We start from the raw sequence: 72089 nt of genomic DNA, 5'->3' as shown, positions 1-72089 counted from the left end.
AATTTCAAAATCATCTTCTTTAGAACGGCAGATCCATGATAGTTAATACTGATACTGTCCCCGATGCTGTTTACCAGATATGGTCAACATTTTAAGTACGGAAGAACGCAGCCATGTAAATGTATACATGTTTTTGGTGTTAAAAAGTGTATAGCAATTTTGATTATAAAACAGAACTTGAGAGGTCTGTAGTTAAATACTCGAGATATATGATGAATGCAACTTAAGACTCTGCCAATTTTACCGACTTAACTGTACGTAATTGGATTCCTTCAGTGAGGAGATAGATCCGGATTTTCCTACCTGGGTTTTATCCTTTATAATACCATTGTATCGTCAAAGTCAGAAAATGGATTCTGAGTTATTTCATGTGATATTTGCATTATGTTATAAAACATACTTAAATGTAAAAGCATCCAAAGAGAATATTTAATATTTCATAGAACACAATTAAAGGCATTGGTACGCATGGGAAAATTTATGCAAAAACTTTTTATCTTGTTATTTTGCGTAAATTTCCACGTTGACAGTATTCTACAAAAGCCATTGCTCCAAACATAAGTAAAATATCAAATCCCTCAAATACCTCGTACGTTTACAGTTCTTATGATAGAAGGTGTGACAGACGGCGAAATGGACAGACACATAGAGCAGACGGACATACTGACAGACGTCAGGTATAGCGATCCCAAAGTGTTGCTCTGCTCTGCAGGCGACACAAAAAGAGGGAAAATAACTACAATGAGCAGTGATGATCAGTCTCGTAAATCCTTTAAACAAAGCAATCATTTACAGGGCTGTAAATCCTGTACACAACACTTATCATTAACAAGACTGTGAATCCCTTATTAAATAACTAATCATTAACAAGGCTGTAAATCCTGTACACAACACTTATCATTAACAAGACTGTGAATCCCTTAAACAATAACTAATCATTAAATCCTGTACACAACACTTATCATTAACAAGGCAGTGAATCCCTTAATAAATAACTGATCATTAACACGACTGTAAATCCTGTACACAACACTTATCATTAAAAAGACTGTGAATCCCTTAAACAATAACTAATCATTAACACGACTGTAAATCCTGTACACAACACTTATCATTAACAAGGCAGTGAATCCCTTAAACAATAACTAATCATTAACACGACTGTAAATCCTGTACACAACACTTATCATTAACAAGACTGTGAATCCCTCTAATAAATAACTAATCATTAACACGACTGTAAATCCTGTACACAACACTTATCATTAACAAGACTGTGAATCCCTTAATAAAAAACTGATCATTAACACGACTGTAAATCCTGTACACAACACTTATCATTAACAAGACTGTGAATCCTTTAATAAATAACTAATCATTAACACGACTGTAAATCCTGTACACAACACTTATCATTAACAAGACTGTGAATCCCTCTAATAAATAACTGATCATTAATACGACTGTAAATCCTGTATACAACACTTATCATTAACAAGACTGTGAATCCCTTATTAAATAACTGATCATTAATACGACTGTAAATCCTGTACACAACACTTATCATTAACAAGACTGTGAATCCCTTAATAAATAACTGATCATTAATACGACTGTAAATCCTGTACACAACACTTATCATTAACAAGACTGTGAATCCCTTATTAAATAACTGATCATTAATACGACTGTAAATCCTGTACACAACACTTATCATTAACAAGACTGTGAATCCCTTAATAAATAACTGATCATTAATATGACTGTAAATCCTGTATACAACACTTATCATTAACAAGACTGTGAATCCCTTATTAAATAACTGATCATTAATACGACTGTAAATCCTGTACACAACACTTATCATTAACAAGACTGTGAATCCCTCTAATAAATAACTGATCATTAATACGACTGTAAATCCTGTACACAACACTTATCATTAACAAGACTGTGAATCCCTTAAAGAATAATTAATCATTAACAAGGCTGTAAATCCTGTAAAAATCGAACAGGTGAAATTTATCATTTTTGACGTCGGATATAGTGGGTGGACAGAACGATAAAACCATAGTTTCAATTGTTTAAATTGTTTACAAGTAATTATATTAAGCCTTTGTATAATTTATCGACCAATACATTTTATTATATAGTCTATGAATTGTCTCTATGTAATCTATACAAACAGATCATAATACTACATATCCTACTGAGCAGGAAAATTGTTAGACAAGTCTATTGCAGGATTATTTTCCAAACATTTCGATGTCTGACACACAGCAAAATGAAAACACGGACGTAATAAGTTGTAATCTGGACATTTTTTTTATTTTTCTATGACAGAAGTTCGTAAATGAAAATGGAATCGTCATGCAGCCTTCAGTGTCTTATTCATTCAAATTATGACTACATAATAAAACAAATATGGACTCCTTCGATGGTGAATATGTAAAGGATATAGGCCTCAAACTGTCCATTCTGTGAGAAGAAAGAACTGTTGAAGGGGCGTTAGGCCCGACAATAGTTCTTTCTTCTCTCAGAACGGAGAGTTTGAGGCCTATAACCTACTTAAAACATTTACTCTATTGTGTTTATAATGTACTCTCTAAGAACGTTTTCTCATTCATTGTATAAAGTAAGCTTTGCCTACTTATTGTATAAAGTAAGCATTGTAGACTTATTGTATAAAGTAAGCATTGTCTACTTATTGTATAAAGTAAGCATTGTCTACTTATTGTATAAAGTAAGTATTGTCTACTTATTGTATAAAGTAAGCATTGTCTACTTATTGTATAAAGTAAGCATTGTAGACTTATTGTATAAAGTAAGCATTGTCTACTTATTGTATAAAGTAAGTATTGTCTACTTATTGTATAAAGTAAGCTTTGTCTTCTTATTGTATAAAGTAAGCATTGTAGACTTATTATATAAAGTAAGCTTTGTCTACTTATTGTATAAAGTAAGCTTTGTCTTCTTATTGTATAAAGTAAGCTTTGTCTACTTATTGTATAAAGTAAGCTTTGTCAACTTATTATATAAAGTAAGCTTTGTCTTCTTATTGTATAAAGTAAGCATTGTCTACTTATTGGTCTGTGAAGGTTGTTTGCAATCAAAAGAAACTTACATTCATTGTAATTGTTAACTTATTGGACAGTTACAGATAAGTGCTATTTTTTAAATAACTGTTTAAAGAATATTTAATCACAAAGCATGAGATTTGAATACCCTTTTGTTGTGATTGTGAATATTGTAAGCATGTCTTCTTCCGAGGCAGAAAGCATATTATTGATGCAAAACAAATTCAGATATTTGAACTCTAAAAGTGGACGTTTTTTTATCAAATATTTCGCAACTTTTGGTCAAGGCTATTCAAAGATCCAGAAAAACAAAAGGAACATAGAAAGATTTTGGTAATTAAATCAACAATATTTAGATGATTTAGAAGAGGCTAATCAGAGGAGAAATGCAAATGGGCAGTGACTGTACATGTTCTTTAACTGACAGATAGAATGCTACACAATACCCAACGTTGATGTTTTCATGTTAAAATCGTCACGATGTTGGGTGATAAAGAAATCATCAAAATTATTAGCTTTTTGTCGCTGAAGTCAGAAACGAATCGGGAGAAGATTAAACAAGACTATTAACAAAACACCCTTGCATTCCTTTAGTAGAAAAAACGATGGATGTACTCCTGCAGAAAAATGAGCAAAATTATTCAAAGTAGTAGTGAGAAAGAAGAAGGCACGATTGATTCTTGCCAGGAGAAGTGATATCCCCTCGTGTGTTGTTGGTGCAAGTAACATTCCAATAGAATTCGGAGATATTTCCTTCAAATTTAAGTTTTGATATTCATTGTGAGTTGGCATATACAATACATCATTTATTGGAACAATTACAAAGTTTCAGTTTTTGTTTCTGTGACTTGGAATATATTATTTCATTACGCTGTGAAACATGTTGGATTCATTGCCTTAAAAATATTCATTTGTTTTTTTTTTTTTTTTTTTTTTTTTTTTTTTTTTTTTTTTTTTTTTTTTTTTTTTTGTCGTGTTTTCTTAGTCCAATAAGTTACCTGTAGCCGTCCAATAACTTATTAAATACTGTCCATTATTTTTAATAATACACAGATTTGTTAACTTATTGGACAGTTCCAGGTAACTTATTGGACTGATTTAGCCCTTGCAAGAGATAGAAAGTATTAAAAGAACAAAAGATGATGTCATATTAACTCAGTTTACGGAATTTTATATATGTAGGACAATTATTATAAAGGAAAACTTTGAGGAATCTAATCTTTTCATGACAGTTATTTAAAAGGTACATTTCAAAAGCTATACATATGAATTAAATAATTTCATTACAATTGATAGGTCATAATCATAAGTATAAAGCCAATATATCGTACATTTACTACTCATATTGAGATGCCACCACTTGCCGGTGGAGGGCTGCAAATTTAGACCAATATTCGGCACATAGGGCCCTAGAGCAGTGAGAGATCATTTTTAGTCCCAGCACCTTACTGGGACCTCGGTTTGTACGGTCTCATCCGAAGGACTGGCCTCCACGTCTCGCAATATATTTGAATCCGCGACGTAAGGATCAACTGCTTTCGCTGCGACTCTAGAACAAACGCTATAGCCACTATCAAAAATTCTAATTATCATTGAATAACATATCATTTTGGTAACTCTTAAAAAGAAAATACCCTTATTTGATTCATGTTTATTTAATAGAAAACTAACAGACCAATCCTTTAAGTGCTAAGAATTGAGATGAATGATAAAAATAATACGCTTTTCTTAACATGCAAAAAGAATCTTGCTTTCATAGATTTTGATTATTTATTTGATTAATTAATCAAGAAGCCAGAGAAATGAGTATGGTAGCAGCATCCTATTATAGAATGAGTACCCGACACAGCGTCAACCTGGACGAAGATTTCGTCACCTCTTGACAGCGTAACGGCCACCACCTCTGTTCTCTTCAGGAAATAGTCATGGTTTGAATCCAGAAATAAATAACCGATTGTGCTTCCATTCCTTCTCAGCAGGAGGTGCAGACTATGACCGCCAGGAGAGGGTGGGACAGTTCCAATCATGGAGAACATATAGTTACCATCCACAGGGGCGCGGAATACACCAGTGACGTTGCTGTACGCATGCCCGACATTGGTAATAGTATCATCAAACACGACTGTGTGACCATTAGCGGGGTTATTTAAAGTCTTACTGAGTTGGCTCATGAAGACAATGGATTGGTGCGCTAAAAAAAAATAAAAATATTTTTTGAACGTTTGTAAGATAGAATTTAAGAGGAGACATCGATTTTTTGGCCTTCTATTTTCAAGATATTATTTACGTAATACAAAAGCAGTATGCAGTGTTCATTATATCAATATAGCGTTTCCTATGGTTTTTTGGTAGTATATGAGTTTATCCAGCAACTTGTTTGTTTTCTATCCCGAACGTTCCATGGCGAGGGGATAGAAGTCACACAACGAAATGGATAAAAATCATATCCGACCTAAAAACATGCAAAATTGTTTTTATGGCATGTTTTACAAATAGTTATCACATGTTTTTCATTGTTTTTATAGATGAACCCACTTTATATGACTCCATGACATTCACGCAAAACCTTTGTGCTTGTTAAAGCATATGCCCGATATCCAATGTATAAAGGAGTAAACATTTAACAAGAAAGAATATTCCATAGACAGCCTTAAACGTTTGGTACCAACTAATTATCATCCTCGTCCATTCTCAAGATCTTTAATAATAAAATAAAGGAATGAATTTAATAGCTACCCATTTTTTACGGTATAAACTGGGTTGGCGCAGTTTACGCTTTTTAAACCGCGAAGCGATCTATAAAAAAACGTAAACTGTTCCAACCCAGTTTATACCGTAATAATTGGGAAGCTATTAAATTCATTCCTTATAATTTAATTTTCATTCATTTGGTGTAAGAAGAAAATATGATTGTCCTTAAAAAATGACTTCAATTTATACCAAATTTGAATGTAACGTCAGGCGGATCGATACGTTTTTGACGCAAGTCATTGTGACGGAGGCAACCCATTTTATACGATATAAAGTAATTTTTTTATCCAATCTAATACAGCGTTACAACCAGAACTAAATTATAGATGTTTCAAGCAAACTAGAGGAGAAATAAGTTTACTCTAACATTCAAATTATGGATGTTAGATTTGGATGTAGGCTTGGAGCAGCAAATATCAAAATTATCTTTTGTCTTTAAAATATCATATTTTGAATATTTTTTAATATCAAAATGAGGTTGCTGTTTATTCTGTGCCTGCCCATAAGTCTCTGCATAATGTGTTTCTATTTTAAGCACAAAATTTACCTGATTTGGACTCTAGTGTTGCCACTTTTTGCTCTAAGGTCATCACCTTTGACTTGAGTTCCTGAATCTCGTTCTGGAGAACGTTGTCACTCAGAAGTAATCTCTCCTCCAGTGACGTCACAATCAACGCATATAACCAGAATTGGATGAGAATTCTAAAGACCTTCATACTAAGAAATATTTCAAGGAGTGAATGAATTGCTTCTCTTGCTATCAGAAAAATATCATCGAAGTCTCTTATCAGCGTTGACCCTTTATATAAGTAATCCCTGCTTTGAAAACTCTCATTATAGAAATGAATAATTCTGATGTTGCTTTTATAAAGTTATATATATATATATATATATATATATATATATATATATATATATATATATATATATATAATTAAACACTAAATATTTTTACAATTATTTAATTTTTGTAAACGGATTGATTTTCTTGTTTTATATCTAGTAATAAAATATTTTTATTCTATTAATTCAGGTTGTGTTTATAATTTTCAAAGTTAATTATTGCAGAAACAGGTGTCTGTGCTATCCATGTCTCCATCAGGGCTAGACTAATTAAAATGCACTTTCTTTAGAATGGTAAATATAATGTTTCAAGTTTATTGTTATATGGGAGAAAAACCGATTAAATTTAAATGAGGATTTTGAATACTTTGTAAATCGAACTTAGACATTAAATTATACGTACTTTGTTTTGACACACACGTATACTGTTATTTCTCTCAATCCGATCAATTTTCTCTAGGTACAACTTATTTTAAAGATTAAAAAAAAACAGCAACATAGGATGACATAGACTAGATTGGCAATTATTGAATTTTATCGTTAACAATTTGAATTGATTTGTGTCGAGGTAACATTTAATTAGTTTTGTTTACCAAAAATAAGAAAGATTTTTCTTATCCATAAAATGATATAAAACCCTAATCAGAATTGCCGCCCTTCATTGTTTTAGTTATTTCTTATTTAATATTCAGAAGAACAGCCGATCAGATTAAAGGTAACATCCGACTAAATTCCTACACAATGGAAAGCGGGGTAAAATAAACAATGTAAAGGAAGAATGCGCTTAACACCGGTTTTTGGGTCATTTTCAGTTGCTTCTGTTGCTTTTATATCTAAACTTATTTCACTTTTGTATGTTTATGAAAGAATCCTGTCAATTTGAAACCAAATTTAAATGTTAAAATTATTTTAGACTGTGTTGCAATAAAATGATTCAATGTTTTTTGTCCTTACTGCTTTCCAAATATAGAGACTTTACACTTATCTGCCCTTGATTAAACATAAGATATTCATGAGAGGTGGAGCTAACATTGTAAGAATTGGTCTAAATTAGACTTGATAAATAACAATGACTTGTTTGAAGAAAAGAACGTGATCACTCTTTCCAATCTCCCTCTCCTTTCTGTATGGCACAAATACACTATTGACAAAGGTTTCAAAACGAAATTAACAATTGGAACACATCAATGTAATTAAAGCAGATTTATATCAATGCCAGATGACTTAAGGTATTCGAACACAATGTCCTAGTTAGCACAAAGCATGCTACCTTACATGTCACAAGTATTCACAAAGTTACCTGAGGTACGAAATCACGTGGTGTATTATAATATTCAACATGTCACAACCCTTGGTTACAACACAGAGTGCGAATGTAAGAAGATACAGTTTTTTTTTCTCTTTTTAACCAAGAGCGCATGTTTTTCTATTAATCTCCTTATGACACATTATTATTTATGTAAATATAAAACTACTGTTAAAGGTAGAACAATAGACAAACATGTGCTGACTATGTATGAAGTCAGTAAAAAAGTGGGCGTCCTCATTATCGAACGGAGATTCAAGAAATTGTGATGACTCCTGCCTTTGAAAGCAGATTCGAACTTCGTAAATACACATTCTTATTAAACGTAATTACATAAAGTTGTGGATTGGATGTTGACCATTCTTGCAATGAAAAGAAAAATGGTTGTTTTGAAAGCTTATTTCGTCGCAAATTTCGCATGTCCTTAAGTGCAGTCATCCTTTAGTGGAGAGAATAGACAATAGACCTTAATTAGGTAACCCCCCCCCCCCCGAGTCCTTGGTCGACGAACAAGAAACTATAAATACAATGTACAGTTTATTATAACAAAATTAAAAATGTTATGAAAATAAACAACAAATTAAAGATTAAAATAGTACGAAAAAAGAGAATTATTTTGAAACCCATAAACAAAGATATAAAGAATTAAAACTAAAGAAGATGTGTTTATAATATTTTTAAAATCTTAAATATTACTTCAACATTTTCAACTTCATTGGCGCCACTTACGGAGCATTTACTTTGACCTTTTTGCACTGTTATTACATCTTATCCATAAATCAATTTTTCGAAATGTTTCCTTGAATACACACATGAAAATTTGTGACGAGGAAAAAAATCAAATTACCTGGAATAGTTAAATATGTCACCTTTTCCGCACTCAAAAAATGTATTTTTTGGAATTAAAAATGTAACAAGCAATAAACTCATTTTAAAGTATTTAGATTTTGCTGAATTTTAGTAGAATAGTTAAAATCATATTGTATATTCAGAAAAGACAATTTAAAGTAGAGACCTATGATGTAAATATTTAAATATTACTAAAATAATGTTAGTTTTAAGCTTAAGAACCCTCTCTACACTGCACAGTAAAGAGTTCTGATTCAATGGTATTTTTCTGCAGTTAGAGTGATCTGCCCTTAGATCTAAATTCCAAAAAATTGAAATTTACAGTATATTACTCAATTTGTAATCAGTTCAAGCATTCATATCATTTTAAATAGCCAAGTTAAATTACTTGAACACTTTATTCGCTTGTATTTTCTCCACGGAAGTAAATGGTAGTGATTTCTGTTCATTGAAACTTTGTCGTCTTTGAACATTTTTCCTGGAGGTAAATGCCACGTACCATATATTGAAAATCAAATTGATAAGCTCAATATTTACAACATTATTCAATATAATTTTCTCAATGTCAAAAAAACATTTTGCACAGGTGTATAGATGGTCCTTAAATTTGGATATTATTTTCTGGGCTTTCACAATATACATATCTGCTATATTTGTCACAATAATTAATGAAGATAAAATTCATGAAAATTATTTTGATAAATAATTTGGGAACAACATTAAGCATTTGAAGGCACACAATAATTCTGTGTGCAATCTTCATGGAAAAATAGAAATCCAAACTTAACGGTGTTGTAAATACTTAAAAGACAAAAACGGATTATTTTCTTCTTAAAAAAAAAACCTTCCACCACAAAATATAGTTTCTCACTTTATGCTTTTGGTATGGAGTTTAATCGTGGGGTTTCAATTGAATATAGTTAAATTAGCATTGTAGAATCCATTTTTTTTGTATTAAGCAGAATTTTAATAGCGGTCTAAACAAAAATCTCCTCAAAAGCTCAGGATCGATCCCCTTTAAGCTACCTTTAAGCACCCATTAAGGAGGTTGAGAAAGCTTCATGGTAGTTTAATAATGGTGTAAAAATATCTTAATCTATTAATTTCCAACAAAGAAAGTTTTGTGTTTTCATCTAATAACATTTGTCCATTATAATTTTACTAGGTCATTATATCCCCAAAACAAAGCACATTTATAAATTTTACTTATCAAAAATAATATCTTAATTCACAGCTGGTTTAGCCAGAAATCAATGTAAAATCCCATGAACGAACACCAATACATATCTATTTTGAGAGAAATAAAACATGTAAAACGGACTATTTAAAACACAAATATTAAAAAAAATATTAACTTTTGTAATGATCATCCGCAAACATAGAAAAAATTGAACAAATATTTACACTGTTATTGATACACATTTTTATCTTTGAAAAACGCTGTTAGTTTGTTTACACTACTGGCCTATATAATTACTGATAGTGCCACTTTTTACTGATAATTTCTGATATTTACTGATATTATACTGTTGGTACTGAGAATTTCTGATATTTGCTGATATTTTTACTGTTGTTACTGATAATTGATGTTGGTTCTGATAATTACTGATATTTACTGTCGTTTTTACTGTGGGTTCTGATAATTACTGATATTTGCTGAGAGTTACTGTTGGTACTGAGAATTGCTGATAATTACTGAGATAATTTTCTAAGTTCATGAGATCCAAAATGAAACGGGGTGGATGGATTAGATAAATTTAACAATTATTTTAATTCAATAATTTATTTTTTATAATTTATTTTAAGCTGTAGGTATTTACAATTTGTAACTTGAGTGACAGCAGGGGAAGTTTACATTTTTCTCATAAAAATTATTTTTTAGTCATCACATATTTGAATTTAATTTCTCCTTCTGTAAGAAGATTGAACCTGCCAACCCCCCACCCCCACCCCCACATTTCATCCTGTTTCTTAGTTCTTAAGGACTTACTTGTATTATTTCAATCGATGAAGTAGGCCTAAAACAGCTGTAAAAAGGACGTAATAAATCAGTTTCAATAAAACCAATTTAAAAAAAAAAACTGGACTCATATTTAATATATAATACATATGGTGCGGTGATGTTGGACATGGAAATCGTCATTCGGATGGGAATGTATAAACCGCAGTTTTCTGTCACAGTAGGTGCTGGCACAAAAAAGATTCTCAGTGATCAAATAGTGCAGTCACGAGAAAGATCTCTCTCTCTCTCTCTCTACTCATTGTTTATAAGTGCAGAGTACAGATCGAATTTGCATAAGAAAGATTTCTCATTATTTCGGTAAAAAATGCCGCCGAGTACATGTCAAAAGTTGAACACGGAAGATCCTATCACTGATTTATGGACATACAAATTACATGTAAGTGCAGCGTACAGGTCAGAATTGCAGCTTTTAACAGGCAAATAATGGCGTCAGAATATGAGTGAAAAGTTATCTAAAGAACACATGTAAAAAAAAAAAAAAAAAAAAAAAAAGCGTTGATTTTCAATGCGATACAACGTACTATAGTTATTTGTTTCAGAAAATTCTTGATCCGCCGCACCAGAGTATTATAAGAGATTTGATCAAAGTAAGTCAAGATCGATACACCACCAGTCCGTTCACACGTTGTAATGTTTTGAACATTTTTCTAAAGCATTACAGATTGTACAAGTAGTTCAAAACCTTGACACATACTGTATGATAATGTTTCTCGAATACATTGATCATGATTCTATTTTTGTCGTCAGAAATATTTTTTCCATGGACTGTCAGTAAAAACAACCAATGGGGAAAAATAAATGTTCGATACACATAAAACCTCAGCGTAATTATTTCATATAAACATAATTCATGTACAATTTTGACTGAACATGTCCAGAGACATATAATTATTGTCCTTAAAATAAATAAAATTAATTTTAATTCTTATATTTTATATGTTTTAATTGCTGGATATCTTAAAACGGGCTAATTACACGAAGAACCTTAATCAGAAGTTTGTAGCAAATAAGTTTTGAAAGAGGGGGAGGGGGGCAAGCGAGATCTATAATCATCCTAAAAATATATTAGAGATAGCGCTTTCTCAATAGATGATGCGTCTTATTCTGAGTCTCTTCAGTGGAAAACTATTTCACAATCTATGATTTTTGCAGAAGGGTAGACGTTTATATGTGTAAATGAGGACATACTGTACAAGTAAAATGCACACGGAAGTATAGTTGATTTGTAAACTTAAGGAAAACAACAGATCTGAAATAATTTTATACAAAGTTTAGTGTGTTGTTGGAGTTAATTGAAACAAGCCAAGGTCATTTAACAGAGAATCAGCATGTTTGATATCAGTATCATGGACTATTCAGTGTTAATTTCTAACTTAATTGACAATCTATCCCTCATTAACAGTTACTGTGACTTATTTTCCTGTTGCACTTAGCTCATTAAATTCATCAGAATATCAAAATAATATAAGATTTGGTTTACATGAACAAGTTCAAAATCCTGTTCGATTTATTACAAAAATATTTTTATTCATCCCAAATGTTACAAGTATATTTTGTCTTATTACTGTTGAACACAGTGACGGGATCCTAGGACTTTTATGGGTATTGTACACAAACGGAAGCGCTGTGATGTACACTGTGCGGTAGCGAGAAAATAACACAATAGGTGTCCCTGTTGTATGTATATATATACATGTATGACACGGCGAGTGAGACAAGGGCACTCGGCGACCGGGACTCGCCGGATATCACAAACAGTCAGTTACGCAACGACGAAGTGACAGAAAGTGACAGGTGGATTCAAAAATTCGTTCATTTGCGTAAAAAGAACAGAGGGGAAACAATTACATGAAAAATAAAAGAATTTAAATGTATCCAAATATGATGTTATCAACACGATGCTTGTTAACTGGAACGTTTAAACTAAAATTCTAGGGGGGAAATTACTTCTTTTTTATATTTCCAGCGAAGCGTGATGAGTAAAACTAATAATTAAGAATGCCTTTTTTCAGAAGAAATTAATTTAATACATATAAACAGATAGACAAATGAATGAAAAAAAAAAGTTTATCCTTGTAAAAGTCTACTTTGGGATATAGGTGAAATAATTTATTTTTATCTAAACAATGTTCCGGGATGTATTAAAAAAATGCAGTATCAAGCGTTATATTTCTGTGGTTCTAATCCTCTTATTTTCCACGAGGTTGGGTACATGTTATTGTGCATTCTGCATTTTAAGGCAGAAAAAGGGGGGTATAATAAGCAGATTCTTAAAATGAATATTTATTATCACAGAGTGACAGGAATACATATCAGAACCCACAGTAAAAACGACAGTAAATATCAGTAATTATCAGAACCAACAGCAATTATCAGTAACAACAGTAAAAATATCAGCAAATATCAGAAATTCTCAGTACCAACAGTATAATATCAGTAAATATCAGAAATTATCAGTAAAAAGTGGCACTATCAGTAATTATTTAGGCCAGTAGTGTTATTTACCACTAATTCATTTCCATCAACATCGTTTCAATTTTTACAAAATTTTCTGGCAAAGACATGCAAAAGGTAAAATTTATTGCTATTAAAACTTCATTGCGTTATTCTTATTCTCTACCAGAACTCTTACAAATGTCATAATCTTCTCCTCCCAATTTTTACAAACTTAGGAATTAGTAGCTTTCACTTCACAGAGAGACCACGCCCCTTTGGCATTACCACTGAACAAATACAGATTGACATCTCTACAGTGGGCGGGGTCAGGACAGTCACAACGATACACACAACTTGAAAAAGCGTCAGGTACGACCTTGTTGTCTGTCAGAGTACAGAACTGGGTCGGTTCCTTAATGGCCCTGTAGGATACCTAGAAATATTTGGAAAGAAGAATCAATAATTGTCACAAGCGACCTTGAGTTGTGATGGGTTCTTTTAATTCGTACTTAAAAACAACACAATCAGTATTTTGGATGAATTCTGTTCACCAAAAAATTAAAAAAAAATTGTAAAAATTAACAATGAAATTATCTACATATGTACAAAAACTACCAAAACGGCAAAGAAAGTCCGCATGGGATCAGCATTTTCCGTATGAATAACATATCTTTCTACATGCAATATTTTCCTTCTAAGGTTCACGAAAGTCATACATGTGTCTTTCCATTGCTAATATTTGTAAGCTTCTGCTCTCAATCAATTTAGTAAATCATTATCATATCATAGAGTTTCCTCTTTGTTTTGGTTAAACATATAAAGTGGTAAAGAAGGAAGTGTACTTTTACCAGGGTTGGCAAAAAAACTGGGAAATACTCGTATTTCCCAGGACGGTGGGAAATACTGGTAATTACCGGGAATTATTGGTATTTCCCGGGAATTACTGGGAAATAAGAAATAGCTACATATTTCATTCATATTGACATGTAGTACACCTTAATGGCTAATATATCTACCTGGTATCACTGTCCCTGATTTTAAAAAATCTGGTTTCCAAGTAATTCATTTTATATAATTATAACAGAGCATACTCATTTACAAGTCATGAGAGTCATTTGTTTTATGTTAGTCAGATGTAGCCTATAAAGGTCCATGAAATGAACCCAAAGATCCCAATTGGGTTTTTTTTATGTAATTAAAGAAGGATCTAAGAAAATTGTTAAATGTAGAGTATGGTATAAATATCAAACCTAAGAAGAAGCTTTTCAGTTCTACTCAAGGTAATTATCTCTCAAAACAGGAGCACAAAACTGCCCACAGCAATTTGTTAAAACAACATGATTGTTTGTAATAACTACAGTGTTTAAAGAAGGATTAAAACAAGTTTTTTTGTTCTTGGACTTATAATTGACAAACTTAATAATTTTACAAAACTGAAAAGAAACTTGAATTGGAAAACTTCAGATTTATACAGCCAGGGATATATTTCAGAATGCTTATGGGTGTCGGATCTGGAGAAGTGATACATTCTGAATATGTTTAATTGCAATTTGAGACATATTCCATATTATTCATCAACTGTTTTTATGTTTATTTTAATTTTTAAATTTTGTATAAGATTGAATGAATCAGAGGAATAAAAAAAAATTAAACTTTGTATTTCCCAATATTTCCCAGTTAGAGAAAATTTGTAATATTTCCCGGGACGGGAAATACCGGTATTTACCACTGGTAATTCCCACCACTGGTATTTCCCGGCCAACCCTGACTTTTACACCATATAAGATTTAATAGTTGTCATTGCAGATATGCAGTTCTCTTTACCATTATGACAATGATGTCGGCAATATATTTTTCTTTTTTTTTTTCCTTCATCTTTTTAAGCATATCAATTTATATTGAATCTCCACAAAACAGAAGAACTCCTGGGTGTTCTTATTCTATGATAATTGTCCTCTATTATAATTAGTATCACATTAATACTATGGATTTATAATATTGTCTGGATTTTTATATTCTTTTCGCCCAAATAATCCTGGACCATAGATTTACATTTAATCCTCTGCGGCTATAATATCTTGGAACAAATTTCCTTATCAACATCTTTAGATACAAGATATCATAAAAAATGGAAGTTTTCCTAGATACAACAAACGTATCCGCAGTAGTACAAATTTATTAGAGAATTCCTAATTTTTCATAATGTTTAAGCTGCTTATTAGATCATAGAAACTGCAATAATTCAGTACAAAATTTAAGGCATTTAACGGAAAATTCATACTTCTTCAAGTTAAAGTCAAATGGTTATTTATAGTTTAAGCTACTGACAGTTAGTTGATGATACAGGGATTTCAACAATCTCGTTTAAAAGTCATTATTTTGTTAATTCTATGCTAATTATAAACATGTAAGCAAATAAAACCTATTATTGGGGCTTAATTAGGATGACATGTTTATTACCGATTGTTAGATCTTCGTTTTATACTGAATGACTACGGTATGTTATGTATACCTGATTAATACATTGGGCTTAAAGCGGATGTGACCGGTCAACAGGGGAGCTTACTCCTCCCACCTCTTGAATTTTAAAGGTTCGTGTTTTATGCCCTGCTCACAGATATGTATTGTTTGTAGATTTTGTTTTTAGAACGGTCACTTTGCGTTATCTTCACCTTTTTCATATGTTATATTTAATATCTTGGAACTTTAGCCCCACATATTTTTACTTAGAGAGTGTTTCGGTTATGATATGCTAGAAATATAAAATATAGGTCTCATTTTATATTTTTAGAACAAATTTTACACATTCTCTCAATAGACTGTACCAAGAAATGAAGATACATTAGAGAAGTCAAGATTAAATTTACACTTTTTATGGTCTGAAAATTGCATAGTTTGACCGATATCTCAGAATGTAGATTTTGTTTTTAGAACGGTCACTGTTACTTATCTTCACTTTTTTTCATTTAGAGTCGTGTTTACCTGAAGCATCCGAGAATTTGAGTGCCTGTCACATGAAATTCCTATTCCCGATATGTTAAGGGTGAAAGGCTTTGCCTGGATTCCGAAGACTGGTTCTGTTGGAATACTCATCATCAGGAACGGGGTGAAGTCTTCTTGGGATGGAAGTGGTAAACATGTGCCTTCATTGTCATCGAAGACAATTGCTATCTCAGATTTCTTGGCTCCATTGAGATCGTTAAATATAAAAATTGATTCCCATCCTGGAAGAGGAAAAGCAAGTAGATATCAGATATTGCTTCACAAAAAAACAGGAGTATCTTCTAAACCCAAACTCTTTCTACATAAGCAGAAAACACTTCGCGTTACCTCCTGATTTATTTTTCAGTTGAGTTTTGTTTAAGACACTTTGTTATGACCAAAACATAGTAGTTATATTGTAGAATTGTAGAATATTTACATGGAAATCAATCTGACAAAGCGTTGATATATTAACATATAGTTATAATATACATTTCTTAATATCTTATATGACCTATGTGTGAATAATATGACACCATTAATATTTCGGGAACAGAAAGCATGGATATATGTCATATCCTTTTTACTGAATAGGAATTGAAGAGTGAATACAAATGAGACAATTAATGTTTAATGTTTGTAATGTTTTGTTTTGTTTTGTTTTTTTAATTAAAGACATATTGTTAATATATTACCTCTGGAAATCAAATAATTTTCGGAACTTTTTCTAGTTGGAACTGGAAAAGAATACATTTTTTTCTATTTTAAAAGATCCAAATTCCACATTCATGTACATTCAAAAATTACGTCGAAAAATCTTTCTACACTTTTTTCTAAAACCATTTGTGGACAGTATTTATCTAAACCTCAATTTTTATATTTGATTAATTAATTATGATTATAAAAAATGTTAAAGATTGTTATTCATAATACACATATGCGGTATGTACTGTCAAAGAAAGTTAAGTTGCATTTACTTAAGGTTCACAAACCCTCTGTTCACTCATATAAAATGTTTCTTTAACTCTTATGATTTTCCAGAAGAGACATATTTGTTAAGTAAAAAATAAACAATTGTAACATACCTTGTTGGGCAAAATTGGACAAGAAAGACATTTCAACTTGACAAATTTACAATGTAATGATAGACATTTATTTCATTAAGAGTTATCTCTCTTATCAGAGTATCAATGAACCTTATTTTTCATGCATATACTTTTACCGTTACAGTCGTTTTCTCCAAGGATCATGATTTTCTTTGGTTCTTTGGGTTCTAAAGTGGGAACTTTGGGTTCTAAAGTTGATTCTTTGAGTTCTAAATTTGATAAAAACACTATCTTAATGTGACAGAAGCAAGCAATATTGATGGCCAAAATCAAAGAACACTATTTTAAAAATTGGGAGAAGGGCAAACATAGACTCCTGAAAACAGCAGAAATTGGATCAGGTGGCATCATGTAGTTATCATCCCCTATGTCTTGATCACATGACTAGAGTAATCTGTAGTCATGAAGAAATCAAAATTCTGGCATCTTTATCTTTCACGTGAAGGTCAACATTCGACCTTATGATATGTATTTGTAGACAAGGACATTGTACCGACCATAGAACAATTTAAACAAGATAACTGTTACCGCTGTAACACAGATCTATTGAACGGTAGTCTGTCTCCTCACCTACCTTAAGGAAGGAAATGGAAAATGCGATCTTAGTACATTCTTAATGGGTATTGTTTTAAAAAATGTTTGTAACAAAGTAACTGTAAACATGTAAAAAGGTAATATAGATGTCCATAATGGATAGGTTTGTGGCTCATTCAGTACCAGTTACATCGCATGTATCAGCTGTGTGTCACTTGACTGGTATAAAAATAGAATTGTTCAGCTGAATGTAGAAAATGATGCTAGAGCAAGGGCATACGCATGTTTTTGAGATTAAAAAAATAGATACATAATAAAAAAGATTTACATCGGCTTCCCGGAAAGTGCTGGGAGCTACTTTGAGTTGTTTCGGAAATACTCGTAATTTTGACGAAAATGCGTATAATAGCTCAAAATTTCCACTTCGCTTGAATTCTGTCACGAATAAAAATAATGTTATGCCGACCAGAATCAGCTCCCAGCACTTTTCAAAATATACATGATATAAGCAATTGATATTCCATATTTCAGCTGAAACAGTCTAGTCTATGCCCTTGCACTTTAGAGGTAAATCAGGTATACACGTATCGTGTTAGCGATATTCTTTACATTCCCTGCCTTTGTGCAGCTCCATAGCACCTAGATAAATTAATAATCTACATTATTGTTTTAAGTAAATTATTTCCTTATAATTTTTGTTGATTGGATTTAAACATTGGCGATGGTTTTAAATTTATTTAAGCATTTTTGTAATTACTAAACCAATGGATCCACTCCTCTGGATTACGTGTACTGCGTCAAGGCTAGTGACGTCATTTATGACACAAGATTTGCTGCTAATAACTCGGCTGTATTGTATTCAAATGTTGTGATTTTACATGCGATTATAAATAATTGATAAAATAAATGAATGCAAGTTGTTATTTACGCATCATCAGGTGGTTGAAAAGATTTTTGTAGCTTGTTAAATTTTAATGACGTCACAATGAAACTTCGCATACGGCATGTGAACTCAAACTTTCTTTAACGTAGCTGAGTCCATTTTATTACTTGATCTTTAGAATCAATTCAACAAATAATTAGGAAACATCAATACGATATCCAGGTGATTATAAAACATTACTACATAAATGGGAGAGTTTTATGAAACACACGTATTCAATATATGAAAGATAATAAATACCATTATTTGAAAGATGTCGTTGTTTTATTGTCTAATTTATAATGAGGACCTAGGCAAATAGTTTCTACTCATGTAGAACTTTTTTGGGAAAAAAATGTGCTCTATAAAGATACAGAAGAAATCGATTAATAAAGTTATACAACTAGCATCCTTCTGAATTGAAACATATTGTTGAAAGAACAATTTTTCTTTAATATCCACTTTAATTATCACCATTTCTTATACAATGACCTTGTCGCAATTACAATCTATCATTAAGTCGAATGCTGATTGAAGTTTTTCATACTAGTTGTTAGACCATTATTTACACACTGAATTGTCGACGGAATTTTTCGTTATCAACCGATCATGGCAAGGAGCACATGACGGGTGTGACCGGATCGGCAGGGAATCTCTCTGCTCCATGGCACCTGATACCCATTCTGATGTTTTCGAGGTCCGTGTTTGCTCTACTCTTGATTTGAATTTTTTGAATAGACTTTTGAGGTTAAATATTGTTCGTTATCTCCATATATTTCACTCAAGTATGATTTAAGAAAATCTATCAGACATTTCTTCTTCATTCGTTTTAATATTTTTGTGTTAAAAATACAAAAAAAAAAAAAAAAGACTCACAGTACAACAGTATAACATTTGTAGATCCTGCAATTAATCTTTAAAGATTTTTATGAAATTTAGAAATCCAGTATAGGTGTCATATTTCATAATGTTTATACTTATATACCGGTATTGAATATGTTTAAATGTAATAAACCGGGATTATTGCACTTTGCGTTATATAATAATTTACGTCGAGATCAACACAAAATGTAACAACAGACTTTTTAGGATTATTACATTTTGCGCCGAGATCAACGCACAATGTAATAACGCAAAATGTAATAACACGATTTTTGGATTGTCATATTTTGAGATGTTACATTTTGCGTCGAGATTAAGCTAAAGGCAAGAGCGCAAAATGTAATAACACACTTTTTGATCAGTCAGGTTGAGAATAATTTTCAATTGATTAGTGGGTTAAGAAAAGAAAATAAAACAAAAGGAAAAATAAACATATGCTAATTCTGACATTAGATCGGATTTTATAATATATTGATTTCATTAGCTAAATATTCAAAATTAGTTTGATATTCAAATCGTAGGTGTTGCATATTAGAAATGTGCATGCGGGGCGTAGGTTGGGGAGGGGTGGGGGGTTAATTGCGTTCATCAGTGTGCTCTTTTGATAGGCACAAGCAGTGAATTTTAATAAAATCTATTAATTTGTATTGGCAGGTGTAATATATAGCGGGGAGGGGGTTTATTGACAAATATGATTCCGTACTGTTTTACAAATCCCGTGTATTGCAGACCAGCAAAAATAAATTTCTTTTTTTCCTCTCTCTCTCTCTCTCTCTCTCTCTCTCTCTCTCTCTCTCTCTCTATATATATATATATATATATATATATATATATATATATATATATATATATATATATATATATATATATATATATATATATATATATATATATATATATATATATATATATATATATATATATATATATTTGTCTCTCTCTCTTCAATTATAAAATGGATGATTTCTGCATGTGCATAGAAATACAATGATCAACATACGAAGTAAACACTCCCACTCGATCCCTGCCTCTCCTCGCCAGACACACACACATACACTTCTAATTTGCTAACTAATGTACACATGCACGTCGTACATGCATATAAAGAGCTTTTAATGGACACATGGTCAATCTTTGGTAATTAAAAATGTCATTGATTAGATATATGATATAGACTTATTTATAAAGAGACGTGTCAATCAAAGTTAAGTTAATGTTTTATCAGTATTCAATAAAAAAAATTCAGAAACAGATACAAAAAGATACATTTAGATTTAGTAATGTCCGTAAAAGACGTAACGTCTTCCTCATGTCATAGTTCTGTCTGTCAATTTTGTAAAGTGAATTTCCCCATGGTTATAAATGTTCAAATCAATTTTGTGATGTTTTGCGTTGAACACAATTCAAAAATTTAATTATATTTTGTTTTATTACATTTTGCATTGTCCTCAAAGCAAAAATTAAATAACGCAAAATGTAACAACGAAAAAGTGCGTTATTACATTTAGCGTTAATCACAACGCAAAATGTAATGACGCATAATGTAATAATCTAGAAATCATGCTATCACATTTCCCGTTATTACATTCTGTGTTGATCTAGATGCACAATATAATAACGCAAAATGTAATACCCCCAGTTTATTACTTTTTGCGTTATTATTACATTTCGTGTTGTTTGTTACACACTGTTAAGAAAAAAATACTTGATTTTTGATGGTCCTCGTTCTTGATCAACAATAAGGCGATTTTTTTTTCATTTTGCATAGTACTTTTGTTTTGACAAGATAGAGATAAAGGATTTATACAATGAAATATGTGGAGATAACAAACAGTATTCGAGTTCAAAAGTCCATTAAACATTACAAAATAGGAGCAGAGCAAACACGGACCTCTAAAACATCAGAGGTGGGATCAGGTGCCATGGAGGAGTGAGCATTCCCTCCCGACCGATCACACCCGCCGCGTGCTCCTTGACATGTTCGGGAAAAAACGGGAAAATCCGTAGAAAAAAAAAATAAAAGAATTGTGAGATTCTCAATTTTTATGTTAAAGATTTCAAGAGTTTATATTGTTTACTTTTGCTTTTATAACATTTTTACATGTATGACCCCCTCTTAAAGATATTTAAGTTTATCCTGACTTCAAAAACACACATACAAGGTCAATCAACCTATCGGTTGAAAAAATGTTTTAAAAATCATTATATAAAATTGTAATTAGGTTTTCTAATCTGTAATGTCTTAATTTTGTTTTGTTTTTTTTTTATAATATGAAAATAGTTTCTTTGAAAGAATAAATATGCTTGATTTTACTATGATGCGCGAAGTATTTTTCAATGGAAACCCCATTCAGCCCCCTTGAGAAAATTTTAAAGGACATGTGCCCTTGACATAAAATGTGTAACACATGTTAGGGTCATGTCGTCGTACTGAAGTTCAATTTTTATTACAAGAAGAATGTGACCTTAGCTTGTGCGATAAAAACATGTTAAAAAGTTCATGGAGCTGTAGATCTAATCATCATGTAGCATTACAACATCAGCAGCAGAGCCCAACGGTTTCCAGCAAGTGACCACCAGAATATCTACAAAAATTGAGTGGTGATATATCACCTGTTGATATTCAGTGGAATACCATGTTATCACATGCAGAACTTCAAGTTCCTTGACATTCATGATCACTACAGAGAGTTAAAAAGGTGAAGATTACGAAAAGTGATTGAGCTCAAAAATCTACAAACAATATAAATAAAAGGGCATAAAACACTGATCTCTGGAAATACCAGAGGTGGGATAAGGTACCTAGGGGGAGTAAGCATCCCCTGTTGACCGGTTACACGCCGAAAAGATAACTTTAAATTCTAAGTTTTTTTGCGTGTTGTGACTCCTGAGTAGTGAGAAATTGCCATACAACTCCAGTAACTGAATACACACCTGACTTCCTCGTATTTAACTTAAGGTGTGTCACTCGTGACATTAGTTACATCAAGGATTTTTTGAGAAGTATATTTTAAATAAGTACTCACACAACATGACTCAAAATCGCAAAGAAATGGGGGGTCAGTGTGCACCTAACTGAGCTACGGTACAACTAAGTTGACCTTAAGCTTTTTCACCTAAATTGTAACTCACTGGTTAATCACTTTATTCTTTATCATATTTTATCAAATGTAATCATAGCAATACATATAATCTTATTTTAGGTAAAATAGTTTGAATAATATTTATCACTGAAGAAATCATGCAAATTAATGGGCATAAATTATAATGTGACCTTTTTGCACTAAAAAGTTTCATATTTGGGGTATTAAAATTTAAATAGGCAATAAAATATTTTTCTTGTATCAAATATTTTATAACTTATGTGCTGATCGGTTGGAAGTACCATGTAGTTTAAAATAATGAAAGAAAATGATTGGGTCAGTGATGTAAATTTTGAGATATTGGTCAAAATATGCGATTTTCAGACAAAAAAAACAACGTAAATTTAATCTTGACTTTTCTAATATATCTTCATTTCTTGGCCAAGTCTGTTGAGTGAATGTGTAAAATTTGTTCTAAAAATATAAATTGAGACCTGTATTTAATATTCCTAGCATATCATAACCGAAAACACTCTCGAAATAAAAATATGTGAGGCTAAATTTCCAAGATATTAAATTTAACAAATGTGTAGATTTGAAGGATTTTCTTCAAAATATCCTTCCGCCACAAGAAATAGTCCCTCAAACATCTTGCTTCTTTATGAATTTCTGAGCAGTTTTTTAATTGAATGTTGGATAAATTGTATGGTTTAATTTAAATATGTTATAAAAATTGAATTGTAATAAATAGTTTTGAAGTTAAAGTTTCTGACTGAACTTTTTTAAAAAGCTGACGAGTGATATACCTTAAGATTCACGGCCTTCTGTAAGTGATGTTTTGTCTGAATATAGTTACGAATCAGCTGATAATGTTCAGACCGTAAGTAATTCACAGAAGCCTTCCTACAAAGAACTGGTTATAAATCAAAAGAAAACAGCTAACTGTAGATTAATTGGATTAATCATAACACTTAATTCAAGATGAGGAGCTCATAACTAAAGACTTCTTTTTTTCATTTGTCATACTTAAAATTTGAGATTTTTTTTAAACACGGAAAAGATTACTTACCTATAGGCCAAAAGCCACCTATACAGAATACTTTAGGCAACACTGAGAAAATGAGGATTAAATCATAGATGGTGAACTTCATCTGAAACCAGTGAATTTACTTATGAATACTAATAACAATACATTAATAACAAAAATATGAATACTGGTAAATAAAATGACCTGAGAGCGAATTCAAATTCATTAATATGAACTAATTTTATTCGCAGAGACATCAAATTAGTGTGTTATTTCTAAGTTTGATTATTCAGCTCTCCGTTTAAAAACGACAACAACTTAGTATGTCCGATGAAATATGTAGATAACGAACAGTATTTAATCTTGAAGTCCAATGAAACGATACAAATCTGGAAACCTCAAAATTTAGAGGCGGGATCAGGTGCCATGGAGGAGCGAGCATCCCCTGCCGACCGGTTAAACCCGTAGTGTGCTCCTTGTCATGACCGGGGAAAAAACAAACGGAAAAATCCGCATACAGTTCAGTTTTCATCAACTTGTTTATCAATAGCTTGCCTCGTTTTAGAAATTGCTCATACGTAGGGCATGCTCTTTGCATATCAAATCAACTGAGACACAAAAATATCATATGCAGGTGATATAGGTGTATTGCTTCATAAGTAAGGAAAGTTGACGATTGAAAAGTTGAAGTCATCACGTTTATCATGATCATAAAGCTTTCTAGTTAAGTTACCATGCATTAACGTCTTTTTCTAGTAAAATATCTAAAAATGAAACAGATGTGTCCGACTCTGTGGTATCTTTTATTTCAAGCTCACTGGGATATATCGAGTCGACATACGAACGGAAGTACCTATTGTTAATTGATAATACGTCGTCGATACATAGAAATGTCGAGTTAAAGGCCAAAGCAAGTGTTTTCTTCTTCTCATGTAGAAGGTTTTAAATAAATTCTGCTTCATATGAATACAAAAATGGATCTGCTAATTAGATACTCGTTGCAAGCAACGAGAGGTCTTCCGTCCAAAAAACAGCCTTATATGCAATATCCTTGCACGTAAAATTACATTTATATGTGCTTATAGTAAAGACACCAAAAATTTAATATGGGTCCTTAAAAAGATTTTTTATTTATAAAAAAAAAAAAAAAAAAAAAATGAAAAGAGCACAGATTTCACAAAGAGGAAAAAAAACACTCAGCATTATTTATAAAGATGAAAACCCCGATCACCTTCGTGAAAATTAAATATGGAAACCACTACACCAGCACAATTTTACCAGCCATCATTGATGTTTACTTTGTATCATTGCCTGAAGTAAGGAGCGTCAGGAAGGTTAAAAGTTTTTTTTTATATAGTGCGGATAGAATGAGAGCTAGGGCCATTATTAAAAATATCTTTGTTTCCCCTAACCCGACCCTAAAATCTCAAGTTGGGTAGGTGGGTTGGTAAATTTTTTTTTTTCTGACAGCAGTTTTGAAAATACATTCTGAAAAATTGAATAATATCTTCATAAATAAGAAAGAACAAAAGAAACCGATTTTTAAACCGAATATCATACAAATGAAGCAAAATGTATGGTAAATTAATTCACAAATATTATTCATTTGAACTTGTGAAATATCTCAGGCCAGCGTAAATTTATTGAAATCGAATATTTACAAAAAGACAAGATTCGCAAATACTCAACCATCGGACATCCGAGTAAATTTTCAAACCTACTATCATTTTCGAGTACTTACACAGGCAAAATGTCAAGGGCCTCGCGTGCCGCAGTAATTCTAGTATTTCGTTTTGGAGTCACGACGTAATTCTGAAGCTTATTCTAAGTCAAAGGTCCCGACGTGGGACGTGGAGACTGCATGATCAGTCGAATGAGACCGTAAAAAACGAAGGTCCAATGTAGCAGTATAAATATTGGCAAGAAATGATCCCTTACTGATGCTTAATGATCAAGGGCCATAAGTGCCGAGTAAAAGTCTAAATAAGGAGCCCTCCACCAGGCAGGTTTTCAAATGTTGTCGGCCCAACAATTTTTAAAGGTATTTTAAAGCAAAGAAAAAACCTATTTTCAAGGGCCTAACTAAAGAAAAATACACTGGACGTCTCAGGAAGCCGTACCATAAGCCAATTTTAAAGATTTCAACATTATTTGGAAAGAGTGTTCATGTATAAATTCAACAAAACCATATCTAAAATGATTAAAGTTTCATATATCTAATGTTATAGTCACGAAGTTTACCCCATAAATAAAAGATATGAAGAAAGGATATCTGAATTATATTTATCAAGATGAAATAATAATACAAAGACATATTTACAACTCCTATGGTCCTATATAGTAAAAATAGGATCATATATGAAAAGTTTATTAGATCGAAACGAATAAAATGCAGTGAAATTTATTGATATGCATACACAAGGTGGGCTCATGAGACAGACTTTGCCATGCTTACTACGTACGTTAATTTTAGAAGACACATTTGTAAATACCATCTTAACACTCCTTAGTCATGGTATATTTAATTCACGAAATGTTTCAAGAGTGTAGGATTCTAATAAGTTAACGATATATAATAAGATTGATGCGTCATCGTTGTTTTTTAACACGGACTAACCCTCTGTGGCCTCATGTTATGGGCGCCAAATGAGAGTAAAACAAAAGCCGCCGTTCTGATAAAAAAAAAACGGATTTTGATGAAACTGTATTTTATAAAGTTGATAAACAATAAAAAAATATTTAAATAATCTTATTAAAAAAACTTTTCAGTCGGCACGATTTAAGTGGGTCGGTCGCGTTAGGGGAAACAAATCTATTTTTTATTTTGGCCTAGCTAGCCAAATTTTGTGCAGGCAGATTCACATAGGAATCCGTTACATGAGTTTACACAATAACAAATAATCTATTACTGATGAACTGATGATACTGTTTATTCCTTTATTCTTTATGTATTCAACTTTTTATTCCATGCAATTCCATATACCTGTGTTTCATACAAACGTGTCCGTGTAATCTTTTTCTGCACTTCTGCATCAGACCATTTTTCTACTATGAAAGAAGAGTCACAATACATTATTTTGCGCAAAAAGTCAGGAGTAAATCTTCGTGCCTTTTCTTTGAAATGTATGTTCTATTAAATGGTCTCCATTCTCATATATCTTATTGTATGTACCGTACAAATTACTCATTTTATTGCATTGAAAGGTCAGGGTATTTATGTTTTCAAAGACAGATTATTCATTTCATAATCTGCCAGATCCAACAATTCCTTCATATTTCATTGATCCTTATGGTAGTTCCGTTCAATAAGACGCTCGGCTGTCTCCGTAAACTCCGACCTGCCAATCGGCAAATCCTCGACTGACTCCGCTACGCTCCATACAAACCTCGGAAGTGATTGGTGGAGAAATATGCATTAAATCGATTACATTTCTCCGCCGGAAACTGCCTTATAACTCATTTCATATTTTACTCTGCATAAAGTTCTTCAAACATTTTTTCTCTTGTCTAATTTTTCTTTGTATATTGTTTTTGATCACAACATCATGTAAGTAGTCTTTCAAAGCAAAACATAGTGTTGGGCGTGCTTCAAAGAATCTCAGACTTCAAAGGTATAGCAGTTGGAGGAATTTCAAATAAGATCACATGACTCTATCAGCAATATGGTAGAACACCATTGACGCCTGAGGTTAGTGTGCGAGGAACGGGCCACCGAGAAACTCCGAGTGCCGACCTGCTCGTCGGAGTTTACGAAGACAGCCGCCATTTTGGACCCACTTCAAATTTTAAATGCAAATATCTAGAGTTTAAATTTATCAATTTGAAAACAAATTATACATTAAGCATTTTCAGAAGTGCCTCTATTAACACTACTACTATCAAAGAAATATATTGAAAATCAAAAAAGTTTAAAAATCAGCTTTTTAAATTCACATCTGGTTACGCCCGGAAGTAATGACGACGAACGAAAAGTCATGTCCTGGCTAGTATTTATCACGATCTATAATCGCTAAAAGTTTCACATTGATATCGGTTACCGTTCTTGAGATTATCCGCGGACAAAATATCATTTTAAATTCAGAAAATGGTCCGTAACTTGTCATCAAAAGTAAATTTCCGAATTTTCTCTCAGATAGAATACATCTTTCCTGAAAATTTCATGTAAATCTGTCCAATAGTCTTTGAGAAATCGCGTGCACAAAATTAGAAAGTCCAAAAAATAATAAGAAGAAACAGTGGAATCACTATAAGGTCTTCCGCAAAGACGGAAGACCCTAATAACGGAGCGCAATTGGTACCCATGGGAATTCCTACAGATTGTTGGAGGACATGGTCTCCAAAAACTACATACTAAATATTGTCAATCAGAAACTCAAGCATCTTTTTATATCAACTTCAGAGTACTTTTTCTGTACAATCAGAATGCTTTTTAACAAAATAATTTTGCAAACGACCATTTTTATCGAAAAAAGCTGTCTATGATGTCAAAAAGCCTGGACTTCAATTTGTTGTGGTGAATGATTGTATAAAGTGTTGAAAAGTTGATAAGATTAATATAAATAATAAGTTTATTTCCAACGTTAGCATACAATGCCCATATCCTTTTTGTCAATAAATTGTGTGATATTAAGTAAAGAACACATGTTTGAGACAAATCATGTAAAATATTCTTGCAAGGAGGGTATGAATTTTGGGGGGAAAATATATATCATCCAACCAATATATAGTCCCACTTTTATTACTCCATTCCATAAACAACGAGAAGAATTCTATATCTAGATCAGGAAACTAGGCAAGGCATTTCCGTATGGTTGTAAAGGCTACATAAATAATGTAGTAAATCTTTGAAGTCCACATTGTGTCAATGTACATGTAGTGAGCTTTTTCAACAATACATCTAGATCTAGCCGTTGTTCTGGACATGAATCATTCAACAGATTAAATATTCGCGATATCTGTTTCGATTTACTTTTGCATTAAGGCAATGAACGATTAAGTCTTCATTGCATCGCGCTAAACTTTACTAGGTTCCCTTGAAATTTCAAAAATCTGCACCAAATTTGTATTTTTTCAATGGTCTTTTGAAATTGACTACTGTTCGTTACCATCACATGTCATTAGTAATAACATTAAGATGGGAATTACTTGAAAATCCAACATGTGAATCTGGAGTATTATAATTTGCGCTTTCATTTAATCTTTATCAGTGAAGTTTGTGAACTCAAATTCAAAAGGAATTTCAATAAATGTACATAAATGAAAAGTACTTGCAAACTGCAAAAAGATATTCTTGAAGCATTCCAGAATTTAAGTACTCCGTTGTCAATTTATAGTTATATATCCATACATATACGATCCAGAAATACAAAACTTCTTTGTTTAAAACAAAATATAGCAACAAAAATCAGGATAATTACCTTATACCTCAGAATTTCTTTCTTTAAATACTTAAGAAGTTAATATTTAACAGATTTTTTTTTTAATTTTGCCCACCTCATTGCTTATAACTTTTCTAAAGCTGTGCAACACGGCTTAGCGACTAGATTTTTACATCAAAAATAAAACATTTAAAATGAAGAAAAAGTTGTACCAACCACAACTGCAGAGTTAGTCCACTGTGGTTTACAAAGGAAATCACTCAGTACAAATGAGAAAATGAAATGTTTGACATTATAGAAAAATCAAGTAGTTACTTTGCTTATATAGTCTTTTTGTAGGCGGGTTTAACCAATACTTAGAAAAACAGAATGAAAATATCAATAATGTAATATAGGTCTTCCTAAATTACGTCGTTCAGTTTTCTGTTTTCTCCAATTGCAAGCATTTTAATATTTTTATGCGACTTCTGATCACAAGGTGTTTTTTTTAATGATATGCATCATGAATAATAAGAATTTTTCATATTTTTTACAGACAATTGCTTTTAAAAAATAATTACAGGAGATATTGATCATACAATTTATTGACACAAATGTATTACTCTCTTTTAAATGAAATTTGAATTTCTATTACGTTCAACGTCTTACGCTTGATGTATGGCGGGAATGAAATTGTGTGGTGAATTAAGGTTGTGTAGAGGAATATTTAGAAGACAACTAAGTAAACATATAATATTTCTTGTAGTACAAGTGTCATTTTTGTCACAATTTTGTCACAATTTAAGCGGTCTTTCTTCTAGTATTATAAAACAATGGCACTATAACATCCAGATGAAATGGAAAGATAACGAACATGCAGTCACTGTAATCATTCTCAAAGTCCAATCAAACAATACAAATTGAGGGCAGAGCAAACGCGAATTTCTGAAAACAGAGAACAGAGGAGGGATCAGTGCCATCGAGGAATTACTGATTCCCATGTTGACCGGTTACTACCGCCCTTGTGCTCTTATAATCTATAAACATGTTGAAATATTTGAAAATAATTGAAAAAGTAACAAGTGACCTTTCAGGTACAGTCCCTGAAACGTTCTACTTTCCCATTTTTCCGTTCGCTCACCGTTCGTTCACCGTTCGTTCAGCGTGCGTTCACCGTTCGTTCACCGTGCGTTCACCGTTCGCTCTCCGTTCACAGTTTTGCGTTCACCGTTCACCGTGCGCTCGCGTTCACCGTTCACAAAGCGTTCAGCGTTCGCTCTTCGTTCCGTTCACTTTGCGTTCAGCGTTCACCTATCGTTCAGTTTTCATTGTCATTCGGAACTCCGAAGTGAGAGGACTTATCTTTTTGTAGGGAAGGAGTTACAGGTTTTTTAATTTAATAACTAACATATCGTGTTTGAAGAATCATTATTTCATGTTGAAAAATATCTACGATATACATTTTTATTATTCTAACTTAGCTGTTAGGTTATTTATTAAATTACTCTGGAAAATAAATGTAGGTATAAGTACATTCTGTACCTATGTAAAACGATGCTGAAATATTAAATTTAACTAAGGGCAATGTGCAAATACTTCAAGCACTGCAACATTTTGTTGTTTTGTGAAAGACGACAAATCGTTAATGGTGATATAATTATCCTAGTCAAATAATTACGCAGCAAAATTATGAAAATATTTATATCTAACAATTTTTTTTTCAATTACTACAGAAAATATGATAGAACTAGTTCTGAGAGTTATACATAAGTACTGCGGATATCCTCTTAATTTATTATCTTTGGAGCGAATGAAATTGATAGTGCTGTTAAAGGAAATATTTATTTGAAATACACTGCAGTACAACATTTTCTCTACTATAATATGTAAAGTCTATAGTTTTAGAGAAAAAAAATCTTTCTTCACCGTAACTTTATATGTTTGCCATTCAATATGATTAATACCCCCCTCCCCCTTTTCCCCCTAGACTGGTTACTTAGTCAGTACTGTATTTCCAGAATATTTTAATTAACATTTTTTTTTTTTTTTTTTAAATTAAGAACAAAAATTTCAGTCTCAAAACAAACATGGATCTAAAAAAGTCACAAAACAATAGTAGTTCAAAATGTACACGTGTCGGCGTTGGTATTTGAAATTGGCAGAGAGTATGTTTCAAATTCAAGTGTTAATGCCCAATGTATTTTATTCATTTATTATTCAAATGTTTGGATCAAATCTAGAAATTATAAAAATAGATGTTATAACTTGTTGGAAATACTCGCACTTCGTCTTCGATGTGACGAAACTTTCACACCTGTACAGTGTCGAATGACTTTGATTGACAGGACAAGCACGTGGACTTCGTGTGAACTTGAAGCAGGAAAATAAAAACGAGTATGACTGTCAAACGAATGGATATGATTTGTTGATAAAAAAAAAAGTTACTTTCACTGTCTGATATATTTAGAAAAAAATTTCATAGTTTTTGTTTGATATAGGTACAAACATTTAGTGAAGCCTGAAAGGGTGGGGGGGGGGCTAAAACGGAATATTTCTCTCTCTCTCTCTCTCTCTCTCTCTCTCTCTCTCTCTCTCATTTGTCTGTTTAATAAAAACTATAACAGCATATTACTTAAATATCAAGTTCTGAAAATTGAATTTATAACAAATAATATGAATATGTATCTTTGTATTATCTTGTCCGAGTATAACCACGGCCATCTACATATACATGTAGAAGTCAGCTCAATAAATCATCATGAAAAATAGAAATGACATATAATAATTAGGGTCTTCCGTATCCAACGGAAGACCCTTCTATTATTCTATTGTTTCTTTTTCACTTTTATTAGGGTATTCCGTCTCCAACGGAAGACCCTTCTATTATTCTATTGTTTCTTTTTCACTTTTATTAGGGTCTTCCGTCTCCAACGGAAGACCCTTCTATTATTCTATTGTTTCTTTTTCACTATTATTATTATTATTTTTTTCTGTCCAAATTTTGTGCAGACGATTTCTCAGAGATGGTTGGATGGATTCACTTGAAATTTTCAGAGATGATGTATCATGATGTAAACCTAATACATTTTCTTTAATTTTTGGAAATTCACTTCCGGTCGGAAGTTATCGCCCTTTAATCGAATTTTTAGTGACCATTTTGTCTACACAAAAACTCAAAAATGACAAAAGCTAGAGCGCTGAAATTTTCAGTGATAATAGAGGACATGTTCTAGTTGTGCACCTCAGTTTTCAAATTTTCTGGAAGTGCCTAGTATGGAAGCTCGGTAGGGGTCAAAATTTAGGATATGAATCAGGAGTGAATTTTCGAGACATTTTTTATCATATCTTCAAAACTATAAATATTTTCTTAAAACATATTGAACAGAAATTGTGTAGAATAATAAGATCTTTTTTATGATATCAAGAAAAAAGGGCTGACTCATCACATTAGGGGCCAAGAGGGGCCAAAAGTCTTAAATCCATAAATCTTAATCAATCAATATTTTGATATACAGTACTAAAGCAAAAATGTTTATCTGAACAATCTACAACTATATATTATGATAAAAATCTCATATGTTACATAATTAGGGGCCATAAGGGGCCAGAATACTAAATCTTTGACGCTTTATATCTCGAAAATTGGAAATATTTTGATAAGCAATATTGAGCAAAAGATGTTCAAAATAATGTTCTAAACAATATGCAACGTTTCATTTTTCTCTAAACGTCCCCATTAAGGAATTAAAGGCCGGCCCCTAAATATTTCTTTTGCATATATCTCGGAAACGAAAAAAAATTCTGAATAGTTGTTCAACAAAAAGTGTTCAAAATCATAAGAGCTTTAAGGTGATATCAAGAAAAAGGGAATTGCCCCTCAAAATAAGGGCTGATAGGGGCCGAAAGTCTTTCATCAATAACTCTTAAACGATCAATATTTTGTAATACATTACTAAGGCAGAATAGATCATCTTCACACTCCTTAACTATATAACGTTGTTGGCATCATATGTTACGTTATAAGGGGACAATAGGGGCCAGAATGCTAAATCTTTGACGTTATTAGTGGACATTAGGGGCCAGAATGCTAAATCTTTTACGCTTTATATCTCGAAAGTGGGAAATACCTTGATAAGCAATATTGAATAAAAGATGTTCACAATAACGTTTTGAACAATATGTTACCTTTCAATTTTTGCTAAACGTTCCCATTAAGGAGTTGAAGGGCCGGCCCCTATGATTTCTTCTGCAGATATCTCGGAAACGAAAAAAAAATTAGAATAGTTGTTGAACAAAAAGTGTTCAAAATCATGAGAGCTGTAAGAAGATATCAAGAAAATAGGGCTGGCCCCTCAAAATAGGGACCAAGACGGGCCGAAAATCTATAATCTATAATCTTTAATGATCAACATTTTGTTATAGATTACTGAAGCAAAATTGTTCATCTTAACAATTTATTTGTATCATTATATTTGAACGAAAGTCTCAGTCAAATTTTTATCTCATCTTATCAAAAATCGGACGGAAGACCCACTCGTTGCTCGCAACGAGATCTCATCTAGTTATTATTATTATTTTTTTTTCTGTCCAAATTTTGTGCAGACGATTTCTCAGAGATGGTTGGATGGATTCACTTGAAATTTTCAGAGATGATCTATCATGATCTAAACCTTATTCATTTTTTTTATTTTTTGGAAATTCACTTCCGGTCGGAAGTTATCGCCCTTTAATCGAATTTTTAGTGACCATTTTGTCTACACAAAAACTCAAAAACGACAAAAGATAGAGTGCTGAAATTTTCAGTGATAATAGAGGACATGTTCTAGTTGTGCACCTCAGTTTTCAAATTTTCTGGAAGTGCCTAGTATGGAAGTTCGGTAGGGGTCAAAATTTAGGACATGAATCAGGAGTGAATTTTCGAGACATTTTTTATCATATCTTCAAAACTATGAATATTTTCCTAAAACACACTGAACAGAAATTATGCAGAATTACAAGATCTTTTATATGATATCAAGAAAAAAGGGCTGACTCATCACATTAGGGGCCAAAAGGGGCAAAAAGTCTTAAATCCATAACTCTTTAACGATCAATATTTTGTTATACATTACTGAAGCAAAAACGTTTATCTGAACAATCTACAACTATATATTATAATAAAAATCTCATATGTTACATAATTAAGGGCCAGAAGGGGCCAGAATGCTAAATCTTTGACGCTTTATATCTCGAAAGTGGGAAATATTTTGATAAGCAATATTGAACAAAAGATGTTTAAAATAATGTTCTAAACAATATGCAACCTTTCAATATTTGCTAAACATCCCCATTAAGGAGTTGAAGGGCCGGCCCCTAAATATTTCTTTTGCATATATCTCAGTAATGAAAAAGAATTTCTTAATAGTTGTTGAACAAAATGTGTTCAAAATCATAAGAGCTTTAAGGTGAAATCAAGAAAAAGGGGCTGGCCCCTCAAAATCGGGGCCGAGAGGGGCCGAAAGTCTTTCATCAATAACTCTTTAACGCTCAATATTTTGTAAAATATTACTGCAGCAAAAATGTTTATCTGAGCAAACTACAACTATATATTATGTTATTCAAATCACATGTTACATAATTAGGGGTCATGAGGGGCAGAAATACTAAATCTTTGACGCTTTATATCTAGAAAGTGGGAAATATTTTGCTAAGCAATATTGATTAAAAGATGTTCACAATAATGTTCTGAACAATATGTAACCTTTCAATTTTTGCTAAACGTCTCCATTAAGGAGTTGAAGGGCCGGCCCCTAAATATTTGTTTTTGCGCATATATTGGAAACGAAAAAGAATTTCTGAATAGTTGTTGAACAAAAAGTGTTCAAAATCATAAGAGCTTTAAGGTGATATCAAGAAAAAGGGACTTGCCCCTCAAAATAAGGGCTGATAGGGGCCGAAAGTCTTTCATCAATAACTCTTAAACGATCAATATTTTGTAATACATTACTAAGGCAGAATAGATCATCTTCATACTCCTTAACTATATAACGTTGTTGGCATCATATGTTTCGTTATAAGGGGACAATAGGGGCCAGAATGCTAAATCTTTGACGTTAAAAAGGGACATTAGGGGCCAGAATGCTAAATCTTTGACGCTTTATATCTCGAAAGTGGGAAATATCTTGATAAGCAATATTGAATAAAAGATGTTCACAATAGCGTTCTGAACAATATGTTTCCTTTCAATTTTTGCTGAACGTTCCCATTAAGGAGTTGAAGGGCCGGCCCCTATTATTTCTTTTGCAGATATTTCGAAAACGAAAAAAAAAAATGTAGAAAAGTTGTTGAACAAAAAGTGTTCAAAATCATGAGAGCTGTAAGAAGATATCAAGAAAATAGGGCTGGCCCCTCAAAATAGGGACCAAGACGGGCCGAAAGTCTTTAATCTATAATCTTTAATGATCAACATTTTGTTATAGATTACTGAAGCAAAATTGTTCGTCTTAACAATTTATTTATATCATTATATTTGAACGAAAGTCTCAGTCAAATTCTTATCTTATCTTATCAAAAATCGGACGGAAGACCCACTCGTTGCTCGCAACGAGATCGCATCTAGTTATTATTCTTTTTTTCTTTACAATTTTTGTGCAGAAGATTTCTCGGAGATGGCTCGATCGATTTACTTGAAAATTTCAGGGAAGATGTATCTTTACCTGAACCTTATACGTATTTTTCAATTTTTTGAAATGTACTTCCGGTCGGAAGTTATCTCCCTTTTATGAAAATTTAGAGGACCTTCTTGTCTGCGATGGAACTCAAAAACGGCTTAAGCTAGAGCGCTGAAATTTTCAGTGATGATAGAGGACATGTTGCCATTATGCACCTGGGTTTAGATATTTTCCGGAAGTGCCTAGTATGGAAGCTCGGTAGGGGTCGAAATTTAGGACACCAATCATGAGTGAATTTTTGAGACATTTTGTGTCATATCTTTTAAAGTATAGTTATTTTGTTAAAACATATTGAACAGAATTTGTGCAAAATGAAAAGATCTGTAACATGATATCAAGAAAAAGGCGCTGACTCATCACATCAGGGGCCGAGAGGGGCCAAAAGTCTTTAATCGATAACTCTTAAACAAGCAACATTTTGGTATACATTACTGAAGCAAAAATACTTATCTTAAAAAACTACAACTATATATTATGATTTTTACGTCATATGTCACATATATATAGGGGCCACAAGGGGCCAGAATGCTAAATATTTGATGCTTTATATCTCGAAAAGGGGAAACATTTTGAAAAGCAATATTGAACAAAAGTTGTTTAGAATGATGGTGTCAACAATATGCATCCTTTAAATTTTTCCTAAACAGCCCCTTTAAGGACTTAAAGGGACGGCCCCTAAATATTTCAAGTCTACGACTCTCGAAAACGAAACGAAACTTCTGAATAGTTGTTGAACAGAAAGTCTTCAGAATTACAAGACCTTTCATGTGATGTCAAGAGAAAGGGGCTGACCCCTCAAATAAGGGGCTTAGAGGGGCCAAAAGTCTTTCACCTATAACTTTTTAATGTTAAATATTTTGATATTAATTATTGAAGCAAAAATGTTCATCTTCACAATCTGCAACTATATATCTTAAAATTTTCTTCAAATTTTGCGTAATTAGGGGCCATAAGGGGCCAGAATGCTAAATCTTTGACGCTTTATATCTCGAAAAGGGGAAATATTTTGAAAAGCAATATTGAACAAAAGTTGTTTAGAATAATGTTCTAGCGGCTCAGAGGGGCCAAAAGTCTTTTATCTGTAACTCTTTAACAGTAATGTTCATCTTCACGATCCTACTATATGTATTTTAAAATCTTCATCAAATATTACGTTTTTTAGGTGCCCTAAGAGGGGACAAAAACCTTTTATTCATAACTCTTTAATGATCAAAATTTCGTTAAACACAACTGAAGCAAATTGTACGTTTTGACTATTTATATATTTATGAACAAAAATCTCAGTTAAATACGTATCTCATCTTATCAAAAATCGGACGGAAGACCCACTCGTTGCTCGCAACGAGATCGCATCTAGTTAATTATATTATTGTATTAAAAATTTAAAAATACGAGCGTATAAATGCAAAACGTCCACTTACCTTTGTAATTAATTTTTTTCATTACTTTACACGAAATCGCCCTGACATGGAGATATATGAATGGATGTTACAACCGCTTTAATTCATTCCATAAGTCAGAAGTTTTCTCTGATTTGTTTATACTTCAGCGTTCGGCAACAATTGCAATGATTTAATGCGATAAAAATCGTGTGATTAAAAACTTAATATGCATGCATCGTCTTTCTTAGGACAATTTTGGAGAATTTATTTTATTGACTTATTTATTCATTCATTTATTGGTTTACTTATTTCTTTATTTTATTTTTTTGGCACCTGACATTAAAATACAATAAAATATTTCAATGCAAGGAAAAGATCAGAGACATTCCGAATATATCGTTCATCTTGCGTTCACCGTTCACTTTGCGTTCGCGTTTGCGCTACGTTCGCGTTCTGCGTTCGCTCACCGTTCAGCGTTCACACATCGTTCACCAAGTTGCGTTCAGCGTTCACACATCGTTCACTCACCGTTCGCTCTGCGTTCGTTCACCGTTCGTTCACCGTTCGTTCAGCGTTCGCTCACCGTTCAAGTGGGAAAGTAGAACGTTTCAGGGACTGTAAGCGTAAAGATTTATTATTTTTAACATAGGACTAACAATAGATTGAGAACTTTCAGATTGATACATATTCCACATTTATTACAACTGGTTTTATTTATCTAAAACCCGCTTAAAACTCGCTAGGAATTCAGCAGATATAAACTAGTACACTGTAAGATAGCAGCTATTGCTTTATGAGTTTGTATCATCTTATTATATAATGAAACAAATATTCTCCTTTTTTCATTCAATATAATGACTAATCACCTTCGAAGTACAATATTCACCTTGCCCTCTAGGATTGGTGAATATTGTACATGTTTAACTTCAACAAACGAAAATTATCAATTTTATTTTATCGGTATTATTTACAGTGTAAATATTCACCAGATTCATAGATTCATTTTCTGTAGGTAATCTATATGGATTACATAGACATTATTTGTATACCTTTAAAGATTGTTGTCTTTACAAATCTAGCAATACTTATCAAGTCTAAAATTTCTAATGTTTCAATTGAAAAAATTCGATGTTAGACCGTAATTTCCTGCATATGGCTTTGTGTCTTCCAGCTTATTGTAAAATCACAAATTTTCGCAGGAGGTTAATTTTTCTTGTTTTCGTGGGAAAGAGAGATCCAGGAATTCATATCCTCAACGAAATTTGAAAATTTCATATTGCTATATGATGTTTCTCCTTTAACTACGAAATCAAATCCCCTCGAACCACTAATTTTTTTCTCAAACCACAAAAAATGGACCCCACGATAATAAGTGATTTTACAGTAATCGATATTTTAAGAATTTCGTGTTCTGAGTACAATATTTTTTAAGACAGACTACTGACAAATAAGTTTAAAATCAGCATATCGTAAATATTCTATGATCGTTACTATAACATTGTAAGCAGAAACTAACTATCACTGGGTCGACATATTTTATATCAGTTGTACTACAGACCTTCACAAAACTAAATTATTGTATTTTTATGGTTCCCAATATTAGATACCAAGTAATTGAAATCTAAAAGAGTATAACAGGTTTACTTTTAATGCAATGTAACAGTAAAAGGACTTTTAACATTTTTTTTTTTAAATTTACATGCATTAATTTTGGATGGGTTAAAACGAAAGAAAAATAAAATCACAAAGGTAAAATAAATATAATATATATTTGGAACACGCTTGGTTTAATATGTTTAAAAACTACGGTTACTTGTATCTGCAACACGTTATTACGATATTCTGAATCTAATTAATAAATAATTTACGTCCCTTGGCAGTGAAACTTAAAAGAGAAAACAAATTGAATTGACAATAAATATGAGGTTTTAATTAAAAACGAGAAAATGTATTTAGTAGGTATATTCCTGATGGCCGACATTTATTTGTTGTCGCTAAGTTAATGTTCGATAGATAAATCCTGTATTTTATATTCAAGGAAATTGTCCTTTGATTATAAAAGAAGGAACGGTTTTAGCTTTTGTGTCCTAAAAATTAATGTTTTCAAAAAAGTTTTGAAACTGGCTTAAATATTAGTTGAGTATATGACTGTGATAAATCAGGAAAGAATTTGGCATGAAGGAATATTATTCTAGAAATATGACGTCATAAATTTGATGCATTTCTCTATATTAAACACAAAGGCCTCAAAAGGACCCATTTCAAGGGTTATTTTCTTTCAGAAAATAGTGTCCACAGCCGTCACCCACTTTAATTTTCGGATGTTGTGTAAAATTCTTTTAAAAATCACATATCTCAAAATCTGTGTGGGCGATGCCTGTGGGCAATATTATCTGAAAGAAAATTTCACTGAAAATCAGCGTCTTCTGCAAATTTTGAAGAAAATACGGGAAAATACACACGTTTATGACGTCCCAATTAGCATTTAGAAGGTCATGTGAGAAAAATAATTTGTATGATCTTTCTGCATGGAATTTCAATGATTCAGAAAGCATGAGTTTTAATTTTATACATCACTTTCATTTTTTAAATTTTTAAGAAGAACACAGGGCAAGATTTGTATTAAAACCGTACCTTGTTCATTTAGTAAAATATCTTTTTTGCGCAAATATTCTCTAGATTATCTATTTTATTTTAAATACTATTTTCCATGGCACCTGATCACACCTCTGATGTGTTTAGAGGTCCGTTTTTGCTCTGCTCCAAATTTCTATTGTTTCAATGAACTTTTGCGATTGATTACTGTTCGTTATCTTCATATTTCAAATACATATAAGACGAAAATGGATTTCTTTAAGTTTGTAACTAGTTATCGATTGTCATTTGGTATTCTTTACTGAAACCCTAGAATATATTTCCATGACGAAACAAAAAAAAATACAAGACTATTTTCTGCATATCTGATATACTACAGCCTTAACTTCCGGCCTCCCTTTTCAAGGATTTACTGAATCGTTTGGCGTGATGTTTTAATCACCCTAATGACCCTAAAAGTGTTATGATTTGATTATAGAGGTTTTTATTGAGGCTTATAGGTATTCAATTATATATTCATTAAAAATTTCAATTATGTGTGAAGGTAAGAGGGGTATCTTGCAGACTATGCACTGAATTCGGTGGTCAGAATAATTCAATCAACCATGAAATGCATTTAAGTGGTTAAAATCACGTGCATTTTGATGATATCAGGTACGTTAACACACCTTGTAAAACCACCTGATGTACTGGAGGTATACACATTGTTTTCTGATAATTACAGTTTAAATTTCTTGCAATCTTGGCACGGCTGACGAAATTTCCCTGGGATCTGGCTACTGCTCTACTTAAGTAAAGAAAAGGGCAACAACAGGTTCTAATACAGTTTTTTTTTTTTTTGTTTAATCTTTCACCATAGAACTTCTTATCCGTCGTCGGAGAAGAAATAGAAGGGTTTCCAACCAACCGTGACGATGACTTTGGCACGTTACAACGTCAGGTCAAACTCGGGCTATTCATCCTTCCTCCTGTGTAATCACCACGTCACTACCGATGAAATCGCTATTAATACAATAGGAAATCATAATCGTTACATTTACCCAAAACTGAAAGAAACCAACAGCGTGATTTTAGAATGTGAGCTAGTCAACTTTACGTAGGTGTTCTCATTCATTCGTGTACGTTTGCGTTGTATACCTATTTTTTTCAGCATGTTTAGACCCGGCCCATTGTAGCCAGAGTTTGTCAAGACTTTCTCGCAAACAATCACATTAATCAACTCAATCTAATCCAAACCTACTCTCAACTAAATAATGGCTGCCTTGTCGGAAAGGTTGAATAATATCCCTTTGAGAAAGATAAAGGCACTGATGAACCCCATACAGAGGAGAATCAAGGCTGTGACAGATGCGCGAGGGAGGCATAGGAGATAATGATTATTTTTTTTTCACTTTTGAAGGTTATATTCATATGAGTTTCGATAACTCATGAAATATCAGTCAAAATCAAATGAAATTTTGGTAACTTGTTGAATAAAGATATCTTTAAAGTCATCATTTCGTGTGTTCTATGGTCGATACAACAACACTGTCAACAAATACAATCTATCATTAAGTCAAATGCTGACTGACGTTTTTCATACAATCTGTTAGGCCATTATTTACACACTGAATTGTCGACGAATTTTTCCGTTATTTCCCGATCATGACAAGGAGCACACGGCGGGTGTGACCGGTCGGAAGGGGATGCTCACTCCTCCATGGCACCTGATCCCACCTCTGTTTTAGAGGTCCGTGTTTGTTCTGTTCCTATTCTGTAATTTTTAATGGACTTTTGACCTCGAATACTGTTCGTTATCTCCACATATTTCATTTTTAAATGTTAGAAATCACAACTGGAAAATACATCCGGAAAAAATTAAATCACTTCACAATTTTCTTTTCCTTTTTAGTATATATGGGTGATTTTTTTTTTAATGTTATCTATTAAAATAGTTTAAACCTCCATAATTGGAAATTTACATTCACTCGATCATTCAACAGAGCAATATGGAACTCATTTGTTCAAAAGTAGTTTGAAATATCGGTAGTAAAATCTTCGTAGAAAAAATGGTTAAAATACAATTATGACAGTAATCAAAAAGGAATTACATAACCCATTCTCGAAAAATATATAAAACCTTCCTCCCGAATGGTTGTTCTAAGTTAGAGAGCTGAATAAGGATCTTAGACTGCGTTCCCGCCTACAGCACCCCGAGTCACTGATTTTCACAAGAGCTCACATTATTGGTAACTACAGTGTGACTGGTCGACAGGGGATGCTTACTCCTCCATGGCACACGATCCCATATTATTGATAACTACGATGTCATCACGACAAATAAAAGTCATCTTTGTTCCATTTTTTTATCAGGCTGCCGTTTGCCCGATCATGACAAGGAGCACACGGCGGGTGTGACTGATCGACAGGGGATGCTTACTCCTCCATGGCATATGATCCCACCTCAGATGATTTTTAGAGGTCTGTGTTTGCTCTGCTCCAGATTTGTATTGTTTCAATAGACTTTTATGTTTGATTGCTGTTCGTTATCATCACCTTTCTTTTTCATAATTTGGTAAATAAACCGTGCAAAGAAAGAATACTAAAATGTTTGGATGCCTTATATTTTTTCGTTCCATGGTATATTCACCTTAACATTTGTATTTATCAATATTTTAGCAATGTTCACTTAAATGTGTCAGTTTCACAATTGTTATATTTAATGTGTGTTATTCTTCTGTTCATTGATCATGCATACAGAACATTGAAATGAAATGACAACATTATTTTTTCTTAATTAAAGGACGATGAATTCTTTTATATTTCAGCTGTTAGTTATTAAAAAAAAATCATTATAAGGTGCAGTTGTAATGCGTCCTTGAATTCACAAAATTTGCATAGAAATTATCACCATGCATGCATAGGAATTGAAAGATATAGAGCAGGCACGTGGCATCGAAGAAAGAGTGGGCAGATTCCTTGTCCCATTTTGGATACGATAACATGGAAGGGTGTTACATAACATAATAACTTGAGAGGCCAAGAGAGCCTTTCAATTAAAAATTCCATGCTTAATTAATAGCAAAAGACCATATTGGGGAGGACGGGCAGCCACCACCACCTTCAACCTACTACACGTTTGTAGAGTATTGCATTTTTTTTACTTGGCTAGCTTATCAACTTTGTCCACTTGTACAAAAGCACCTGGAATAAAAAAGGAGTCCAATTGTTTTTCTTAAAAATGTGTATGTGATTTAGTTTTTAGTTCATTCAAACTTGGAGTGCATAATGTGATAAAAAAAAAAAAACACTCACTGAAATACCAGTACTCAAAAATTAGTATATGGAGATGTATCAAAATAGAGTAAAACTGGTTCCAAAGAAATAGGCCTGATAAGACGATATTTTGGATTAGAGAATATTTAAAACAACTGAATTAAAGTACAATACCATGGATCTACAACAGACATGTATATAGACCTGAAAAAGACCAATGTGTATTTAAAAGAAGCATAAATGTTAAAATTCAGGACATCAACGTTAACTCTACACAGATTTAAAAAATGCCCATAGTTTTTCCTCTTAACAGTTTTCCAGTTGTAGTAACCCAATGGTAAGGAGCTTGCTTCGTTTTTGTATAGTCCAAATAAGATTTCGCTCCCGGCGACGACAGGTCTAAGACCATAACAAGAGGACCATGGGCCACGACTCACCTGAGTCAATATTTTTTCTCTTATATATACCTATATTAAACTTTGATCCCGTATTGTAGCCCCATCGCACCCTCAAGATGTTTAAAGATTTTTTTTTTAGAATTCATATATTCTTTTGTAAAAATTTTTGACATTTCATGTCAGATTACGTCTTTACGTGATTGAAAACTTTAAGCAACACACAGTCCACCAGTCATAGCAATTCCTAAAATATTTTTTTCTTCTTAACTCATTTTATGGGGCATGTCTACTGAGACGACGCTATGTAATAGTAGGTCGTCATCGGAATTATTGAAAGAACAATCCCCTCTGTATATATCGACTTCTGAGTTTTGCTTTGATGCTTTTTTATTTCCATTTTTCATGCAAAGTCTTTCTTTTCAGTAATTTAAAGCTATTTGACAATTTTATACATGAAGTTTACATAAATATAAATATTTTTAAAAAATTAATAATGTATGAATTTCAGTTATGATCCTCTTGGGGGAAACTTTGTTTTTCCTCTAATAAGTTTATTAAATTCTGAATACTAAAGAGCAATTATTATTATGAGTTATCGTCAGATGTTGAACCCCTGCAATTTGTAAACTTAATGACTTTAACTTTTGCACCATTAACTTCCCGAATTTATGAAGCAATATATTATTATAACATGGATGTGGAGTAAATGTCTCCCAGAGGATTTTATATACATTGTATACACTAAAGCACATATTTCGTACAAACTATTTCTTTTAAGAGACAGGCTACTGTTAAAGATAAATTAAATATACAAGGTTTTCCATATCTCGTTTAAAGTCAATTTTCGCAAACTTAATGATCGATACAATGACCTTGTTTGCGAATACAATCTATCGTTAGGTCGAATGTGACTGATATCTTTCATACAAATTGTTAGGTCATTATTTTCTCACTGAATTTTTTACCGATTTTTCTGCTTATCTTATGTTTATAAAGGGAACAGGACGGTTGTGTCCGGTCTGCAAGGAATGCTTACTCCTCCATGGCACCTGATTCCACCTCTGATGTTGTCAGAGATCCATGTACGTTCTGCTCATTATTTGATTTGTTTCCTTGGACCTATAAACATGATCAATGTTCGTTTTCTTCACATTTCACCCATGTTCGTCTACATGTACTATACAATTAATTACCCCTTATGAGGTCAACATGGTGAAATAAGGACCCTCGCAGGTGTGTTAAGGCGGATTTAGACTTTTTTCGTAAAATGTAACATTGATAAATCGGAAAAGCCATAGATAAAACATTTACTTTTATTATCAATTGTATAGACGTCATTGAGTCTTAGGCTAAATGAAGCACTCCACCACGACGTCATCACGTAACGTCTATAAATGGAAAAATTGCCTTAATGGAAAAGTGAAAAGTTCAACACTACCCCGGAGATAATTCATTTCTTTGAGTGAAAATGATTATGTAAAAACATCACTGGGTCATGAAAAGTGCTGCTAGAATCCTACTCTCCCGACACAGAAAAAAATATTCCAAAGTTTCGCATGAAACCTTACCAAAATTTTTTACATTTTATACATACGACCAAGGAATTTTTATTAATTCATGTTAACCATACGATTCTAGCAGCACTTCCCAAATACTATTGAATATAAACTTTCGATACAAACAAAAATTATGTTTCAAAGTATGGGGCGTAGTGTTGAACTTTTGCATCTTTGTTGTTATAGAACGACAGAGGAAAGGCTGATCAGGATTTCAAAGCACTGCCTGTGTTCTTTATAAGAAAACATGATAAGAATATATCAGCGTACCTGATTCTTAATCTTTAATTCCTTATGAATCACACATAACATTCACGGTATATGCTTTAAAACTCCCATTTCATATATTTGTTTACATGAATTCTCGTCACCTTTAATTTCACTCGGCAAATATTTGATCAATAGTTATGACGTCATGGGTTTGGTATTTAACCCCCGTGCTAAATAATTAGCTATTTATAGCACCCAAAAACGACAAGATTTAGTTTTTATTATGTTTTGAATGATTCCATTCATTTCTTTAACCTGAAATTAAACTTTAAATATAGATATTAAGAAATCATTATTTCTTAAGTTCACGTCATACAGCTTACTATGACGTCATATTGTAAAGGCAAGTAGGATATCTCTGGGTGTAGCCTTAACATACCCGCGCTCAACCTGGCCCACGAGATGACCTGACCTGACTGAGGCCGCGTAGCGGCCGAGGTCAGGTCAGGTCAGCGAGTGGGCCAGGTCGAGGGTCCTTATTTCACCATGTTGAACTCATAAGGGGTAATCAATTGTTTTATTATACCGATATAAGTTAAGACAATTTTTGTAGGCTTAATGGCATACTAAAATAATCAATTGTGTATTAGACGTACGAACTGTTATTATCAGTGTTTCATCGGGATCGTGATTCGCTAGTGAAGTTGTTTACTTTTCGCCTGCAAGTCTTGCAAGTTTTATTAAAACACTTTGTGATTGTCAGTAACATGCATTTTTATAAATTCACAAATACCATTTCCGAGTACAATGACAATCTGGTGCAGACTTTTACTGAACAAAAGAGCCAAGTCTGCATTGGTTGAATTTGACATTGTAACGAAAGTTTCAATGAAAACGATAAATTTTATGACGCATCTAAAGGACAATCGTATTCCGTATCATAAAAAGACTATACATATTTTTATAACGGCATTTTTTGTAATGAACAGTCATTACTGTATGCATTAATTTTTAAATTTGAATGGAATTTAGATTAACAGGTCATTTTTAGCGGTCATTATTTATAATGTCCGGGATTCGGTTGTATCAACGGTTTATTAACTTTAATGAGTTATTAAGCCTAATGAATCATTAACTTCCTAATGATGCATTAGTTAATGAAGGCATTAAAACGTGTTGTACAAAACCTTTATTAGAGTCTTATTAGTTAATGATTCATTAAATATTTAAGAATTCATTAAAGATTTATTAACATTAGGGTAATATCCCGCAATGCAATGCGTTTCCACTTCCGGGGGCGTTTCCGTGGGCGTTTCCTTTGTTTAACATATACACGTACCAATTATTTAATAAATGAGCTTATAAGACCAATTAAAAGTCCGCCAAAATGGTCGCGGTTTTTAATTATGACGCAAAAAAAAATAAATTACGTCATTTTATGAAGTCTGTGAGCGTCTTGAAGGTAATAACATAAAGAAACGTAATTTCATAAAAAAAATTGTGCTACAATGACCGAAGGAATTCAATTTAAATGTAATAGAAATCGGGGGAAAAATTTTGATTCTAGTGAAATTCAACTTTTAGCCGAACTGGTGGAGAGAAATATTAACATCATTAATAGCAAACTAACCAATAGTGTTACCAATGAGAAAAAGAAAAAAGTATGGGATAATATCACAGCGCAAATAAATGCGTTAGGAGTTTCAAGTCGCACTACTAAAGAGATTAAAACCAAATGGACCAATATGCATCAGACGGCAAAAAAGGAATTCAGCTACAACAAACTTTCACAGAGACAAACAGGGGGAGGACCCTGCGCAAAACCTCTTTCGACAGTCAGCGAAAAGATCGTTGATATCTACAAAGATTCTCCAACTTTTAATGGATTATCCGGATTCGAGACTCAGGCACCTGGTAAGTTAAAGTTCTCAATTTGCAAGAAATATAAAATACAAATTACTTATATTAAATATTATATGGACCAGATACAAGGATTGATAAATAAGGGTTTGATTTTTTTTAAATTTTTTGGGGGGGGGGGGGGGTATATAAGTTCATCGGAATCAAGTTGCAAAATCATCTATATGTCATAAGAAATATTGTGTAAAGTAATAGTAAACATGTATCGGTAATATAAATCTGCGAAGAGGTTCTGAAAGGGTCAGGCAGTATAGACAAACAAATTGGAGTAGTTTTCTCCCTTTGCTTACAGTAGTTTTCACAGGTGTGCAAATGACAACGATTGACTTGATTAGAATTGGTAAGAGCAAAAATTAATTTATGCGGGCATCAAATTCATTTTTACTCCCATTATAATTCAATTAATTTGTTTTGTTGAATTAAAATTTAGAACGCAAATCTAACATGAAGTTGGGGAGGGGGGGGGGGCTGTTTGAGCGTCTTTTCTTCGCTTCTCAAGCTTCATATATACATGTATGACTCCTCCAAAGAACTTCAAAGGTGTCTGGAAACCCCCCCCCCCCAGGTCTGCGCATGGCAATGAGGGTGGTTTGAAATGATGTCAATCTAAAACCTTTATGGTATACTGTAGTACTAGTATTATCTCTTTTCTTTTTTTACTTGTAACCAAAGATGAAAGCAACATCAATTTGATTGGCTCGCCAAATACCGTCTCAATTCTTACTGATCTGCTGATTCCACTTGACCACCAGCAAAATGAATTAAAACTTCAGCCAGAACAAGTCACACCAATCCAGGAGACTCATTGCTCGCCCGATCAGATGGTGGAAGAAATAACCAGCATAGAAAATAAAACTAGTACTGCAGCCACAAGCATGGAGACATGTGTGGAGTCAAGCATGTAATAAAACTTAGAAAATTAGTAATTTAAATGAACAGTTCAACCGTAGAAAATACAATAACTTGCTCACCATTTCATGGTTTAATCATAAAATTACCCAAAATTTATTATTTTTTTTTAATTTTATTTTTTCAAATGTACATTATAATGCATAGACGTGTATCAGTATATGAACTAGTACATAATAGATTTATTTAGTTTGGTAAGATCTTCATAAGCTACTCTTAATCATAAAAAGGTAATTTTACATACATACGTTAACGCTGAATTTCAATCCCGCATGCACAATCACAACTGTAAAAGTTTACCCTTTTGCATTGTAGGTCAAAAAAAGTGGGAACTCCAAATGATCGAGGTCAACGTAAAAGAATAAGGCCCGAAGATGTTACAAGAATGCAGTACGAAGTTTTGGTAGAACAGAAGAAAAAGATACAGGAGCAAACAATTTATTACCAATTAATGAATAAAAAATTGCGATTGGAGTTAAATTTATCCAATGAAGATTAATAAATATATGAATCATGTTATCAAATAGTTCTTTTTTTTTTTTAAAGAATTCTAAGCATCAATTTCATAAATTAACTGAAGACTTCGTGTTCATGTTCATGTATTTTCCCGATTTAGTGCGCGATCGACAGTGATTTCTTTCAATCAGTACATCGTAGGCTTTGAACATTTTTCCTGGTTGTATATGGCTAGACTACTACCCTGTGTTGAAAATGATATAAAAATAAAACTCAGTATTTACACCTTTATACGATATAATATTCTTGGTGTCCAAAAACATTATTATCAGTGTATAGTCTAGAGGGTCCTTAACTTGTTCTGTAGTGAAGGTTCTTCAAATTTTAAAATCCTGTTTAAAATTCTGTTTAGAGAGATAAAATTTACGTCAGTAGAATGGGAGTATTTAGCCAATGAAGTACTGTCCTATCTAGAAATAATGTTGTGTGATGTAATTCCTGATGTTCTTTCCATCCTCGGGTCCATTGTAATTTCCTTGTATATTTCCATTAACAGTTATATCTTCATCCATCGGTGGCTCGTTGTACATTATAGCCAGGTTATGCAAAACTGCACAAGCACCTAAAGTGTAGTTATGGAAACAAATGCATACATAAATTGTAAAGTTTTTAATTTTTTGATTTAAACTTCATTGTCAAACTATATTTAAACGCATTTCATATAAGATTATGATGTACATGTAATCTTATTCGTCTGTCAATTTTTCTCTCTGTCACAAATACACTTATACTATAACATAAACTTTAATATGCTCATAACTTTTAAATGAAAGAGGATAAGGTTCAGTATTTCCAGGGTTTGACACTAAGGCACGTCCGACCGACTCAGTCTAGTAAATGAGTGGTCCGGTCGTGTAAAATGTACGTGAACTAGACCGATTGGTCGTGTTAATAAAATACCTGTTAAAACCCATTTCAGTCTTTCAAATAAATATTCAATAAACTTTTTAAAGAATTTTTCTTAATTTGTGCGATTGTAAACACAGATATCATTCTATAAAAAAAAATCTCTGTATGACACAATTGCTATTTTCAGCCACGGCTGTAATAGACAAGCCGCGGTAGAAACTAGCGTCCTTCAGTATCAATATGGTATAAAAAGTTACTGAAAAAATATATTCTGCAATTAATTTATTAATATTTAAGATGAAAAAATTATTAAAGTTCGTTGAATGATCTTTAAAGCTTACAATACTCGCATGTCTTGATAAACCCGACTCAATTGGCTAGTTTGAAACAATTTCAAAATTACCTCACGGTCAGGGCTAGTAAAAATTATGGGAAGTAGCCCGACTGGTCTAGTACTCATAAAAGTTAATGTCAAACCCTGAAACTTCACCTGTGCATACTTTGACCTTTGACTTATGATCTTTACTCTCTGAATTGCTTCCTTCTCTCTGTATCAGGCGCATGGTTAATTATAAATGACAGTATATTAACGAATTATATATTTACCAATAATTGTGCACACTCTCTCTGGCTTCATTCTGATTTCAGAATGAAGGACGTGGAACCGTCGTTTCCACCAGCCAAATGTCCTCTCAATGGTCACGCGTGTTTTAGAATGCGCTGTATTAAAGCGCTCCTCGGCCTGAGAGGAGGGTCGGAGGTATGGTGTCATAAGATATGGTTTACAGGCATACCCACTATCGCCCAATATGATGCCATCATTGATAGAGCGGAAGTCCCGCTCAATATCTTGCTTTATTCCACTCATGTTAAATATGTGGCTATCATGCGTGCTACCTGGCCATCTTGCCACGATGTTGGTAAATTTACCTGTATCAAAAAGGCACAATAACTACAAGTGCTAGGGCGGATCCATGAATTTTACTGTAAGGGGCAAGGGGTCGTGCTAAAAATGTCGAGTAAAAATAATATTGATCAGACAAAAAATAAAAAAGACTATCCAAACGCGAAACAGCTAGGAAGGGTTGCATACATCTTAACAAGGTACTCTCCATCATCTTTATCTGACCAACTCATGAGAGGTGCGCGTTTCCCAGGGAGGATTGGGGGGGGGGGTTATTCCAAGGTTATTTTGGGTTACTTTTACTGTACAATATGTTTCCGAAAAACTCACAATCATAACTGTATCATAATATGCTTCGGTTCTTAAAAAAGTACTCACTAATATTCAATTTTTATCCTATGTAATGATATTAAAACAATTTTTATATTATTATATAAATGCAATAACAAATAATCTCTCGCTAGCTTACGTAAAAAGAAGTATATATTTCATATCAAATCTCATTTTTACATACCAGCATTATCACAGATAGCTTGAACATTGATTGAGTGGTAACCTTTCCTATTCACAAATGCTGGTTCATTCTCTGACGGTCCTTGGATCCTCACATGAGTGCCGTCGATACAGCCTATAACACCTGGAAAGCCTGCTAATTTAAAAAAATCACTCTTGATGCTGGTTAGCTCCTCGTCTGTTGGCCATTTAATAAATCTGGGCGCAAGAGATACCAGTGCCTGCGACACTTTCAGAACGATTCGAGAGACTGTTGACTTGTCGACCCCAGTTGTGTCACCAAGAACTTGAAGAAAACTTCCACTGGCATAAAATCTCAAGGCAATCAGAATCTAAATTTGAAAAAAAAAATAATTAAAATTTGTAGACTTTTTTATGCGCAATTTATAATCTGCAAATTGGTTTCATGTTTACTTTTCTGCGGAAAAAATACATAGGTGTACACGCATTATGTTAGATAAGTTAAATTAAAATAAGTTAAAATTATTTGTAAAATAATATCCAAGAAAATTCCAATTTACACTACTTTATTTTGGTATGGGTCTAAGAAAAAAATGGATTTACTACTTTATGCTTATGAAAAATAGGGTCGGTTTTAGGCAAAAGTTTGTTTTTATTTATTTATATATTTTTCAAATAAAGGCATAACTTTGAAATGTAATTTTTTGAAAATGGTGAAGACCTATCATATTAACAATTAAAATTACCATTGTAGAAATTGCATATTTTTATGTAATATATATATATATATATATATATATATATATATATATATATATATATATATATATATATATATATATATATATATATATATATATATATGATTGAATAATTCCCATCTCTGATTGGCTGAGATCCAACAATGTTAGAAAAATACTACATTACATTGACCTGCACGTGACTTTCCAGGTCAATATCAGGAATTATGCATTCTACACTGGACCGAAAATATTTAGGGAAATTCCAAATTGATGCAAATAGTTTTGGAAAGTTATCTCACTTGCACCTGACTTCCACTCATATGAACATAACATTAAGGCACATAGATTCTCGGGTGAGGGTTGGGTTAGGGGGGGGGGGGCAGGAAGTCTGCGCCTCCCCCTTCATTTTGAGAATGTAAAGTTTTAATTTAAATTTTAAGGATAAAATATTTCAATGAAAGCCCCTCCCTCTTTTATGGACCTCTACCTCCCACCGAATAAAAATTTGAGTCAGGAGAATTCCTTTCCTTGGGAGGGTTGGCTAGTCAAAGATTTTTTTAGGTAAGTTGTCACTTTTTCCCCCTTTTTCAAAATCAATCCTATATATATGCCTGACATTTATATTATTTACATTGCACCTAAACTAGAATTAAAAATTCCAAAATAATACAACTGTTGTTTTTAACCCTGTTTCTCTCATTATGTTCGGCTAGTACTGGATTGCTTAATGAGTGTGTGTAATTTTATCATTGAATCATATAATAAAACAATTATTGCTGTTTTTTTCGGGCTCGGTGAATATTGTATTCCTCAGGTGTCTAAATCATCGTATTGACCTCAAAAACCAGCATGTGGATTTCATACAAATGTAGTACAGTGTATATGCATATACATGTATATTAGTTCATTTTTTTTAAGTAATTTATGTTACAGATTTTATTAATGTGGGCCTTCTCCATTTTTCATAATATTGAATAAATAAATCAACCTCATTAATGCGGTATATTTCCATAATGATGGCGAATACAATGAAGATATTACGTAAATTGTCTAATTAATCTTAGATGAAAGATTTTAAATGATTCAAATGATTCAAATACTACAGAACGCGGCCCACCGACGACTCCACTAAATGTATCACAAAACGTGATTTTAAAACAGCCACAGCATTTTGATTTTAAAACGGAATATTTTTACATTCGGCTGGCCTTTGATATCCCAGACACAGTCGGTTGGTGTTTTATACATGTTCAAGGACATATATAGAACCCCCCCCCCCCCCTAAAAAAATAATACTAGCATATAATTGCGGATCTTCAGTTTCCAAGCACCTGTGACATGCTTACATGATATGCACAAAGGGGAATAACTCTAATATTTTAGAATCACTCAAGAATTTTGTCGTCACAGTTCACCTGTGTATAATCAAACAAGATTATTCAAATAATATGAGATGTATGTATGTATAATCATGTTCATGTATAATATGTATAATAATTATTAATTATTCTTGTACTATATGGGATCCGCCACCAAGGTGACGCAATATGTGACGTAATCAACTAAAAAAAAAAACAAGGGAAATGGGAGGTTGTGGTGTTTGTTGACTGTTTTCGTATGGACAGTACATGACAAAGTGAGTTTTTTTCTATCAGTTATATACCTGTAATTCTGTTGATAATGCCTGCGACCTCCTAGTCCTATGGCCGATTACTGGGTCAAGTAAGTCCACGATTTGTTTTATTGATTCCTTTCCAAATCGATACCGCCTCCGAATTTCCTCTTCACTCATGTTTTGTACAGAAAAACGTTCTCTAAAAACCTTATCCGCTCTTCTTCTACCCAACTGACCAAACATTACGTTGGCCGCCATTGTTAATGAGCGTTTAAAGAAGCCCTCTTGGCTTCATTAAAATTAGAGAAGTTAATGAAGCTTTAATGCATCGATTCGTTCATTAAAACATTGATACAACGGAATTTAATGACACATTAAAAATGATCAGTTTAATTAAGCTTTAATTATTCATTAAATATTGATACAACCGGATCCGGGTCATTATATCCCACGTGCAATGATTCCTAGGTCATTATTGCTGTAAACGGTACTTTTTGGCGTTACTATTGAGTTTAAAAGCCTTCTAACAAGCCAATCAAATTTGAGTATTCTTAATAGAGGTATAATAAAACATATTAATTGTTATAGTTGAATAGAACTGGTTCATATACATTTGGTACAAGATCTTCTAGCATTTGAACAGAATATTCTAACAGTTTCACCCCATTTTTTTCTTCACATCCAATATTTCTGCCCTTTTCGTCGGCTTTGTTATCTTTGTTTTTGGCTTGAGAAATGGAACATCATGTTTTCTAAATGGATGGACATTGATATAACGGCTTTAACTTCTTACTAATTAAAAACAAAAAGTATTACAATGCATATATTTTTGCAATTCTCTCGATATTCACTGCCCTCTGAATGCGCTTTTATGAAGCAGTTGTACTTTAATATCAGAAGTAGACAATATAATAATTAAGGGATCTTTCTTCTTTATTTTGCCGTGTAAGCTAAAACTTGAAAATTTGAATGCTTTGTTGTTGTTGTTTTTTTTTAAATTGTTTTTTGGTTAATGATTATTCTGTTCATTTATCCATCAAAAAATTGATTTCCTTCCAAACTATGAGGTAATTACTTTGTACGTTTGATGTTAAGCATTGCCATTTATATTTTATAAACCATTACGCTTGTGTATTTTATCCTCTTTGGGAAAGGATGATTGCACTTTATGTACAAAACGTGGCCCCCGGTAAATTGCGCAAAAATAAAGTATAGAAAATTGCGCCATGAGATGAATAATGCGATTCTTCTATGTCTAAATTGCAACTTTGCAAAATTACAGGAATTAAAAGTCCATAAAAATAAAGAAAAAAGCTGTGTTTTGTAAGAGGGGTCACTGCAATTCACGAATCTCCATTGATATTCAAAGTTATTCCGATTTTTAAAGCCGTAATACATGGTGAGCGCATTGTTGCCCAAATTTCTCAAAAGGACAGAGGGTGTATAACTGTTGTAAATTCAGCATATTTAAAGGAGAATTTTGGGCAAGCCTGCTCGGGGTAAACTTTTTGAAAAAAGGTACAAAATACCGACCGTTTCCTTCACTATTCACGGGTATTTACATGTCATCGACCTCATCATGACCTGTTAAATATTCCAATTTATCAAGTGATTTGTAGACTCGGGTACCTTTGTGAATACAAAAAAAAATAAAAAAAATCACGTGGTTTTAGCTCCGATTAGCAATTCAGACCGCTACATTTTCAATTGATCAACATCGAATTATTTTTTTCTGCCCAGTATTTTTAGTAGTGCCAAGTATTGCTAAAATATTCATTATTTTGTAAGTAAATATAACATTTTTGAATATTTCCAAACCGATATTTTTTCTGTAATTTTGTTTATTTTTCTCTGTAATTTTGCTTACTAGTATTTTTCTATTCTTTTTTTTATTTTTCTCCCAACCCCTTCTTTTTGGTACATTTTCTACATTTTTGTTTTGTTTATTTTATATCAATTATGTATTTACGTTGACCTTGATGTAGGGAGTGGGCTAAAATAGACTGACCCTTCTACTACATTCCATTTGCTTTTCTTAACAAAATATTCTTTAAATTAAAACATACATCTATATGGATTTCAAAAGAGTTTAATATATACTTATCAAAGGAGTTCTTTAGGTATGTATAAAATTCCTCTTTTGGTAAAACACAGGCCCGTAGGAAGCAATTTCAGTTTTTGGGGTACAGCCGTATATTTTCAGTTGGGGGCACTATCAACTACCAAAAATTCCTTGACAAGCAAAAAAGGGGGGAGGGACATCAGACGTAATTATTGAAGGGGCACAAGTGCATGGTAGCTATGTTTTCTATAGTGTTCTATATATCGGCAAAATTATGGGGGAGATCCGTGCCCCCTCCCCCCCCCCCCCGGTTCCTACGGTCAAGAAACCTATGATAATAGTGGCATCCAATGGATATTAATATTGTTCAGGCATTAGGTCCATATTTAAAGACAGGAAAAATAATGATGCTACACCATTCATAAGAAATATTTGACAGATGAGGGTAATAGAATTTTAAATCGGACAAAATGTAATGATATTTTAGTTTTAGTCCTCGGATTAGGGGTTCGCTTGCGGGCTCAAGGAGTTTCCAAGGCATATACTCTACATCTTAGCAATAGGATCATTCCTAAAAATGTTTTTGACTGTAAAATAAAGGTACACAGGGTAGAAGTACGTATAGATTGTTTAACACTGGAAAGCTTAATGGGACAAAAACAAAAAAAAAAAAAAAAAAAAAAAAAAAAAAACAAGCACACATACAATTAATAAAATTGTTTTAGTGATTAAATATCACTACAAAAAATGTTTTGTTTTCTTATTCTGTACACCAGTATTTATTGTACTTAAGTACGGAGAGAGAGAGAGAGAGAGAGAGAGAGAGAGAGAGAGAGAGTTTTATATTATTTTAAAAATTCGATACGGCACTAATCTTTTTGAAAATACAGGAGAAGTTGTTTTTCTTTTATATTATTTTTATTTTTTCATTAAAATAATGTGAAGTGTGTGTTTACATGTACAAGTAGCCCTGGTTTATTTAGTGTTGATTTTCCACGTATACGCCACGTAAATTGTGATCGCAACTTACCCTACTTAAAAAGCAAAACATTTTCGAAACAAAAGTAACCTGTCATTCACCTGTTGTTTTTTAAGTAAGCTGCTAGATTTTGTTTATTTACTATATGACTTCAAGGATATACCAGAACCTACCAAAAATTGGGGGGAAAATCTGGATTTAGGGAGGGAGTACATGAACATCTTCAAAATCCCCCCCCGCACCCTCCCCCCCCCCCCCCAAAAAAAAAAGGCATAATCCTTGAGAAGTTTAAACATGTTCTTTGTGTTTACTTTTGTGTATATATTTTTTTTATTTTATTATGCTGAGTAGTTCCCAGAAGCCATTATATAACTGGCTATTACATGTTTTCAATCGATCGATGAAATGCTCCGCCTACTCCGAATATTAATGAGACACAATTAAAACCCAGCTCGGACAAGTGCAACATTCCGGAATTAGCACCCACTAGTGGGCATTTTTAATTACCTTTAATAAAACTAAAGCGCCGTTTTCAATGTATTTTTTTGCAAGTAATGTACCACACAGATAACAAAATATGGGTTAGGTGTAAAATAACTAAGATTTGAGTTAATTAGATGATGTTAGAGGGGTCCGAAAAAGGGGCCACGGCAATATGTTTAAGTGGAAACATTTTTAATTATTTACTCCTACTGAAATATCCTAAATGGATATGGGGGAAAACTGCACTATCTGTTAATATTCAGTAACTATTTTTTCCGTTTAAAAGCTATCACAGATAAGGCCTCTGCATAAAGACAGACATTTCCACGCTAAATTAGCATTACTTGATTACCGTATAAAACATGTATAATTTTTTTACTAACATTTTACAGTCCATAAAACAAGGATTATTCGAAATGTTTGCCTCAGAAATATGAACTTACGAAGAAACTGAAGTTTAGGAATATCAACCACCTCCTCTCACATATATTCTCTCCTTTTCCTTTCTTTCTTTCTTTTTTTAATTGTTTTCTTTAATCTATACATAACAATATGCACTATATAAATGTACTTCCTGGACACCCTATTTGTAGATATATGTGGATATATTTGGTAGGAAGGTGTTTTATAAAGATGTGTGATGAGTTTAATCTCTCTTTTTTAGGATTATGTGACAGAATATATAATTGAAAAGAATGTTAATGTTAGGTAGTCGATCTTAATAAGTTTTGTTTAGCATTTCATATGATAAAAAATATGTTGGTGAAAATTTTTTTGAAAGATTGCATGAAAATATCTACTTTTCATTTTAAAACGTTAGTATACTAGTATCTGGAAATCCTACAGATAGTTTATTACTTAGTGTTAAGACTGGGAAAAAATTATCAGATGCAAAATATGTCGGTTCTTTATAACGCCTTGAAATATATATTTATATCATGTCAACGCTATGCCTTTATGGTGCTATAACAACTGATGTTTTTCTTGTGTGATGTGTCGGAATTTTTATCATGTGATGTTTATCTTTCTGCATATTGTGTAAATGTATTGTACATGTAATTTATTTGCAATATTTATTTAAGGAATAACTGTCTAATTTTTTGGTTTCATTATGTGATCAATCGATTGGCTTGCGTGATAATTTGCATAAACGCCGAAGGCGTTTATGCATAAAATTATCACGCAAGCCATTCGATTGATAATCGTCATGAAACCAAAAAATCTGACAGTAATTCCTTATATTTACATGCTCTTGATTCTGCAAATTCACGTGCTACAAGCCCCGCTTCTGTCTCTATTTGTCCCTCCCCGCATGTGATTTTTTTTCACCACACCTATCGATGAACCAGTAGATTTATGTAGAAGTAAAGTATTTTTACTATTTGAAATTTTATCTCGGACAAAGACATTGGAAATGTAAATATATATTATTATACCTCATTATAATTATTCTATACATCGCGTTATCTGATTGGTTCTTAGACTAGATTATCACACGACAGGGCCAAAAAACTCCATATTTCCCTGTCGTTGTCATGCTTTTCTTCATATTCAACTTCTTCGGAGACCTAGTGCATTTTCCTGCAATAGTTATCGTTCGTTGAACGCAAACTCCCCGGAGTAGTAGATCGACGTCAGAATAGCCTGGTCTCCGAAGAAGTTGAATATGATGAAAAGCATGACGACGACAGGGAAATATGGAGTTTTATGGCCCTGTCACGTGATAATCTAGAACTAATCAGATAACGCCTTGTATAGAATAATTATAATGAGGTATAATAAAATAGTGTTATGCTTTGCATGTACTATGCCTAAATAGCAGTCAGGTTTTGACGCATGGTGCGCGAGCCAGAGGAGAGAACACTATCTGTCCTGACTATTATTTAGACATAGTACATGTAAAACACAACACCATCGCTATTACCTTGCTGACTGTTGTACGAAAACGACAATTTGAATACCTCCCAATGTGCAGACGTCAAATGTCATTGATAATTTTTCTGTGCATTTTGGGTATAACTATCTTTAATTTGGTATTTGCGACCGTTAATCCTGATTTAACGGTCGCAAACTGAGTTTTACCGGCGACTAAGCGGAGCAGGTAGAAAGGATGTTTGCGACCGTTAGATCAGCATTAGAGGTCGCAAATGCCAATATAAAAGATAGTTATTCCCATTCTAATGCAATATATGCATTTTGTTTGATGTTCATGTCTTATTTTGTTGAGTTTTGTTATATAAAATACGTCAAGGAACATTGTGTTTTTGCGTCGCTCTATTATGACGTCACAATGAAAAGCTTTTATTTAAATTTTAAAAATAGATATTGGCTAACCCAAATTTCCTCTGTTTTTCTTAATTTTTGGAATTATTAGTTATTTTTATATACTTCTTATATTTAAATATTTCTTATTTTTACATATGGTAAAGTAGTCATATAAATATACAAATGATACAAAAACAAAAAGCTTTGACCGTTTAGTAAGAGAGAAAAAACACTTTTTACTGATTTTTTGCTCAAATTTGTTTTAGGTTGGAAGCTTTCAAAAGCTAACAAGATTGTAGTTTGTTCAGAAAATCATTATTATTTGCTATATTTTAAAACTTTAGGGCATTTTTATTAATTTCAGTTACATTTCAAAATTTCTTTAAGTCTTTGATTTTAAAAAAAAATTAACTAAATGTATTGATCTTTAAGTGATTTTGAAAGGCAGAAAAGGAGATATTTTCATACGCCGCAGTTCCGCCAAAAATGTAGTCCCTGCTGGATTTCAAACTCAGTTTACCATTTCTATCTAAAATTGTACAATAATGATGAGTAAAGAAAAATATGATCCTTTTAATACATTACAGCTAAGTATATAAGACATACAAGCAAATATACTTAGAATATTTCGTCTAGTCAGAAACCAGACAAGAATCCCTCCTTAAGGAGGTTCGATCCTGCAATCAAAAGTAATGAGAATTTTTTATCAAGTATATTTTTAGAATTTATACACATAGCTTAGTTAAAAATCAAAACAAAAAATGGGGGTAAATGCGCTTCTTTTGGTGCTACAGAGCATTTAGTTTGACCTTTTTGCACTGTAAGTATGTCTTTCACATAAATCAATTTTTAAAAGTTTTCCTCCAATATTTTTTTTTATTCAAATAGATTATGGGAACAAACACAATCTTATTTCATCTTGAATAGACACATTAAAATTTGTGACAACGAAAAAAATTTCAAATTACTCCGCATGTTCAATTAATTGACCTTTTTGCACTCAAAAAATTTCATTTTTTGCCATTAAAAATTTAACAAGCAAAAATATCATTTGAAAGTAATGACATTTTACTGAATTTAAGAAGAATGTTTAAAAGTATCTTATATATTCAGAAAATAAAATAAAAAGTGGGGGTCTGTGATGTTAATTTTTAGGTATAACTAAAATAGTGCTAATTTTAAGCTTAAAATAGGGATATTTTTTTCTTGATTTTCACAATATATTTGCTATATTTATCAAATATGATGATAGAATTCATGACAGTTTATTTATTATATAATTTAAGACCAGTATAAAACAGTTCACTGCACAAAATAACTCTGTGTGCAGACTGCATGTAAAAATAGGAACCCAAACTTCACATCCTTTAAATACTTCGAAAGAGAAAAAAATGATCATTTTCTTCTAAAAAACCTTCCACCACAAAATATAGTTCCTCACTTAATGCTTTTGGTATGGAATTTAATCCTGGAGTTTTAACTGAATATAGTTTAATTGGCATTGTAGAATCCAAAATTATTGTAAGAATTAAAACTTTAAGCAGAATTTTTTAAATATAGGTTAAGATATAAATCTGCTCAAAAGCTCAGGAGCGAACCTCGTTAATGCTCGTTTTACTACCTCAAACGTCAGTGTAATACCCAGTCAAACTGTGTTTTACAAAACAATTGTATTAAAATCATTAATTAAGCGTTATATGAACAAGCGTTTTACTTAATCCCTGGAACCCGTTTGTATAATGATGTGAAACTCAAAAGCGTGGATACCTATAGATTATTATCCAAAAATATATTTGTTGATCAAATTTTCAATTAGAAAATACATAGCTGGTGCCTTTAATTATTCGCGTTTCCTGAAAATATATTCGATATATAAATATATATTTATATATAATTTTCCCTATATAATATAATTAATTACATGTATAATGATGAACTCTGAGGAAATAATATGGGTAAGTGCATATTACTTGGTGAATTCAGAGACATTTTGGAGAGCTTTTGTCGAATTTCAGAACCTGAGGATCGGGCCACCTTAAGATATCATAAACCACTAGAGTTCCTGTTAAATGTGAAGATAACGAACAGTGATTATGCTAAGACCAACTACAGTGTAACTATTACAAACTGAAAGCAGAGCAAACACGGACACATGATTGATTGATTGTTGTTAAATACGTCCCTTGCGAGAATTTTCCGCTCATGAGATGCCACGAAATACCGGTAATGCGCAGTGAGGATTCTTTATCCTGTTTACACCTACAGTAAGAGGGGACCTTTGTTTTTAAGGTCATATCCGAAATACCCTTAATTTTCATTTTTAATGCCGGGAGACCTATGTCATGATCGGGTAGAATAGAGTAATTTTTAGATAATTCAGTTGAAAAGTTTGTCATACGGTATAGCTTATCGGGTCTTAAATGCCCAGTTCACCCATCCATTAGGTTAATAAGTTAAAACTCACGAATACCTCCCCAGTTCCGGACTAAGATATTTTTGGGAAATAATTGGGATGTAGGGCTGTTTCTTTGTTCCTTTTTTTTCGCTCTGTTTGTATTATACAGTTAGGGAAACTTGTTGAAAAATTGCAGATATTGAAATAGAGATTATGTTTCTATCCAGTGAGGTATCACTTTGTTTTCAGTCAATCAAATATTTATCATCATTATGCAAGTAACGTTCAACCGCTGTCGGATGGAAGCCTCTTCTGTCGAAACCCCAGTGAAAAAAATTGATAATAATTATATATTTTGAGGTCTGGTTGGTTGGATGCTTTACGTGTCTCTGAGCATTGTTTTCTCATGTTCGGTTGCCATCAGTTGCCGTTGGAAGACTATAAATATACACCTTTACTCGACACATTTAGCCATTGAGCATGCAGTGAGATTGTTTTTGTGCCAACATCTTCTGCGACAAGGGGCCTCAATTTGCACGGTCTCATCCGAATAACCGGCTAGTACGTCCCTCATCTGGATTCGAACCCGCAATATTAGGATCGACCCCTTACTCCACACCTGAACGAAATGCTCTAACCACTGGGTGCGAGGGACTTTAAAAAATATATCATTTTTTTTAATTTATTTTTTTAACCCCATCAGTGCTGCTTCATCAGTACTAGTTGTAACAAACTCGGTAAATATAGACTGTCAGATTTATTGGGACGTAACGTCATTAATGGATGGTCTTGACATCCGATGGCCAGCCTCGTTTTCAGTCCTATTGTTGAAGACTGGTCGCCTGATCCTACGGCCACCATCAACTACAAACATATCACGTAAACATTAAATGACCAAACAGAATGAAGAGATTTAAGGTAAACACTTCATGCTTAGTTTAATTGATAAAAACACGTGATTAAAGAGCCATGATAGATAAAAAGCAGCCTCGGCTGGTTCCAAATTACACCTTGAAATGTTATAGATTTCTATATCTCTCTTGAACGGGCTTCTCACCTAGACAGCGTCATATTTTCTGGGAACCATTATTTAATTTTAAAATATAATATAGTTTTAAAGGCCTAGGGTAATTTCAAGCAGAAAGGTGTGTGCGTTTGATTTTAATTAATTGCAACAGGTCTAGAAAGGTACAACGAATGGTGTGTGTAGTAAGTGTAATACTGAGAGGTCACCAAGGTCGCTAGTTTTAGTTTGGTTCCTAGCATTAAATTTGAAAGTACAAATATCATTTCTGCTAGAACTTTCAGTAAGGCGTGATATTCTCGGCTATGCATAATTAGCGCCTCTCAAATAGTGACCTAGATTCTCATTGGTTGCCAGATTAGCTCATCAATACAGAAATTTACACAGCTTTTCATTCACGGATGAAATACACATGGAAATGGTTCAGACGTCAACGAGTGACGCAAGGATCCAATTACATCGTTTCTTACAGTAAAGAGGTGTTGCTTGTGTCATCTCATTGTTTGTTAACAACAATCTAAAGTTGCTAATGTAATTAATTTCTTAACCAATGTGAATCTAGGTCACCATTTGAGAGACGCTAATTATGTATCGCCGAGATTGTTACGCCTTACTGAAAGTTCAGGCAGAAATGATATTTGTACTAAGATCTTACAATGTACACAGCGTTGTGTAGCGCCTATGATGTACAGGCGTTGTGTAGCGGCTACCTAGCGCCTATGTACTGATCTACATAGCGTTGTGGAGCGGCTACTAAGAGCCTATGATCTAAAGCGCTGTGTAGCGGCTACTAAGCGCCTATGATGTACAAAGCGTTACATGTGTTGCGGCTACTAAGCGCCTATGATATCATCTTCATAGTGTTGAGAAGCAGCTACTAAGCGCCTATGATGTATAAAAAGTTCAATGTGTAGGGGCTTATTAGCGCCTATGATGTGATCTACATAGCGTTCTGCAGTGGCTACCTAGCGCCTACGATGTACATAACGTTGTGTATACGCTACTTATCGCCTATGATGTATATAGCATTGTGTAAGGGCTACCTAGCGCCTTTGATCTGATCTACATAGCGTTGAGTAGCGGCTACCTAGCGCCTATATGATCTGATCTACATAGCGTTGTGTAGCGGCTACCTAACGCCTTTGATCTGAAACGCTCTCCAGGTTAAGAATGCCGACAATATTTTCAGAAAAGATAAAAATAAAATACAATGTAGCAGAGTGTTTAAATATTTGTTCCTTACCTTACCTTATTTTTAATTTTTTAAATTTTTTTAATACAACCATTTTGATCATAGCTCAGAACTCAAAATTTTCTGCATGTTTTTGAATCGGTGTTTTAAAATAAATGATACATGGAGTGTTTAATATGACTAGTTTCACCAAATACTTTTTCTAATGATTAAATACACAATTACGTATACTTTATCAGTATTGACTGAGTATTTCACAATTACCAACTGTAACGAAGTACTTGGTCTTGTTCAAGATGTCCTTGTAGCCTTGACGAAATTGCGGGAACCTCCAAGCATATATTAAAGGATTACAAGCACTGTTCATGTACCCGAAACAATACGCCTACAAAACAAAGGATGTATTGAAGATATTTGTAACTTAACTGATTTTTGTTTTTGAAGTGATGATAAAACTTGAAATTAATTATTGTTGCAAAATAATTAATCAACACACAAAAACTGTCTGAAAAATTCCTTTTTTGCTTTAGTCGACTTCGTACTAAGAAGATTTTTTAGTCGATGAATCTTTCTGAAAAAATTAAAAATCTTGCGCTGACGGAGAAGACAAAACCTCTCTCTCTCTCTCTCTCTCTCTCTCTCTCTCTCTCTCTCTCCACAACGTAATTGTTCGTTGTTTTGTCTGCGTGCTTCACAGAAAAAGAATTGCTGGATAAGTGTTTCAGTAATATCTTTCCCAGTGGCTTCAATAAAATCCCATTATATATATGTTATAAATAATAAACTGGGAGTGTCTACATAACATAAAAGTTACATCACATATTATTTTAGCTGTAATTCGAGAATGATAGAAAAGTGTGTTGTAGCATCTTTCTGAAACAGTTAGCTTGTTTTGTGCATGAGGTTTAATGTCCCAGCGAGATTATTTTCTTTTTTTCACTCTCTTTGGGAATCTCCCCAAAGGGAATTCCGATAGAGATAAGAATTTATAATGACCTGTTTTATCAGATATATCTCAACGTAACACTAATGATGCGGGGAAATACAAAATTTAAAACTATCTTAACATGATAAATAAAAAAAAATCTGTAAGATTTTTAAAATATTTTGTTCAACATAATCCTAAGTTCAGATTAGCAATTCAGTGAGAGCGGAGTAAATTATAATAGAAGGCCTGAAAAAGATAGAAAGTTCGGTATTGCCAATTAATTTCTTGATGAAGATAGGTGTCCCGGTGTAAAATATTATCCTCTTTTCGGACTTAATATAAATTCTGTGTAAATTAACTTTTCGGACTTTGTGTAAATTGTTATAAAAAAACTTTTTTTTTTATATTTCGGCAAATGTGATAAATTCTATAAATTCCGCACAGCCTTAATCCCACCGAGATACAGACAGAGGTTGAGGTTCTGAACTGACTTCTGTTTATATTTATTGACACTAAATCTTTCATCTACTTTAATTCTATTATGTACATGCCGCTAAAATGTCACCAGTCGCTCAAAAATTGTTTTATAATTGATTTCTTTATACTTCATTGTTAATCATTTTAAATATTTTGTTCTATCATTGTTTGGTATGTATAGTTTGTTGTTAAAAACTATAGTAAGTTGGAATCAGACCTTCGGTACTGATACATCCCAGACTCAGGAAGACGTACATTCCATTCTTATTCTATATTAACTTTATTTACAAAGTACAAAACTATATAACGCGTGTTGGCTTGTTAGAGGTTTTTATGAATCTGAGCTCAAAAATATAAGAGGAAAACGCACGGTTCACCCAGAAATTGTTACAGAGGAAAAATACGCCCCTATTAAAAGAAAAATGTTATTGACAAGGTAAACTGTTATTAACGAAATCTTTATCGTGTGTGAAAAAATGACTTGTCATGACCCTATATATTTTATATTAGTCAACCACGTGTTAATTTAGGCGCTCTTTAAACGAATAACTATCGTTATGATAATACTTTTCACCAGAAACAAACCACGCACATGATCGTTAGTATTCTCGTATTTCAAGCTCCACTAAGAGAGGTATAACTCATACTTAACCCGAAAATCAGGCCGTCTGTCTCTTGTCTAAAAGGTTATCGATGTATTTGTACTAAGTGTTCATCAATTTTTTTTCAGTCAATTCTCAGAATTCCTTAAGTGATGCAAGAAGTTCATAAGTTTCATCAACAATAATTATTAATGATCAATAGAGAAAAACTCGGAAGATAACGTTTCAACCTAATTATTAAAACAACCAAACAAAAACCAATGCAGCAGCAAATAAACAAACATCGTTTAAAATATCTTGCACACATGTGATTGTTTTAATTTTTTAATTTTTAAATTAGAAGTTTTTTGGGACCCTACACTTAATAAAGACAAAATGACTTACCAGTGGATTGAAATAATTCGGAATCCCACTGTGTTTTTCCTTTACAAACGTTGCGTAGTTAGTGTACACCGTGTATGGTAACCAGGACAACGAGAAACACGCAATGACAATCACCAAGGTCAAGGCTACACCTTTCTCGCTTTGAGTTTGAACTCTCTCGTTTGGAGTTATGGTCATTTGACGTTGGACATTGGCGTGACATCTTATGTATAAGAATAGACAAATATAACAAAAAACAAGGACAGTCAGTGGAATAAAAACGTTAAATATTTGATTAGCGATGTGTAAATAAAAACTGGCCTCCCCAGGAACGGGATATTTTGGTCCACACTGAATGGTTTTCTCCTTGAAAATTGGACCGGAAATGACGGTGGCTATACTGAACACCGCCGCGTAAGTCCATGTAATACCTATCATTATAAAGCAAGTTCTCCCCGACACCGAGGAATGAAGGTCGTTATTGACGACCAATCGCCGTACACCGGTAAACTTGTGGATACTTATGTACATCAGAGTGTGGATAGAGGTTACTAAGGAGAGTGTTACAAAGAACGAGTTAATTTTACACCAGAAAAGCGGTATATCCCAGCATTCCATATAAACGGAATGAATTGAAAACGGAATAACTATTGTCACCAAAAGATCAGCGATGGCCAAGTTTAGCAGGAAGAAGTTTGTTGTTTGAGTGGAACTGCGCATGTTCGGGTTTTTCACAATAACCCAGATGGTCATCGTGTTGCCCACTAGATCCCCCGCCATAATTAACGAGAGCCATACAATGATAAACGCCGTGAATGAAGAGGAAAAGTGATCGTGTATTTCCGTTCCGTTACAAAACACGTGAACGTTAAAATTTGGCGACATGTTTGTCCATGTTTCTGTAAAATTCAGTGACATTTTTCACAGTTCCTTAAAGATATAAAACTACCTGTTCAATTATTTCGATTACAATATTTTTTTTCCTCTTGGAGTGGTTCAAAATAAAGTTGTTTCTTTGTCGTCCAAAGCCCGGTCCTCCGTCATTAATTGTTGCCTTCTTTCACTGATGATCTTCACTTCATTAATTTTAGGAAAAACGTTCTTTCAGTTTTTGCATTGATTTTTTAAAATAGAACCGTCTTAATCACGATGTTAAGCAATGTAAACTAATGCCAATTTCTCAGTTAAGCATGATGATATCGCAGTGTGAGTTGCATCTGATTCAACATTGAGCTCTGTCGTATACTTAAAATTCTCAACAGTGGCAGGGTAATACTCGCTAGAATAAAAACGTCTGGTCCTTTTCATTTGTCCAACTTACGGTTAGATAAAACCTAGCTCTTTTGATTGGTGGGCCTCAAAAATTATATACACCTACATAAAAAAAGAATTTTTTTAAATTTATCTCGATATTTTATTTTAACTGGCAAAACTTGCAGCATTTTCTTTAATTATTATTTTTATTTTTTCATTTCACCCTTTCTCAGAAAACCGTACTTACGCCTCACATCGTTTCCAAACATTAAGGTTATTCGGTCTGCCTAAATCCAAGTGAGAAAAATTTTGAAAATTGTCATTGACCTTCACAGCATTTTTTGTTTTTGTTTTGTTTTGGTATTATCAATGTTAAAAAGAAATTTCAAGATCAAACGTACCTTCTGGGCGTTGTTCTTGTGAAAGTGCACCAATGTGAAACCAATTTTTTCGTTAATATACACTTACTGTATACATGGAAGAACGCCAAAAGTTTGAATTTATTTAAGTGACAAACGATGTAATACATCCATTCCCTCCTACTTTCTGTGTGAAAACAGGGGCAAGTTAAATCAATAATGGTCCCCTTGTGAAATAACTAAATAAAATAAAATGCCAGAGAGTCCCCTATCATAGAAGAAAATTTAATAGAACTTTACATATTGGTAGACTTAAGTTTAAAAGACAGTACGTATACGTCTTGGGAATATAATAGTTCTTGTCCGGAAGGGGACTGTTAGATACCGGATTTAGAAACAGAAATTGGTGTCGACAGGAACCCAGTAAAATTTTTCTTCGCTATCAGTCGTCAGATGCATATGGGAATATTCTCTTCTAACTTAAATTTGCATGTATTGTTCTTATCAATTTTCCTTGATAGATAGAACATAAAAGATTGTAATGAAAAGACGAAAGGAAGTATAAGTGACAGGTTCTTTTTCGCCTACAGTTTAGGAGCGGATCCAAAACTTGTCTTACCACGAGGAACGCCGGAATATCAAGCACTGCAGTAAAGCATCACTACCTTAAGTTTAGTGATAACACTGACAGAAAATAATAAATCGGGAATTCCACACACTCTGCAGTTTCTCTCTCCTAAAGATAAACCCATCACCCTACTGTTAACGTTTTCTTCGAGTGTGGTAAAACAAGTTCAGTGAGCTAAATATTAAAAGTGGTACAGGGAATGGTATAATTTGGGTCATAAATGCAAGTATCTATGTGGAAGTCATTTTACTTGTTCACGTACACCCCCCCCCCCCCATTTTTTTCAACTTTAATTTTTAATGATTTATTCATTTTTTTTTTTTATTGAGACACACTTGACTAGGAGAAAAAGCAATTAAGGCTTCAGAGAATACTGATGTATATTTATATAAGGTAAGAATTTAACTGAAAGTCTTAAGTAAACCTAGAATCGATAAAGCATTGAAATTCATTTAAAACCATAGTAAAAATTTCGTGTAAAAATAATCATGATATTATCGTCATATTTTTGAAAAAAAAAAATCATGATATATATCGCGAAACAAAATTTTTGGCGATACCCATCCCTAATAATTTACATTTTGATTAGATAGTATTCAAGCTATTCTGGGCATTTTCATGATGTACGTCACTTTGTAAGAATTTGTATCTGAGTGTAATACTTAAAAGCTTTAGAAAATTTGGTTTTTTTTCTGTGCAACTTAGCTTTGGAAATTTTGTTTTCTATTCCGAGCATCTTAGATTTGGAAAGTTTGTCTTTTATTCTCGGTATATCTTAACTTCGGAAAATTTATTTCTATTCATAGCAACCTAGCTTCGGGGAAATTGTATTATATTATGATCCTCCGAGGTTTGGAAATTTTGTATTTTATTCTCAATATTTAAGTATATACATGTTGTATTTTATTCTGCCATCTTTTATCTGGAAGGTTTTTTTTTATCCATTCTTAGCATCTTATTCCTATTCTTAGGATCTTCCGATGAAAATAAGCAAGAAAATATATCTGTGCATGTACGTAAATGTGTTTGTACATTCCTAAATTAAAACTGTACTTCTTATTGAGGTTCAGCAGTAACCATGGAGACCATGATGTTACAATAATTACACTGAAAAAGATGCATGAATTTTCCCCCTAAGGGGGACCGAGCCTCTGATAAGAGAGATAACTTTCCAAGTAAAATCCTAATATTTTACATGCGCAGATCTAGAGGGGGGGGGGATCCGGACCACCCCCCTGGAATTTGCAGAGTTATTAAATGTTTATACTATTTATACCAACTAAAAGTGACCTTGGACCCCCCCCCCTAAAAAAACGGGGAACCCCCTCGAAGACGCGGATCTGTATAAAGTTGGTACATAGGTATGAAGCTTTAGAAGTCAACGACTACCCCCCCCCCACCCCACCCACCCACCCCCCTCGAAATAGGTTTTTACTCTTGTCTTGCCAAGAATTTTTCTAGGGGAATTTTTTGACTGGGGTGGAACCCCTCCCCCCCCCCTGGAAAAAATTCCTGGATCCGCGGGCCTGTACTCATAGTTCATTTTATTGAGACCTTTGAGTAGTCAATTCGATCAAACCTGACATATCTATTTTCTTTTGCCTACACATGTACTTATACTTATTAAATTCTTTAATAATATTTGACAAAAACATTTAAACCCAGTTTTAAAACTCTTACAAATTGAATAAGTTCTATATTTTAATGGACCATTTAAAAAAAAAAAAGAAAAGAAAAAAAAAGCTTTAGTGTATCAAGTACCATATGTAGAATTTTATTATAGTATTACATTTTTTCCAGTTCTGAAAAAAATGTTTATAAGAAAGACAACTTTTGTGTGAGCTTGAACACTGTTCGTTATCTCCATATATTTCACTTTTGCTAATGGACGTATTCTTTACTTACAAGTACATAAAACATTGTGATATTCTAACTTAAAAAGCAGCGCTTTATTATTTTCTAATATGAATTTAATAGACATGACACAATTTTATTTTCATACACACCTCGTATTTTAAATTTTATGTTGTGATAATAAATTATTACTTTTCCTTTCCTCTGTATTAAAATTTCTTCATATCATGGTCTGACATAAAAATAATTTCTGAAAAAATAAACAGCGCTTCATACCTCATAATATTTTTCATTTGAATCTAATGCTATAGCTCTTGATGAAAATCAGTGTTGGGGGGGGGGGGGGTTAAAATGTGAAATTTAGAGTAGAGAGACATTAGTCCTTCAATATTCGTTTGTCAGTTTTTTGCCCTCTATTAGGGTTCACTCTCAAGGCAAGGAATCACGGGGCCACTCAAATCCCAAGCGGGTCCAGGGTAGGGTCCAGGGTCCCGAAACTTGGGTTTTAGCAAATTAAGGACTCAATCTTTGAAAGTTTTCATGTTTTGAATTATTTTTACATGCGTTTTAAATTATAATGAAGCACCTGGTGAGCTGATCGATTTACAGTAGTTGAAAGTATTAATTTAGTACAAAGAAAAACATAATTAAAGTTCAAAGTAAAACTTTTTCACTTTTCAGAAAACCCTAAAATTTTAGTGAGGCATTTGCCTCACTTGCCTTAATGGTAGTTACGGTCTTGACTCTAACCGAGGGGGTCAGGATGTGAAATTAGAATCCTCTAAACAATAAATTGCTTCAATATCAGCTTGAACTGTAACAGATCTGTTTTTGATGTACAGTGTAATATATATGTAAAACTTTATATGTTTCCATTACAGATATTCCTATAAAAGTATTGATCTAAATATGAATTTACACTTTATAAGATACATTAGAATATTAATGGGATTAATTGTGGCCTTGCTTTTTTAGCCCCCCCCCCCCCACTCCCCTTTAGATATATTTCAACACAGTTATGTGATAGTCATGATTTTATATTGATTTTAATTAATTGCATTTTTCTTTCAGATGACATTGAAAGTTATGAAATAACTTTCAATAATAAACTTGATTTAAAATAAAAAATGTTTTATTTAAACATTAAACCGTGAAATAAATTTATAAACAACTTCCTATAATTATAAAGTCTAGAAATCTCTAGAGTTCTAAAATTACAAAAAAAGTTTAACTCTTAACCTTGAATAAATAAATAAGTAAAAATAGCCATTGGTTAATATTTTCCCGCCAAAACCTTTAACCCCTTTGTCCAGATTGTCCATCTAATTACTAGCCCAGGAGCAGTCAGTGTATAAAGTTGTATTTTTGTTATTTGGAGAATTTTGTAGACCACTGACAAGAAGTTGACTTTTTGACATTCTTATTTCATATTGATACTTTCATACTTCATTTTAATAATTGTATAAATGAAAAGAGACATATGAGAGAATTTAATAAGTAGGGGAAAAACCAGGGTTCTGGACCAGTGTCTTCCCATAGAGTTACTATGGAGGATCCTCCTGGTATCCTCCCAGCGTGTGAGGATACCCATGACGTCATCTAATGAATTTAATTAACAAATTAATTATGAATTTAATTAAAAAATTAATTATGAATCATCAATTAAAAGTTAAACAAGTGTCAATTATTAGTAAATACATATATCCCCTCTTGACTGTGGACTACCCCCCCCCCCCCCGACTGTAGACTCCACCTTAGCTGTGAACTACCCCCTGACTGTAGACTCCACCTTGACTGTGAACTACCCCCTGACTGTAGACTCCACCTTGACTGTGACCTCTTATCACTTGGGTATTTGAGGTAAATTGAAATTTATCAAAATGTCGCTGTGTAATATGGATTTTACATCAAACTAAACAAAACATTAGAAAAGGTCGATGCATTTATTTTATTGTTTTGATCAAGTTGCAGTCAAGCGAAACACAGGTGAACGCAATGTGTGTTGTATTG

The 72089-nt window shown here is 32.8% G+C and overlaps 4 protein-coding genes across 4 annotated transcripts; all 4 read right to left on the bottom strand.

Annotated features, from left to right (window-relative positions):
- Nucleotides 1-4855: 4855 nt before the first annotated feature.
- Nucleotides 4856-6919, bottom strand: LOC133202025 (complement C1q-like protein 4). The gene is made up of 3 exons (XM_061337802.1): nucleotides 6901-6919; nucleotides 6376-6585; nucleotides 4856-5268 (listed from the first exon to the last, which is right to left on the bottom strand). Exons 1-3 carry the CDS (start codon nucleotides 6917-6919, stop codon nucleotides 4856-4858), a joined length of 642 nt encoding a protein of 213 aa, XP_061193786.1.
- Nucleotides 6920-13352: 6433 nt separating this feature from the next.
- On the bottom strand, nucleotides 13353-46156 carry LOC133202024 (uncharacterized). Its single transcript, XM_061337801.1, has 5 exons — nucleotides 46078-46156; nucleotides 17490-17582; nucleotides 16963-17004; nucleotides 16268-16509; nucleotides 13353-13718 (listed from the first exon to the last, which is right to left on the bottom strand). Exons 1-5 carry the CDS (start codon nucleotides 46154-46156, stop codon nucleotides 13518-13520), a joined length of 657 nt encoding a protein of 218 aa, XP_061193785.1. The 3' UTR covers nucleotides 13353-13517.
- Nucleotides 46157-49038: 2882 nt separating this feature from the next.
- On the bottom strand, nucleotides 49039-53472 carry LOC133202023 (putative nuclease HARBI1). The gene is made up of 4 exons (XM_061337800.1): nucleotides 53263-53472; nucleotides 50897-51227; nucleotides 50085-50408; nucleotides 49039-49191 (listed from the first exon to the last, which is right to left on the bottom strand). Exons 1-4 carry the CDS (start codon nucleotides 53470-53472, stop codon nucleotides 49040-49042), a joined length of 1017 nt encoding a protein of 338 aa, XP_061193784.1. The 3' UTR covers nucleotide 49039.
- An 8600-nt stretch (nucleotides 53473-62072) lies between these two features.
- On the bottom strand, nucleotides 62073-67352 carry LOC133202138 (galanin receptor type 1-like). The gene is made up of 3 exons (XM_061337914.1): nucleotides 66006-67352; nucleotides 63879-63999; nucleotides 62073-62262 (listed from the first exon to the last, which is right to left on the bottom strand). Exons 1-3 carry the CDS (start codon nucleotides 66900-66902, stop codon nucleotides 62156-62158), a joined length of 1125 nt encoding a protein of 374 aa, XP_061193898.1. The 5' UTR covers nucleotides 66903-67352; the 3' UTR covers nucleotides 62073-62155.
- Between the last annotated feature and the right edge of the window lie 4737 nt (nucleotides 67353-72089).

The sequence above is a fragment of the Saccostrea echinata genome, unplaced genomic scaffold (genome assembly GCF_033153115.1).
Source record: "Saccostrea echinata isolate AGI-Se365-2 ecotype Australia unplaced genomic scaffold, CSIRO_AGI_Sech_v1 ptg000046l, whole genome shotgun sequence".
NCBI lineage: Eukaryota > Metazoa > Mollusca > Bivalvia > Ostreida > Ostreidae > Saccostrea > Saccostrea echinata.
Note: the sequence above shows the minus strand (reverse complement) of the source record. Positions and strands in the feature narration are given on the sequence as shown.

Coding starts and splice junctions, on each gene's coding strand:
- LOC133202025 (XM_061337802.1), bottom strand. Junction 5,269..6,375: donor AACACTAGAGTCCAAATCAG/GTAAATTTTGTG, acceptor ATTTTTTTTTAG/CGCACCAATCCATTGTCTTC.
- LOC133202023 (XM_061337800.1), bottom strand. CDS start 53,472: ATGGCGGCCAACGTAATGTTTGGTCAGTTGGGTAGAAGAAGAGCGGAT. Junction 51,228..53,262: donor CATTATCAACAGAATTACAG/GTATATAACTGA, acceptor TTTCAAATTTAG/ATTCTGATTGCCTTGAGATT. Junction 49,192..50,084: donor GAGAGTGTGCACAATTATTG/GTAAATATATAA, acceptor ACTACACTTTAG/GTGCTTGTGCAGTTTTGCAT.
- LOC133202024 (XM_061337801.1), bottom strand. CDS start 46,156: ATGTCAAATTCAACCAATGCAGACTTGGCTCTTTTGTTCAGTAAAAGT. Junction 17,005..17,489: donor TGGAGAAAACGACTGTAACG/GTAAAAGTATAT, acceptor ATTCTTTTCCAG/TTCCAACTAGAAAAAGTTCC. Junction 13,719..16,267: donor CAAATTCTCGGATGCTTCAG/GTAAACACGACT, acceptor AAATATTTCTAG/GTATCCTACAGGGCCATTAA.
- LOC133202138 (XM_061337914.1), bottom strand. CDS start 66,902: ATGTCACTGAATTTTACAGAAACATGGACAAACATGTCGCCAAATTTT. Junction 64,000..66,005: donor CGAATTATTTCAATCCACTG/GTAAGTCATTTT, acceptor TTTGTTTTGTAG/GCGTATTGTTTCGGGTACAT. Junction 62,263..63,878: donor CAAGTACTTCGTTACAGTTG/GTAATTGTGAAA, acceptor ATATGTTTGTAG/TTGATGGTGGCCGTAGGATC.